Source organism: Mobula birostris, chromosome 20 (genome assembly GCF_030028105.1).
Source record: "Mobula birostris isolate sMobBir1 chromosome 20, sMobBir1.hap1, whole genome shotgun sequence".
Lineage (NCBI taxonomy): Eukaryota > Metazoa > Chordata > Chondrichthyes > Myliobatiformes > Myliobatidae > Mobula > Mobula birostris.
In genome coordinates this window covers 52,426,148-52,485,198 of record NC_092389.1, presented here as the reverse complement: position 1 = coordinate 52,485,198, position 59,051 = coordinate 52,426,148, and the positions used below count along the sequence as shown (strand labels likewise).

General features: G+C 50.4%; 1 protein-coding gene across 1 annotated transcript; it reads left to right on the top strand.

Annotated features, from left to right (window-relative positions):
- Positions 1 to 17,154: 17,154 nt before the first annotated feature.
- cryabb (crystallin, alpha B, b) lies at positions 17,155 to 42,227 on the top strand. The gene is made up of 3 exons (XM_072283804.1): positions 17,155 to 17,445; positions 26,346 to 26,468; positions 41,819 to 42,227. Exons 1-3 carry the CDS (start codon positions 17,239 to 17,241, stop codon positions 42,011 to 42,013), a joined length of 525 nt encoding a protein of 174 aa, XP_072139905.1. The 5' UTR covers positions 17,155 to 17,238; the 3' UTR covers positions 42,014 to 42,227.
- The last annotated feature ends 16,824 nt before the right edge of the window (positions 42,228 to 59,051 follow it).

The window sequence follows — 59,051 nt, the reverse complement described above, 5'->3', positions numbered from 1 at the left end:
CCCGGTTCGCCTTCCACTGTTAAATCCGAATCAGGTTTACTATCACCGGCATATGTTGTGAAATTTGTTAACCTAGCGGAAATACACGACAATATAGAAAAAAAATCAGTAAATGAATTGCATAAAGTATTGATAAAGTGATTGATAAGTTCATGGCCCAAGGCAGAAGCAGTCAATTTTAGAAAACCTAGCACATTTATTTTTCCTGCATGTACACACTTAGCCCAGTGGTCGTGGAGCACACGGATCCCTTCTTTGTAGAAGTCGGCGTCTTGGACCTTCAGTCGGTGGTCGGCAGCAGGGGTGATTGATAAGTTCGTGGCCTAAGGTAGAAGGAGACGAGTTATTAACTTCAAACTTTCTGAACAACCACTCAAAGAGTTGAAATGCATCAGGATGTAACGAGGGCTGTATAACTCATCTCCTTCTACATAAGGCCACGAACTTATCAGTCACCCCTGCTGTGGACCACCTGGAGGTCCAGGACGCTCTCGTTACACGCACGTGCAGATCAACTCTTTGAGTGATAATGCAGAAAGTTTGAAGTTAATAATTCATCTCCTTCTACCTTAGGCCATGAACTTACTAATCACCCTGCTGTGGACCACTTACTGGAGGTCCAAGACGCTGACTTCTACAAAGAAAGGATCCGTATGCTCCATGACCGCTGGGCTAAGTGTGTAAATGCAGGAAAAAATAAGTGTGTTAGGTTTTCTAAAATTGACTCCTTCTACCGCAGGCCACGAACTTCTCAATCACCCCTCGTATATTATATTAAATTGATTAAGATAGCGCCAAAACAGAATTAATATAAAATTGAAGTTCAACGTCCGTTTAGGAATCAGATGGCTGAGGGGAAGAAGCTGTTCCTGAATCACTGAGTGTGTGTCTTCGGGCTTCTGTATCTCCTACCTGATGGTAACAGTGAGAAAAGGGCATGACCTGGGTGGTGGGAGTCCTTAATAATGGACGCTGCCTTTCTGAGACACCGCTCCCTGAAGATGTCCTGGATACTTTGTAGGCTAGTGCCCAAGATGGAGCTGACTAGATTTACAACCTTCTGCAGCTTCTTTCCATCCTGTGCAGGACCCCCACTCTATCCACAGAAAGCAGGAGTTCCCGGTGGCCAACCACTTCAATCCCTATCCCCATTCCTGTCTCCCTTCCAACATGTTGGACTGCGGCCTCCTTGTTAGCTAAGGTGAGGCCACTCTCAGGGTGGAGAGCAACACCTCATATTCCGTCTGGGTAACCCCCAACCTGACGGCATGAATATCCATTTTTCTAACTTCTGTTATTTTATTCTCACCCCCTTTCCTCTTCTTCATTTCCACAATCTAACCTACTAGTTCTTCTCCTCACCTGCCTATCACCCTCCCCCCGGTGTCCCTCCTCCTTCCCTCTCTCCCACCGTCCACTCTCCTCTCCGATCAGATTCCTTCCTCTCCAGCCCTTTACCTTTCCCACCCATCACCTCCCCCTGGTGTCCCTCCTCCTTCCCTTTCTCTCATGGTCCACTCTCCTCTCCAATCAGATTCCTTCCTCTCCAGCCCTTTATCTTTCCCAACCATCACCTCCCCCTGGTGTCCCTCCTCCTTCCCTTTCTCCCATGGTCCACTCTCCTCTCCAATCAGATTCCTTCCTCTCCAGCCCTTTATCTTTCCCAACCATCACCTCCCCCTGGTGTCCCTCCTCCTTCCCTTTCTCCCACGGTCCACTCTCCTGTCCTATCAGATTCCTTCCTCTCCAGCCCTTTACCTTTCCCACCCATCACCTCCCCCTGGTGTCCCTCCTCCTTCCCTTTCTCCCACGGTCCACTCTCCTCTCTGATCAGATTCCTTCCTCTCCAGCCCTTTACCTTTCCCACCCACCACCTCCCCCTGGTGTCCCTCCTCCTTCCTTTTCTCCCACGGTCCACTCTCCTCTCCGATCAGATTCCTTCCTCTCCAGCCCTTTTCCTCTCCCACCCATCACCTCCCCCTGGTGTCCCTCCTCCTTCCCTTTCTCCCACTGTCCACTCTCCTCTCCGATCAGATTCCTTCCTCTCCAGCCCTTTACGTTTCCCACCCATCACCTCCCCCTGGTGTCCCTCCTCCTTCCCTTTCTCCCACGGTCCACTCTCCTGTCCTATCAGATTCCTTCCTCTCCAGCCCTTTACCTTTCCCACCCATCACCTCCCCCTGGTGTCCTTCCTCCTTCCCTTTCTCCCACGGTCCACTCTCCTCTCTGATCAGATTCCTTCCTCTCCAGCCCTTTACCTTTCCCACCCACCACCTCCCCCTGGTGTCCCTCCTCCTTCCCTTTCTCCCACCGTCCACTCTCCTCTCCCATCAGATTCCTTCCTCTCCAGCCCTTTACCTTTCCCACCCATCACCTCCCCCTGGTGTCCCTCCTCCTTCCCTCTCTCCCACGGTCCACTCTCCTCTCCGATCAGATTCCTCCCTCTCCAGCCCTTTACCTTTCCCACCCATCACCTCCCCCTGGTGTCCCTCCTCCTTCCCTTTCTCCCACGGTCCACTCTCCTCTCCTGTCAGATTCCTTCCTCTCCAGCCCTTTACCTTTCCCACCCATCACCTCCCCCTGGTGTCCCTCCTCCTTCCCTTTCTCCCACGGTCCAATCTCCTCTCCGCTCAGATTCCTTCCTCTCCAGCCCTTTACCTTTCCCACCCATCACCTCCCCCTGGTGTCCCTCCTCCTTCCCTCTCTCCCACGGTCCACTCTCCTCTCCTGTCAGATTCCTTCCTCTCCAACCCTTTACCTTTCCCACCCATCACCTCCCCCTGGTGTCCCTCCTCCTTCCCTCTCTCCCACGGTCCACTCTCCTCTCCTGTCAGATTCCTTCCTCTCCAGCTCGTTATCTTTCCCACCCATCACCTCCCCCTGGTGTCCCTCCTCCTTCTCTTTCTCCCACGGTCCACCTTCCTCTCCTATCAGATTCCTTCCTCCCCCCACTTTTTTGTTCTGGAGTCTCCCCCCTTCCTTCCCAGTCCTGAAGAAGGGTCTCGGCCTGAAATGCCAACTGTCTACTTTTTTTTTTCAAAGATGCTGCCTGGCCTGCCGAGTTCCTCCGGCATTTTGTGTATGTGTGTGTGTGTGTGTGTGTGTGTGTGTGTGTGTGTGTTGCTCTGCTGTTGTTCCGTTACCTAGGGGGAGGTCAAAACTTCTGGCATCAGAGGAATGGAAATTCTGTCCGCCGTTCCACATTTGGGCTGGATCTCAGTAACAATGGGAACCTGCCCAACGTGCAGTTAGTGTCGGTTTACCCCTGATTCTGGACGGTCTGACTGCAACTGAGACGTATCAATTTAACAAGAGATAAGCTGGCATACAGCACTCTGCGAAAGGCTCAGGCACATATATTTCACTGGGGAGCCTAATCCTCTTGCACTGTAATGTAGTAATTTTATGTTTTGCACTGTACTGCTGCCACACAGAAAAAAAACACAAATTTCACGACATATGTGAGCAATGATAAACCTGATTCTGATACGGGTCTCTATTGCAGACTGAGATTGGGAAGGGGGTCAGGGAAAGGGGGAATCATGGTTGGGGAAAACAGGAAGGGAGGAGGAATCATGATTGGGGAAAGGAGAAGGGAGAGGGGAATCATGGTTGGGAAAAGGGGAAGGGAGAGGGGAATCATGGTTGGTAAAAGGGGAAGGGAGAGGGGGAATCATGGTTGGGAAAAGGGGACGGGAGAGGAGAATCATGGTTGGGAAAAGGGGAAGGGAGAGGGGATCATGGTTGGGAAAAGGGGAAGGGAGAGGGGAATCATGGTTGGGGAAAGGGGAAGGGAGAGGGGAATCATGGTTGGGAAAGGGGAAGGGAGAGGGGAATCATGGTTGGGAAAAAGGGAAGGGAGAGGGGAATCATGGTTGGGAAAGGGGGAAGGGAGAGGGGAATCATGGTTGGGAAAGGAGAAGGGAGAGGGGGAATCATGGTTGGGGAAAGGGGAAGGGAGAGGGGAATCATGGTTGGGAAAGGGGAAGGGAGAGGGGAATCATGGTTGGGAAAGGGGAAGGGAGAGGGGAATCATGGTTAGGAAAAGGGGAAGGAAGATGGGAATCATGGTTGGGAAAAGGGAAGGGAGAGGGGGAATCATGGTTGGGAAAAGGGGAAGGAAGATGGGAATCATGGTTGGGAAAAGGGAAGGGAGAGGGGGAATCATGGTTGGGAAAGGGGGAAGGGAGAAGGGAATCATAGTTGGGAAAATGGGAAGGGAGAGGGGAATCATGGTTGGGGAAAGGGGAAGGGAGAGGAAAATCGGTTGGGAAAAGGGGAAGGGAGTGGGGAATCATGGTTGGGAAAAGGGGAAGGGAGAGGGTGAATCATGGTTGGGTAAAGGGGAAGGGAGAGGGGAATAATGGTTGGGAAAGGGGAAGGGAGAGGGGAATCATGGTTGGGAAAAGGGGAAGGGAGAGGGGAATCATGGTTGGGAAAGGGGAAGGGAGAGGGGAATAATGGTTGGGAAAGGGGAAGGGAGAGGGGAATCATGGTTGGGGAAAGAGGAAGGGAGAGGGGAATCATGATTGGGGAAAGGGGAAGGGAGAGGGGAATCATGGTTGGGAAAAGGGGAAGGGAGAGGGGAATCATGGTTGGGAAAAGGGGAAGGGAGAGGGGGATCATGGTTGGGAAAAGGGGAAGGGAGAGGGGAATCATGGTTGGGAAAGGGGAAGGGAGAGGGGAATCATGGTTGGGAAAGGGGAAGGGAGAGAGGAATCATGGTTGGGAAAAGGGGAAGGAAGATGGGAATCATGGTTGGGAAAAGGGAAGGGAGAGGGGGAATCATGGTTGGGAAAAGGGGAAGGAAGATGGGAATCATGGTTGGGAAAAGGGAAGGGAGAGGGGGAATCATGGTTGGGAAAGGGGGAAGGGAGAAGGGAATCATAGTTGGGAAAATGGGAAGGGAGAGGGGAATCATGGTTGGGGAAAGGGGAAGGGAGAGGAAAATCGGTTGGGAAAAGGGGAAGGGAGTGGGGAATCATGGTTGGGAAAAGGGGAAGGGAGAGGGTGAATCATGGTTGGGTAAAGGGGAAGGGAGAGGGGAATCATGGTTGGGAAAAGGGGAAGGGAGAGGGGAATCATGGTTGGGAAAGGGGAAGGGAGAGGGGAATAATGGTTGGGAAAGGGGAAGGGAGAGGGGAATCATGGTTGGGGAAAGGGGAAGGGAGAGGGGAATCATGATTGGGGAAAGGGGAAGGGAGAGGGGAATCATGGTTGGGTAAAGGGGAAGGGAGAGGGGAATCATGATTGGGAAAAGGGGAAGGGAGAGGGGGAATCATGGTTGGGAAAGGGGAAGGGAGAGGGGAATCATGGTTGGGTAAAGGGGAAGGGAGAGGGGAATCATGGTTGGGTAAAGGGGAAGGGAGAGGGGAATCATGATTGGGGAAAGGGGAAGGGAGAGGGGAATCATGATTGGGGAAAGGGGAAGGGAGAGGGGGAATCATGGTTGGGAAAGGGGAAGGGAGAGGGGAATCATGGTTGGGAAAGGGGAAGGGAGAGGGGAATCATGATTGGGGAAAGGGGAAGGGAGAGGGGAATCATGGTTGGGTAAAGGGGAAGGGAGAGGGGAATCATGATTGGGAAAAGGGGAAGGGAGAGGGGGAATCATGGTTGGGAAAGGGGAAGGGAGAGGGGAATCATGGTTGGGTAAAGGGGAAGGGAGAGGGGAATCATGGTTGGGTAAAGGGGAAGGGAGAGGGGAATCATGGTTGGGAAAAGGGGAAGGGAGAAAAGAATCATGGTTGGGGAAAGGGGAAGGGAGAGGGGAATCATGGTTGGGAAAGGGGAAGGGAGAGGGGAATCATGGTTGGGAAAGGGGAAGGGAGAGGGGAATCATGGTTGGGAAAAGGGGAAGGGAGAGGGGAATAATGGTTGGGAAAGGGGAAGGGAGAGGGGAATAATGGTTGGGAAAGGGGAAGGGAGAGGGGAATAATGGTTGGGAAAGGGGAAGGGAGAGGGGGAATCATGGTTGGGAAAGGGGAAGGGAGAGGGGAATCATGGTTGGGAAAAGGGGAAGGGAGAGGGGAATCATGATTGGGGAAAGGGGAAGGGAGAGGGGGAATCATGGTTGGGAAAGGGGAAGGGAGAGGGGAATAATGGTTGGGAAAGGGGAAGGGAGAGGGGGAATCATGATTGGGGAAAGGGGAAGGGAGAGGGGAATCATGATTGGGGAAAGGGGAAGGGAGAGGGGGGCATCAGACGCACATTCTGTAATGAACGTAACACATAGAAATTTACAGCACATTACAGGCCCTTCGGCCCACAATGTTGTGCTGACCATTTAACCTATTGTAGAAGCCGCCTAGAATTTCTTTACTGCGTAGCCCTCTATATTTCTAAGCTCCGTGTACCTATCTAAGAGGCTCTTATAAGACCCTATTGTATCCGCTTCCACCGCCGTCGGCGGCAGCCCGTTCCACGCTCTCTCTGCGAAAGTCATCAATCGTTCGGAGTCAAGTGACCCTGCCTGGTGTCTGCCCCCGCGGCACTCGACCCCCGCCATTCACAAAACCCTCTGCCCCCGTCAGGTTTACGGACTGGCTCTCCGCTCCGCGTCGGCAAATGCAGTCCTCTGCAAAAGGTTTCAGGCGCCCTTGCTCTCTAGATGTGCGCGTAATACTCGGACACAGTGCTGGACATCTTTGTAACCATCGCCCGGTAGAGGTGTCTGGGGTCTGCACGAAGCCCCCCGTGACCCGAGCACCCGGTAACAGCGGCTCTGGAGGTTTACTCTGTCCTGATGGGGGTTTATTTCAGGCGCTAAAAGGAGCACCTCGCTCACGATTAACGCGACTGTTGTTGCGGACACTGTAAAAGGATACAAAAAAATATCAACCCTAGCACCCCGGGAAAGGTTTCACCGCCAACCCGATTGTCTGCCTGCAGAAGCAGTGTCTGGGCTGTGGCTGGAGATGAACGAGTGCTTTGGAATGAGATTCGTCCTGTGAAGGGAGCGTGTTTTCGTGTAGCGAATCACACAGCAGCCGCACTCGCCAGGGTTTGGGCTGGAAGAGCCCTTTCAATCTCACGGGTTTGGCGAGACCGGGGCGTGTCTTCCCTGGATTTACACAGCCAAGGAAACCAGCGGGATTTCACTACGAAGTTTAAAAAAATATATTTACGGGATGCGGGCGTCGCCAGCTGAGCCGGCATTTATTGCCCGTCCCGAGGGGAGGTGGGGATGAGCTGCCTTCTTGAACCGCTGCTGTCCCTGAGGTGTGGGGACCCCCACAGTGCTGTCAGGGAGGGAATTCCATGATTCTGACCCAGCGACAATGGAGGAACGGCGATAATGTTTCCAAGTCAGGATGGTGAGTGACTTGGAGGGGAGATTTCCAAGTGGTGGTGTTCCCCGGTATCTGCTGTTCCCGTCCTTCTGGATGGAAGGTGCTGCCTTGGGAACTTTGCTGTGTTGTCACAGTGCATCTTGCGGATAGTACACACTCTCTGTGGATGGTGGGGGGATTGGATGTTTGTGGAAGGGGTACCAATGGAGTGGGCGCCTTGTACTGGGTGGTGTCGAGCTTCTCGAGTGTTGATGGAGCTGCACTCACCCAGGCGAGTGGCGAGTATTCCATTACACTCCTGACCCTGAGCCTGTAGACGGTGGACGGGCTTTGGGGAGTCGGGAGGTGAGTTACAGGCCGCAGGATTCCTAGCCTTTGACCTGCTCTGGTCACCACTGTGTTTAGAGCAGTTCGGCTTCCGGTCAACGGTTAACCCCCAGGATGTTGATGGTAGGGTATTCAGTGATGGTGAAACCACTGAATTGTCAAGGGACGACAGTCAGAGCCTCTCTTGTTGGAGATGGTCTTTGCCAGGCACCTGTGTGGCTCGGATGTTACTTGCCACTGGTCAGCCCAAGCCTGGGTATTGTCCAGGTCCTGCTGCACTTGGGTCTGAACTGCTCCACTACAAAAGAAATACAAAGAACACTGAGATGGTGTTCGTGGGTCCATGGAGCACTGAGAAATCTTATAGCAAGTTGGGGAAGAAGCAGAGGGTGTTCAGATTCCTGTACCTCCTCCCCATGGGGAGGGTATGGCCATAGTAGTGAGAGTCCCCAGTGATGGATGCCACCTCCTTCCAGCAAGACCTCTTTGAGATGTCTTCAATGGTGGGGAAGGTCGTGCTCGTCTACGGCCCTCTGAAGCCTCTTGCGATTGGAAGCCTTGGAGGCTCCACGTCAGGCTGTGAGGCAACCGGTCAGAAAATGTTCCGCGGGACATCGGCAGAAATCGGCAAGGCTCATCGATGACATGCTAATCCTCCTCAAACTCCTCACGAGGATTTCAAGTTCCTGGGTGTCAAGTTCTCCGGGGATCTAGCTTGGTCCCAACATACCGATGCAGTTATAAAGAAGGCAAGGCAACGACTATATTTCATTAGGAGATTTGGTATGTCAACAAATACACTCAAAAGCTTCTACAGATGTACCATGGAGAGCATTCTGACAGGCTGCATCACTGTCTGGTATGGAGGGGCTACTGCACAGGACTGAAAGAAGCTGCAGAGGGTTGTAAATCTAGTCAGCTCCATCTTGGGCACTAGCCTACAAAGTATCCAGGACATCTTCAGGGAGCGGTGTCTCAGAAAGGCAGCGTCCATTATTAAGGACCCCCAGCACCCAGGGCATGCCCTTTTCTCACTGTTACCATCAGGTAGGAGGTATAGGAGCCTGAAGGCACACACTCAGCAATTCAGGAACAGCTTCTTCCCCTCTGCAATCCAGTTCCGAAATGGGGATTGAACCCACAAACACTACCTCGCTTTTTAAATACATATTATTTCTATTTTTTTCCTGCAATTTTTAATCTATTCAATATACAAATAATGTAATTTATTTATTTATTTACTTTTACTTTTTTCTTCTTCTAGGTTATGTATTGCATTGAACTTCCGCTGCTAAGTTAACAAATTTCAGGTCACATGCCGGTGATAATAAACCTGATTCTGATTCTGGTTCTGAAGTGCACCTGCTGATGTACCTTCTTCGTAATGGCATCAATACGTTGGTCCCAGGATGGATCCTCTGAAGATGGTGATGAAACTGCTCACTCTTCCCACTGCTGATCCTTCAACGAGGACTGCTGTGCTCTCCCTCGACTTCCTCTTCCTGAAGTTCACCACGTGCTGCTGGATTTTACTGACCGGGACCTTAGATTAGATTATGAGGACACGCAGTCCTCTTTTATTGTCATCTATTAATGCATGCATTAAGAAATGATACAATATTCCTCCGGTGTGATATCACAAAACACAGGACAGACCAAGACTGAAAAACTAACAAAAACCACATAATTATAACATATAGTTACAACAGTGCAACAATACCATAACTTGATGAAGAACAGGCCATGAGCACGGCAAGAAGTTCAAAGTCTCTAAAATGTCCCACATCTCACGCAGACAGGAGAAGGAAGAAAAAGTCTCCCTTGCCATGCCCGGCCACAGTCCGACTCCGAGTTGTCCGAAAACTTCGAGCCTCCGATCAGCTCTCCGACACCGAGTACCGAGCGCCATCTCTGTCCGACCGATTCGACCTCAATCTCGGTTGCCAACAGCAGGCAAGGCCGGGGATTTTGAGGCCTTCCCTCTGGAAAATTCATGATTGCGCGGTAACGAAAGCAGCGAACGGGCGTTTCAGAAATTTCTCCAGATGTTCCTCTGTGCTTTCACGTCTATTCTCCATCAAATCAGAATTGTCCACGGCCCCTATTTAACAGATACGATATCATTTTTCACCGGAGGGCTGAGCACGTGCGGCGCACTGCTCTCTCTCCTCCCGCCGTTTTGGAAGTGGAACACCCTGGGAAAGGTTTCACTAGTAATGTCGGGGTCTTTCTCATTTTAAATCTTTTTGTTAATTATTATTGAAGATCAACAAAAAATACATTGAAGTAATCAAGTCAACATGTCAATATGTACAATGAGAATTAAATTATCAAATAACTGATTAACAAAGCTAAACAATAGATCAATAATAAGAAGAAAAAATAAAATGTCAAAACTATTTTTGAAAAAAAAGAACGAAGGAGAAAAGAACCCCTACTAACTAAAACCAAAAAAACCCTACTAACAGAAAAAAAAATGCATTGGGAGCCTGACCCCGCAGCTATACGCCGTACAAACTTACGTAAAAGAAAAACATCAATCCGCCAACTCAAATCCATTTAAACAAGGATCAGAAGGAAACCATCTTAATTAACTCAAATCGAATGATAGTAGCAGGCAAAAGAACCCGACCTTTTCTCAAAGTCAAATTGAGGATCAAAAGTTCGACTTCTGATTTTCTCCAAACTGAGACATAGCATCACCTGAGAGAACCATTGCATCAAAGTGGAAGCAGAGGCATCTTTCCATTTCAATAAAATAGCCGTTCTGGCCAATAATGTGACAAATGCAATTACATGTTGGTCTGATATAGAAATATCATGAATATATTGAGGGATAATACCGAACAAAACCTGTCAATTTATTAGGTTGTAAATTAATTTTTAAAGCTTTAAAAATTGTGGAGAAAATAGATTTCTAAAACTATTTCAATACAGAACACGACCAAATCATAGTAGTGGTCTGTCTGTAGCAGCAGTGTTTGGGTTATGGCTGGAGATAACGGGGGACTTTGGAATGCGCGGTGTCCAATAGAGGGAGTGTTTTTCCTTGCTGTTTGCCTGAGAATGAGGTGATCTAGGGTCTTTTGATCGGCGAGAGATGAACAGAGAAGACGCGAGGAAGGGGAGGTTGTAGACAGAGGATGGAGTGGGACCAGGAGTCCACTCCATCGATGGAGGACCAGCGAAGGGGAAACCGTGATCTCCAACTTGTGCACGTTAGACTGTTTCATTAAAGTGGGCCCTTTTTGTTTTTTCCATACTAACCCTTTAGTCGAATTAGGAATTAAAGAGCTAAATCGTTTAATTGCATATGGCGTACTGTCTGTTATTTCGCGGCACTGATTTGTAACGGGGGGAACCAATCACGCAGCATCCACACAAGCAACAGGTTTTGCACCTCAGAGTTCGCAAGTCTGGTGGGGCCAGAGACTGTCTGACTCGGCCGAACCCGAGGGCTACACAAACAAATTGAGTGCAAAAGGAAATTGCGCAGACGATACAGCGAGTCTGCAGAGAGATATAGATAGGTTAAGTGAGTGGGCAAGGGTCTGGCAGATAGAGTACAATGTTGGTAAATGTGAGGGCATTTACTTTGGAAGGGAAAATGGAAGATCAGATTATTATGCAAATGGTAAAAGATTGCAGGATGCTGCTGTGCAGAGGGACTTGGGAGTGCTTGTGAATGAATCACAAAGGGTCGGTTTGCAGGTGCAGCAGGCTATCAAGAAGGTAAACGGGATGTTGGCCTTCATTGCTAGAGGGATTGAATTCAAGAGCAGGGAGGTTATGCTGCAACTGTACAGGGTACTGGTGAGGCCACACCTGGAGTACTGTGTGCAGTTCTGGTCTCCTTACTTGAGGAAGGATACACTGGCTTTGGAGGCAGTGCAGAGGAGGTTCACCAGGCTGATTCCAGAGATGAAGGGGTTAGACTATGAGGGGAGATTAAGTCTTTTGGGATGGTTCAGAAAAATGAGAGATCTTATAGAAACATATAAAATTATGAAAGGGATAGATAAGATAGAGGCAGGAAATTTGTTTCCACTGGTAGGTGAGACCAGAACTAGGGGACACAGCCTCAAGATTTGGGGTAGCAGATTTAGGATGGAGATGAGGAAGAACTGCTTTTCCCAGAGACTGGGGAATCTGTGGAATTCTCTGCCCAGGGAAGCAGTGGAAGCTACCTCAGTAAATAGATTTAAGACAAGGTTTGATAGATTTTTGCGTCGTAGGTAAAGGTTATGGGGAAAAGGCAGGTGGGTGGAGATGAGTGCATGATCTTATTGAATGGCAAACCAGGCTCGACGGGCCAGATGGCCGACTCCTGCTCCTGTTACTTACGCCCTTATGTAAATCTCTGGCTAACCCCATTCAAGAGTACCAGACCGTAACTTGAGACTTCGAAGACAAGATGTTGACAAGTGTTCCATCCCGACGGGGCAAAGTGAGCAGGAGAGACAAATTTATGGTCTGGGAGAAAAGCGTCAAAGATTCCGAGCCCAGTGTTCGTTCGTGCATGTTACGCTGCTGGTGTGTGGGGCAGCGATGAAGGTCCTCCATCCCTCAGAGTTCCCTTCATCATGCCAGAAGCTTCCTCTCGGTTTTCACTCCCGTCAGTCACACCAGTCTCCTGGACGGTGACTCAGGAATACCGCCGCACCCAGATGTGGAAGGATTCTTCATTCCTGTTTCTGTAACAGTTTCATTTAACCAGTCAGGGTTGTTAACCCCGAGATGAGCCCCCGAACCTGGAGGACTTGAGCTGAATGGGTTAATTTTGCTCCTGTGTCTTATGGTTTTATGTCAAGACCCCAACTCCTTCAGTCATCCATCAACAGCCCTGCCAACACGTAACTACAGAACCGGCACTCCACCCTTACCGCTGAAAGTTCAGCTCTGGTAAAACTCTGGAATAAGATGCAGCATCAGAACTGATGACTATTCGACGGACTGCCCACTGTTCACAAACCTCTGGTTTGCCACTGCCCCCAGTGGGTGAGGAAGAATGAAGAGATGTGCAACACCATGTTGACCCACACCGTCCAATGAAATGGCACCACAACCCACACTGTCCAATGAAATGGCATCACAACGCTCACTTTGTCTGATGAAATGGCATCACAACGCTCACTTTGTCTGATGAAATGGCATCACAACCCACATTGTCCAATGAAATGTCATCACAACCCACATTGTCCAATGAAATGGCACCACAAACTACACTGTCCAATGAAATGGCATCACAACCCACATTGTCCAATGAAATGGCATCACAACCCACATTGTCCAATGAAATGGCACCACAACCTACATTGTCCAATGAAATGGCATCACAGCCCACACTTTGTCTGATGAAATGGCATCACAATGCTCACTTTGTCTGATGAAATGGCACCACAAGCCACACTATCCAACGAAATGGCACCACAACACGCACTGTCCAATGAAATGCCGTAACTACCCACACAGTCCGATGAAATGGAACCACAACCCACACTGACCAATTAAATGACACCACAACCCACACTGTCCAATGAAATAGCACCACAACCCAAATTGCCCAATAAAATGGCATTACAACACTGTCCAATTAAATGACATCACAACCCACACAGTAAAATGAACTGGCACCACAACCCACACTATCCAATGAAATGACACTACAACCCTGACTGTCCAATGAAATGGCACCATAACCTACACTGTCCAATAAAATGGCAACACAACCCACACTGACCAATGAAATAGCATCACTACCCACACTGTCCGATGAAGTGGAATCACAACCCACACTGCCCAATGAAATGGCTCCACAACCCACACTGTCCAATGAAATGGCACCACAACCCACACTATCCAATGAAACAGCATTACAACCAAAATTGTCCAATGAAATGACATCACAACCCACACTGCCAATGTGTTCATCCATCGTTGACGTCGATGAGGACCTCGACACCATTATGATGGTGTTGAGACTAGTGCGTAATTTGGATTTAAGTGAGGGAGAGTTGCACAACGTCAGCCTCACTCTCTCTTCCCAATTCCCATCTGGATCCAGTGGCAAGACAGAGTCTAGACGGCTGGAGATGGGACTAGGTGCAGTGGATGACCAGGATGTCTTCTGTGTCTTGTCCTGCTCTACACGTTCCACGACGCTTGCAGAGACCGCCTTCTTGACCGTTGGACCTTCCATTGGTCTCGTCTGCTCAATCCGCCGGAGTCTATCTTCACGTGCTGGGATAGACAACTCCCTATCTCACCGAGGGTTTGAGACCCGTCGGCTACCCTCCCCTGGTTTAGCCAGCTTGTCGGAGCCGTTGTTCGGGGTGTGGCCGCTGTCACATGCAAACAGCTACTGGAGGCCACAGGTGAGAGCTGAGTGCCAGGTGGGGACCAAAGGTGGGCTAACCGCCCTGAAAAGGACGTGACATGTTCCCCCACCAGAGGTGCTACCCCTCCCTGACACCCCATACACCCCAACTGCCAATGAAGTGGTATCACATCCCACACTGACCAATAAAATGACACCACAACACACATTGTCCAATGAAAAGGCATCACAAACCACACTGACCAATGAAATGGCACCACAACACACAATGTCCAATGAAAAGGCATCACAAACCACACTGACCAATGAAATGGCACCACAACACACAATGTCCAATGAAAAGGCATCACAAATCACGCTGACCAATGAAATGGCACCACAACACACATTGCCCAATGAAATGGCATCACAAACCACACTGACCAATGAAATGGCACCACAACACACATTGCCCAATGAAATGGCATCACAAACCACACTGACCAATGAAATGGCACCACAACACACATTGCCCAATGAAAAGGCATCACAAACCACACTGACCAATGAAATGGCACCACAACACACATTGTCCAATGAAAAGGCATCACAAACCACACTGACCAATGAAATGGCACCACAACACACATTGCCCAATGAAATGGCATCACAAACCACACTGACCAATGAAATGGCACCACAACACACACAGTTCACAGTGAATAAACACCAGAGATTCTGCAGATGCTGGAAATCCAGAGCAACACAAAATGCTGGAGGAACTCAGCAGGTCAGGCAGAATCTATGGAAGTGAATAAACAGTTGACACTTCGGGCCGAGACCCTTCATCAGGATTGGAAAGAAAGGGGGAAGATATTGGAATGAGAATCTGGGGGGTGGCGGGGTGGGGAGGAGGGCAACCTGGAAGGTGATAGGTGAGACCAGGTGGGGTGGGAGAGGGGGAATGAAATAGGCAGCTGGGAGGTGATAGGTGGAAAAGGTAACGGGCTAGAGAGGAAGGAAGCTGGAGAGGAGGGTGGACCATGGGTGAAGGGACGAAGGAAGGTGATAGTCAGCTGAGGAGGTAAGAGGCCAGAGTGAGGAAGAGAAGAAGGAGGCACCTTCTGTCCTCGTCACCCTGCTTTTCCCATCCCGAAAAAGGGTGTCAGCCCAGAATGGTGACTGCTTATTAATTTCCACTGATGTCTGACCTGCTGAATTCCTCCAGTAATTTTGTGTGTGTGTGTGTGTGTGTGTGTGTGTGTGTGTGTGTGTGTTGCATGGGTTATAAATCTGAAGGGTGTCTTCATTCCGTCAGAGATAAAAATAAATCAGAGGGAGGGGTTGGTTGGTGGGCAGAGGGGTGGGGTGTGGGGCAGCAGGACCCAGTGTGACCCAGTTGCTGTCACCTGGTAACACAGGGCTGAGAAATGACAGCACTCTGGACGGCCACAAACTAAAACACCATCCTGGGCTGTGTGATACACTGCTGGATCTGGCGACATCCACCCGCAAGTTTGGACGTTGAGAATGAGGGACAAAAACTGGTGTTTACGCTCACTTTAATGAGAGTTTCCTGAGCAAAGAGCACCCAAAGAAGAAAGACAAAGGAAAAGAAGTCCTGGCCATCTCATGTTCAAAATGGAGACTCAAACAACGTCCCGCGTCAACATGAAGTAGACAGATTCAAGTGGTGTAACACTTACTGCAGGAAAACTTAGAAGCTCCTTTAGAAAGTACAGGTCCAATGACTCTACATTTAACATAAAGTCTCACAGGAAAGCAGCATCCATGAACAGGGACGCACAAAACACAGGTCATGCTGTCTTCTCACTGCTGCCATCAAGAAAGAGGCACAGGAGCCTCAGGACCCACACCACCAGGTTCAGGAACAGTTATTACCCCTCAACCATCAGGAAGGAGGTACAGGAGTCTCAGGACCCACACCACCAGGTTCAGGAACAGTTATTACCCCTCAACCATCAGGAAGGAGGTACAGGAGCCTCAGGAACCACACCACCAGGTTCAGGAACAGTTATTACCCCTCAACCATCAGGAAGGAGGTACAGGAGCCTCAGGACCCACACCACCAGGTTCAGGAACAGTTATCACCCCTCAACCATCAGGAAGGAGGTACAGGAGCCTCAGGACCCACACCACCTGGTTCAGGAACAGTTATTACCCCTCAACCATCAGGAAGGAGGTACAGGAGCCTCAGATCCCACCCCACTAGGTTCAGGAACAGTTATTACCCCTCAACCATCAGGAAGGAAGTACAGGAGCCTCAGGACCCACACCACCAGGTTCAGGAACAGTTATTACCCCCTCAACCATCAGGAAGGAGGTACAGGAGCCTCAGGACCCACACCACCAGGTTCGGGAGCAGTTATTAGTCTTGAACTGGAAGAGATAACTTCACTCACCCCATCACTGAACTGTTCCCACAACCTACGGACTCACTTTCAAGGACTCTTCATCTCATGTTCTTGATTTTTTTTTGCTGATCTATTTATCATTATTATTTATTTTTGTCCCTGCGCAGTTAGTTGTATTTTGCACTCTGTTTGAATCCCCAGGTAGTTGCAGTTTTTCATTGGTTCTGTTATGTTCATTGGATTTATTGAGTCTGCCTGCAAGAAAATGAATCTCGGGGTTGTATATGGTGATGTACATGTACTTTGATAATAAATTTACTCTGAGCTTTGAAACTGACTGAACAAGTACGAGCATGTGGGTGATTATCTCAGGAATTATGAGCGAGCAGAGGCAAGTTAAACCCACACACAAAAAGCAAGACCACGAGGGAACTGGCGGCTCCACAGTCTGATGCAGTATCACCGATCACGGCCGGCTTGAAGATTATATGATGACTGTCATTAGTGTCCGGCCTCACTTCTGGGTGACCCAGCACAGACAGAGGAACAAAGGGGAGACTGTCATCTTCAATCGTTCGTAAAAACTGAAACATCACAATATTTTCCCCTGATACAATAGCTCCCCTTTGAGAGAGAAAAAAACTCAATGAGGTCATGCATGGAGAGGCATTTGCCGTCTCGGCCAGCAGAGGATGTGAGCGATCAGCAGGCCTTTGTTCTGCAGTGCAGAGACTGGGCTACGGCTGGTATTGTTCCTAATCCCAAAAATAATAAATTCCGAAAGAGTGGGATCACATGACGGGCTCGACTGGTTTTCCAGAAGGTTCGGCGGGTGGGTGTCGTTGCGTATATAAATACCGCAGCCGGCCGCTGGCCTTCAAGCTGTGCCTGGACGGGGAGAGCCACCCAGCTGAGAGAGCTAACGGGAAGGATGGACATTGCAATCCAGCATCCATGGTTCCGGCGCTCCTTCCTCCCGTCTTCCCTCTTCCCCTCCCGCCTCTTCGACCAGAACTTTGGGGAGCTCATTGACCCCGAGCCCTTCCAGAGCTTCGCCTCCTTCGTGAACCCCTTCTACTGGAGGACAGCCGGTCTCCTGTCCAGAATACCAAGCTGGCTGCAGTCCGGAATGTCAGAGGTACGTGCCCCCCCCACCCCGCCGCCGGCGTGACGCTTCTCGAGTCCCCTCCCGTGTCTCTTTCACAGGTCAACCCCCAACCAGCTCTTTACTCCAACACCCCCTCCTCCCCGTCTCCCGGCTTCACTTATTACCTGCCATCTTGTACTTCATCCTCCACCTTCTTAAGTCTGATTTCTCCCCTTCCTCTCCAGTCCTGATGAAGGGTCTCGGCCCGAAATGTCGGCTGTTTTCGCCTCTCCATAGAGGCTGCCTGGCCTGCTGAGTTCCTCCAGCGTTTTGTGTGTGTGTGTATGTGTGTGTGTATGTGTGTGTGTGTGTGTGTGTGTGTGTGTGTGTGTGTGTGTGTGTGTGTTGCTCTGGATTTCCAGCATCTGCAGAATCTCTTGTATTTATTCCTCTCCGTAGATGCTGCCTGGCCTGCTGAGTTCCTCCAGCAAACATCAGGAATTCTGCAGACGCTGGAAATTCAAGCAACACACATCAAAGTTGCTGGTGAACGCAGCAGGCTAGGCAGCATCTCTAGGAAGAGGTGCAGTCGATGTTTCAGGTCGAGACCCTTCGTCAGGACTAACTGAAGGAAGAGTTAGTAAGAGATTTGAAAGTGGGAGGGGGAGGGGGAGATCCAAAATGTTGATGGATCCATCTCTCCCCCTCCTGTCTTCTCCTGTCATTTTGGATCTCCCCCTCCCCCTCCCACTTTCAATTCTCTTACTAGCTCTTCCTTCAGTTAGTCCTGACGAAGGGTCTCGGCCTGAAACGTAGACTATACCTCTTCCTAGAGATGCTGCCTGGCCTGCTGCGTTCACCAGCAACCTTGATGTGTGTTGCTTGAATTTCCAGCATTGTGTGTGTGTGTGTGTGTTTTGCTCTGGATTTCCAGTGCCTGCAGATGTTCTTGTGTCTGCTTCACGGTCATTATGAATGTGTTCAGTTCCTCTGTGTGTTGAGAGCGTCCATCGTTAAGGACCCCCGTCACCCAGGGCATGCCCTTTTCTCACTGTTACCATCAAGTAGGAGGTACAGGAGCCCGAAGGCACACCCTCAGCGATTCAGGAACAGCTCCTTCCCCTTTCTGAATGGACCCAGACCCCAGGAATACCACTTCACTACTGATTTTATTTCTATTTTCACCCTACTTATTTAACTCTTCAATACAAATATACATTTCTTTTTCTCTGTTATCACGTATGGCAATGTACACTTGCTGCAGAAACAACACCGGTGACATTGAACCTGTCTCCAAATCTGGCGAAGGTCTGGACCCACACACGGTGGGGCAGATAGCAGACCCGGTGCCAAGCAGCTCCCGTTAAGGGAGCGGAGAGGAGGCTTGACCCAGAAGTACATTCCGCGGTGAACGGCAACTTTGCCGGCAACAGGCCGCGAGGGGGGCCACGGAAACGGGAGAGGAGAGATACCAAACACGGCAAGGCAACGGGGCAACCGAGGGCGAGGGGGATCCCGGCCGGTTGACGATGGGTGATTGAAGACTGTGGAGGTGAGAGCCGGGTTTCAATAGGCTGCAGGTGACGAGCTTGGAGTGAGCGGCAGGGCGAGTCCTGTTCGCTGGGTGAAGGCTGGGTGGCGCCTGCAATGCGCGCAGGCTGGGCGGGCGGTCTGACAGAGGGAGCAGGCCTGGAATTCTTGGTGTGGACGACACTGAGGTTTAGGCCACACAGCAGTACAGGTGACATACCTGCCACCACAACGCTCTGCCTCTCAAGGGTCAGTCCTGCCCTCGGTTGCTGCGTGCATGGGACTTGATTCGCGTTCAGAACCGGAGCCGGGCTTAATATGGTGTGAAGTTTGTTGTCTTTGTGGCCGCAGTACAAAGCAATACATAATGACGGAAAAAAAACTTAATTTGAAGTATGTACACTTTAATTGTGTGGGCACGTGGCCAAGTGGTTAAGGCATTGGACTAGCGACCTGAAGGTTGTGAGTTCGAGCCCCAGCCGAGGCAACGTGTTGTGTCCTTGAGCAAGGCACTTAACCACACATTGCTCTGCGACGACACCGGTGCCAAGCTATATGGGTCCTAATGCCCTTCCCTTGGACAACATCGGTGGCGTGGAGAGGGGAGACTTGCAGCATGGGCAACTGCCGGTCTTCCGTACAACCTTGCCCAGGCCTGTGCCCTGGAGAGTGAAGACTTTCCAGGCGCAGATCCATGGTCTCGCAAGACTAACAGATGCCTATATATATATATACTTTAATTCATCTTTATATATATATAAAATAGTCAAATTAAATAAGTAGTATAAAAACATTTAATTGACTTTATTTCTTACATCTTTCACATACGAGAGGAGTAGAGCTATCAGGACTTGATGTTTCAATCCCTATGGTAAGTTGGCACTCTTGATGCTGGCAGTGGGTTTGGGGTGCTGACAAGGAGGGAGGGTAGGTACGTCATCGGGGTCATCAGGTGGGCAACCTCCTTCTTTGATGTTTCGTTGATAAGCCCACGACGTCTCCAGGGGGCTTGACGGTGCTACCTGGCGTCCCAGATACAGCCCCCTCAGTTCCATACCCTCCTGTCTTCATCTTGCAGCCCAGTTGTTGTCTTTCCTTTTAATCCAAATCCAATTGCTGCTTTCTTCTGCTGCATTTGACAAGGACTTGATTGCTTGTTGGAGGGAGTGACCTCTCACCCCCCTCTTCTTACAACTCCGTCTAAGTGTGCAATTTACGGTAATCTGTAAGAAACGGAACAGTCAATGTAATGTAGAAGTACACTCAAATCAGCGTGAGTTCATCAGACCGGTGGAAGAAGTTCTCCTGGAGCCTGTCGGTCCTGCCTGTGGGGTCGTGTCCACGGGTTCAATGCCCATTCAGAAATCTGATGGCAGAGGGGAAGAAGCTGTTCCTGAATCGTTGAGTGTGTGTCTTCAGGTTCCTGTACCTCCTCCCTGATGGTAGCAATGAGAAGAGGGCACGTCCTGGGTGATGGGGTCAGTAATGATGGATGTATCTCCTGTACCTCCCCTCGATGGTCACAATGAGAAGAGGACATGCCCTGGGTGATGGGGGTCAGTAATGATGGATATATCTCCTGTACCTCCTCCCTGATGTTCACAGTGAGAAGAGGACATGTCCTGGGTTATGGGGTTCAGTAATGATGGATGTATCTCCTGTACCTCCTCCCTGATGGTCACAATGAGAAGAGGGAATGTCCTGGGTGATGGGGGTCAGTAATGATCGATGTATCTCCTGTATCTCCTCCCTGATGGTAGCAATGAGAAGAGGGCACGTCCTGGGTGATGGGGGTCAGTAATGATGGATGTATCTCCTGTACGCCCTCCCTGATGGTCACAATGAGAAGAGGGCATGTCCTGGGTGATGGGGGTCAGTAATGATGGATGTATCTCCATTACCCTCTCCCTGATGGTCACAATGAGAAGAGGACATGTCCTGGGTGATGGGGGTCAGTAATGATGGATGTATCTCCTGTACCTCCCCCCGATGGTCACAATGAGAAGAGGACATGCCCTGGGTGATGGGGGTCAGTAATGATGGATGTATCTCCTGTACCTCCCCCCAATGGTCACAATGAGAAGAAGGCATGTCCTGGGTGGTGGGGGTCCTTAATGATGGATGCTGCCTTTCTGAGGCATCGCTTCTTGAAGATGCCCTGGAAACTGCAGAGGCCAGTGCCCCAAGATGGACCTGCATAGTTTACAACCGTCTACAGCTTATTTCGATCCTGTGCAGTAGCCGCCCCACCCAACACCAGCCCCCCTCACATACCAGACAGTGATGCAGCCTGTCAGAGTGCTCTCCACGGCACATCTGTGCACAGCTTTGGTCGCCGAATTATAGGAAAGATGTCAACAAAATTGAGAGAGTACAGAGAAGATTTACTAGAATGTTACCTGGGTTTCATCACCTAAGTTACAGGGAAAGATTGAACAAGTTAGGTCTTTATTCTTTGGAGCGTAGAAGGTTGAGGGGGGACTTGATAGAGGTGTTTAAAATTATGAGGGGGATCGATAGAGTTGACGTGGATAGGCTTTTTCCATTGAGAGTGGGGGAGATTCAAACAAGAGGACATGAGTTGAGAGTTAAAGGGCAAAAGTTCAGGGGTAACATGAGGGGAAACTTCTTTACTCAGGGAGTGGTAGCTGTGTGGAACGAGCTTCCAGCAGAAGTGGTTGAGGCAGGTTCGATGTTGTCATTTAAAGTTAAATTGGATAGATATATGGACAGGAAAGGAATGGAGGGTTATGGGCTGAGTGCAGGTTGGTGGGACTAGGTGAGGGTAAGAGTTCGGCATGGACTAGAAGGGCCAAGATGGCCTGTTTCCGTGCTGTAATTGTTATATGGTTGTATGGTTATATAGAAGTTTGCCAGAGTCTTTGCTCTCATCAAACTCCTGATGAAATGCAGCAGATTAGTTTGTCCCGTTATTATGCTGTTTACACACACACACATACACACACACCCACACACACACACACACACACACACACACACACACACACACACACAGGCACACCACACAGTTACCCCAGCTCTAGGACTGGCCCCCAGTCTCCATTCTCCATTCTCAGGCCTCTAAGCTTTGGCATCCGGACTTCACTGCCAAGGACTCTTCCTCGCACGTTCTCGACATTTATTGCTGGTTTATCATGACCGTTATTTTTTAAAATTTCTTTCTCGCTCGCCTCTTGCACCGTTTTCCTGGCGAGTTAGCATTTCCCGGACAATGCCTGCCTTTGTGCCTGGCGAGGAGCCCAGTGCAGATGTGATCCGTCCCTCCGTCTGTGTGGGCTGTGCTCGCAAATGTTGTTTCTGAGAAAGAATGTCGCTGCGGTTTCCAGTACAGGCTGGCGAGGAAACTTCTAGGGGAGCTTTTTTTTTTAAGAAAAAAGGAAAATTTGCTGGCTGAAAGCACAATGGTGCGATTACAAAAAGCCCCGAGGGTCGAACCTGAACATCTGGGTGCTCTTGCCGAGATTGGAAGAGCGTCTGTTATGAACCCGACGTTGAGCCGTCCTCCGTGAAACAGAGAAACACCAAGGAACCCAGTCAAGGAAACATCAAAAACCCAATGCCCGGGGAGGGGGGGAAGAGAAAAAAAAAAGAGAATCAATTGTGCAAACAGTAAAAAGCGAGCGAACACTCTCGCCGCGTACTCTTCAGAAACTTGACTTCAAATAAGTCAGAGTTTTTTATTTGTTGACAAATTTACACGATAAGCGCTGTCAGGTACGTAACCCAACGTCTTGTCAACATTGAAGCCCCCCCCCCCAAGTCAGAACTTCACTAGAACTTGAGTACAAAGCAACACACACACACACACACAAAGTGCCGGGGAGACTCGGCACGCTGGGCAGCGCCTGCGGAGAAGAGTTAGGCAGCCGACGTTTTGAGCCAAGACCCTCCGAGGGCTGGGACTACTCCAGTAGGATTCAGCTTAACTCGGTTCGGCGACATTGTGGTAATCTTGGCCAAAGGGCACCCCCCCCCCCCGCCGTCTACATCAATCGAAATCCTCAAAATCGGCAAAAACAGAAGTAGCCAGAGTCTAGAAGCACGTGCCGCACAAAGTGCCCCCACCCCCCAAAAGAAAAACAACGAGCCCTACCAATCAGTCCTTGCAACGAGCCCGTCACCGTTTTGACTTACTGAAACGTATAAAATCCTAAAGGGATTGGACAGGCTGGATGCAGGAAGATTGTTCCCGATGTTGGGGAAGTCCAGAATGAGGGGTCACAGTTTGAGGATAGAGGGGAAGCCTTTTAGGACCGAGATTAGGAAAAACTTCTTCACACAGAGAGTGGTGAATCTGTGGAATTCTCTGCCACAGGAAACAGTTGAGGCCAGTTCATTGGCTATATTTAAGAGGGAGTTAGATATGGCCCTTGTGGCTACGGGGATCAGGGGGTATGGAGGGAAGACTGGGGCAGGGTTCTGAGTTGGATGATCAGCCATGATCATACTGAATGGCGGTGCAGGCTCGAAGGGCCGAATGGCCTACTCCTGCACCTATTTTCTACGTTTCTATGTCTCCATGACTCCAGCCTTGCTCAGAGCCTCAACTGGATACAGGCAATTCAGAATCAGGATCAGGTTTAATTCTCACCGGCACGAGTCGTGAAATCTGTTATCGTAGCAGTACAATGATAATATAGGGAAAATAAATAAGTAAATTAATTACAGTAAGTATATATATGTGTGTGTGTGTGTGTGTAGAATAAATAGTTAATTTAAAAATAGTGCAAAAATAGAAATAATAAAAGTGAACAGGAGGAAATCTGCAGATGCTGGAATTTCAAGCAACACACATCAAAGTTGCTGGTGAGCGCAGCAGGCCAGGCAGCATCTCTAGGAAGAGGTACAGTCGACGTTTCGGGCCGAGACCCTTCGTCAGGACTCCTGGAAATTCAAGCAACACACGTCAAAGTTGCTGGTGAACGCAGCAGACCAGGCAGCACCTCTAGGAAGAGGTGCAGTCGACGTTTCGGGCCGAGACCCTTCGTCAGGACTAACTGAAAGAAGAGCTGGTAAGAGATTACTTGCTCTTACTAAGTCTCCTACTAGCCCTTCTTTCAGTCAGTCCTGACGAAGGGTCTCGGCCTGAAACGTCGCCTGTACCTCTTCCTAGAGGTGCTGCCTGGCCTGCTGCGTCCACCAGCAGCTTTTAATAATAAAAGTGAAGTCGTTTTCCTGGGGTCAATGTCCGTTTGGAAATCGGATGGTGGAGGGGAAGGAGCTGCTCCTGAATCGCTGAGTGTGTGTACCTCCTCCCTGATGGTAACAGTGAGAAGAGGGGCACGTCCTGGGTGATGCGGGTCGCTAATAACAGACGCCGCCTTTCTGAGGCACTGCTCCTTGAAGATGTCCTGGATACCATGTAGGCTGGTACCCAAGATGGAGCTGACCAAATTTACAATCCTCTGCAGCTTCTTTCGGTCCTGTGCAGTAGCCCCTCCATACCAGACAGTGATGCAGCCTGTCAGAATGCTCTCCACAGTACCATCTGTAAAAGTTTCCTGAGTGTTTTAGGAGACAAACCATTTCTCCTAAAACTCATAATGGAGCATAGCCGCTGTCTTGCTTTCTTTACAGCTGTGTCGATGCATTGGGTCCAGGTTAGATCCTCAAAGATCTTGACACCCAGGAACTTAAAACTGCTACGCTCTCGGGGTGCCCAGTGCCTTGTCAGGGACATGAGCTTCGTTGGAGCTGAGTGGTGGAAATTCCTTCTGCAGACCTCCCTTGTCACCTTGATAACATGGTTATAGAACGTTACAGCGCAGAAACAGGCCCCTCTAACCCCCACTGTCTGTCCTGCTTGTTATTTAGAATCGTAGAGCATTACAGTACAGAAACAGGCCAATCGGCCCATCTAGCGCCTGCCAGGCCATTTAAACTGCCTACTCCCGTCGACCTGCTGCGCTGGGACCACAACTCTCCATGTCCCTATCATCCGTGTACCTACCCAAACTTCTCTTAAATGTTGAAATCGAAACGGTTTCCACCACCTGTGCTGGCAGCTCGCTCTGCACCCTCACCACCCTCCCTGAGTGAAGAGGTTCCCCCCTCGAACATTTCACCTTTCGCCCTTGACCCATGACCTCTGGTCGTCGTGGCACCCAACGTCAGTGGAATTCACCCTGCTGGCATTCACCCCATCCGCACCCCTCATAATTTTGTGTATCTCTATCAAATCTCCCCTCAATCTTCTACATTCCGGGGAATTAAGCTCCAATCTACCCAACCTTTCCCTGTATCTCAGGCTCACGAGTCCCGGCAACATCCCTGTGAATTTTCTGTGTACTCTTTCGATCCTATTTACGTCCGACCAAAGCTGCACGCCATACTCCAAATTGGGCCTCACCAAAGTTTTTATACAACTTCAAGATAACATCCCATCTCCTGTACTCAGTACTTTGATTTATGAAGGCCAGTGCGCTGAAAGCTTTCTTTACGACCCTGTGGCGCCACTTTCAGTGAATAATGGGCCTGTATTCCCTGATCCCCCAACATCCTAGAGAATGAAGTTCTGATCTGCTTACCCTTTCCCTGTAACTCAAGTCCCAGCAACATCCTTGTAGCTTCAGTCTCCGTTGACACCTTTCCCATAGGGAGGCAGCCAGAACTGTAACAGTCATAGTCATAGTCATACTTTATTGATCCCGGGGGAAATTGCTTTTCGTTACAGTTGCACCATAAATAATAAATAGTAATAGAACCATAAATAGTTAAATAGTAATATGTAAATTATGGCAGGAAATAATTCTAGGACCAGCCTATCGGCTCAGGGTGTCTGACCCTCCAAGGGAGGAGTTGTAAAGTTTGATGGCCACAGGCAGGAATGACTTCCTATGACGCTCTGTGCTGCATCTCGGTGGAATGAGTCTCTGGCTGAATGTACTCCTGTGCCCACCCAGTCCATTATGTAGTGGATGGGAGACATTGACCAAGATGGCATGCAACTTGGACAGCATCCTCTTTTCAGACACCACCGTCAGAGAGTCCAGTTCCATCCCCACGACATCACTGGCCTTACAGATGAGTTTGTTGATTCTGTTGGTGTCTGCTACCCTCAGCCTGCTGCCCCAGCACACAACAGCAAACATGATAGCCCTGGCCACCACAGACTCGTAGAACATCCTCAGCATCGTCCGGCAGATGTTAAAGGACCTCAGTCTCCTCAGGAAATAGAGACGGCTCTGACCCTTCTTGTAGACAGCCTCAGTGTTCTTTGACCAGTCCAGTTTATTGTCAATTCGTATCCCCAGGTATTTGTAATCCTCCACCATGTCCACACTGACCCCCTGCATGGAAACAGGGGTCACCGGCACCTTAGCTCTCCTCAGAGAGCTGAGGAAAGCCTGAGAATTTAACACCCACCACTTTGCTAAGCATCTGTTTCCCATCTCTCGCAGCTGAACCTGGACAAGGATAAGTTTGAGATCCACCTCGACGTCAAACACTTCACTCCTGAAGAAATCCGAGTCAAGGTCCTGGGTGACTTTATTGAAGTCCAAGCCCAACATGAAGAGCGCCAGGTATGATTTATTTGTCGGTCTTCGACGCGTCCTGTCTTGTAGATACTTTCGGCTGCTGGATGAGTCTTAGGGAAAACCCAGTGCAAACGCTGGCTTGAATTTAGTTTGCAGGAGTCACACTTAATTTCATGTCAGTAATAATTTCATGCCAGTAATAATTTCATACCAGTAATAATTTCATACCAGTAATAACTTCATGCCAGTAATGATTTCATGTCAGTAATAATTTCATACCAGTAACAATTTCATGTCAGAATAATTTCATACAAGTAATAATTTCATGTCAGTAATAATTTCATGCCAGTAATAGAGTATAGGAGTTGGGATGTAATGTTGAATTTGTATAAGGCGTTGGTAAGGCCAAATTTGGAGTATTGTGTACAGTTCTGGTCACCGAATTATAGGAAAGATGTCAATAAAATTGAGAGAGTACAGAGGAGGTTTACTAAAATGTTGCCTGGGTTTCATCTCCTAAGTTACAGAGAAAGGTTGAACAAGTTAGGTCTTTATTCTTTGGAGCGTAGAAGGTTGAGGGGAGACTTGATAGAGGTGTTTAAAATTATGAAGGGGGATTGATAGAGTTGACGTGGTTAGACTTTTTCCATTGCGAGTCGGGGAGATTCAAACAAGAGGGCATGGGTTGAGAATTAGAGGACAAAAGTTTAGGGGTAACATGAGGGGGAACTTCTTTACTCAGAGAGTGGTAGCTGTGTGGAACGAGCTTCCAGCAGAAGTGGTTGAGGCAGGTTCGATGTTGTCATTTAGAGTTAAATTGGACAGCTGTATGGACAGGAAAGGAATGGAGGGTTATGGGCTGGGTGCAGGTCGGTGGGACTAGGTGAGAGTAAGGGTTCGGCACGGACTAGAAGGGCCGAGATGGCCTGTTTCTGTGCTGTAATTGTTATATGGTTATATATGGTAATAATTTCATGCCAGTACCTTCAATTGGTAATCTGTGTGGGAGCTGAAATGTGTGCCCGCTGATTAAAGTTAGAAGTTCGGAGTAAACTTAGGATCAAAGTGCAGTATATAGATGTCACAACATACAAACATGAGGTTCCTTTTCTTGTGAGCACACTCAATAAATCTATAGAATTATAACCACAACAGAATCAACGAAAGACCACACACAAGAGAAAATCTGCAGATGCTGGAAATTGAATCAAATTGACTTTATTTCTTGCATCCCTCACAAACATGAGGAGTAAAAATCTTTACGTTACATCTCCATCTAAATGTGCAATGTGCAATTTATAGTAATTTCCAATAAATAGTATGTACAACAGGATGGTCAATATAACATAGAAATACAGCTGTATCAGCGTGAGTTAATCAGTCTGATGGCCTGGTGGAAGAAGCTGTCCCGGAGCCTGTTGGTCCTGGCTTTTATGCTGTGGTACCGTTTCCCGGATGGTAGCAGCTGGAACAGTTCGTGGTTGGGGTGACTCGGGTCCCCAATGATCCTTCGGGCCCTTTTTACGCTGTAAACACCCGAAGGAACACACGCAGAATGCTGGAGGAACTCAGCAGGCCAGGCAGCATTGATGGAAAAGAGTACAGTCGATGTTTTTGGCCCGAAACATTCACTGTTTACTCTTTGCCATAGCTGTTGCCTGGCCTGCTCAGCTTTGTTTGTGTATGTGTTGCGTTCGGCCATAGTGCAGAAGACAAAAATCTGTGTAAATACAAAGAGAAAGTAATAATAATTTTTAAAAATAGGCAATAAATATCGAGAACCTGAGATGAAGAGTCCTTGGAAGTGAGTCCATAGATTGTGGGAACAGTTCAACGATGGGGCAAGTGAAGTTGAGTGAAATTATTCCTTTTGGTTCAGGAGCCTGATGGTCAAGGGTTAGTAACTCTTCCTGAGGCTCCTGTACCTCCTTCCTGATGGTTGAGAGGTAATAACTGTTCCTGAACCTGGTGGTGTGGGTCCTGAGGCTCCTGTACCTCCTTCCTGATGGTTGAGGGGTGATAACTGTCCCTGAACCTGGTGGTGTGGGTCCTGAGGCTCCTGTACCTCCTTCCTGATGGTTGAGGGGTAATAACTGTTCCTGAACCTGGTGGTGTGATTCCTGAGGCTCCTGTACCTCCTTCCTGATGGCTGAGAGGTGATAACTGTTCCTGAATCTGGTGGTGTGGGACCTGAGGCTCCTGTACCTCCTTCCTGATGGTTGAGGGGGTAATAACTGTCCCTGAACCTGGTGGTGTGGGTCCTGAGGCTCCTGTACCTCCTTCCTGATGGTTGAGGGGTAATAACTGTCCCTGAACCTGGTGGTGTGGGTCCTGAGGCTCCTGTACCTCCTTCCTGATGGTCGAGGGGGTAATAACTGTCCCTGAACCTGGTGGTGTGAGTCTTGAGGCTCCTGTGCCTCCTTCCTGATGGTTGAGGGGTAATAACTGTCCCTGAATCTGGTGGTGTGGGTCCTGAGGCTCCTGTACCTCCTTCCTGATGGTTGGGGGGTAATAACTGTCCCTGAACCTGGTGGTGTGAGTCTTGAGGCTCCTGTGCCTCCTTCCTGATGGTCAAGGGGGTAATAACTGTCCCTGAACCTGGTGGTGTGGGTCCTGAGGCTCCTGTACCCCCTTCCTGATGGCAGCAGTGAGAAATGATTTTTAAAACCATCTGACACAGCACACGTCAAATTAGGTTTTCCAGTCTCTTGAAGTACATTAGAGACTGCATTTGTTGTGATGCTGTATACTTTTATACCCTTCGAGACTTTATTTGTCATGACAGTGCTCTGAATTTACAACTGCAGTGACACAAACTGGACCTTTCTAAGGTCAGGGAAACGGAAGTGGAAGGTTTGGGGGAGATTTTAGAGCCGTACAAAAGTATGAGAGGCATAGCCAGAGAACGTGCGAGCAGGATTTTTTTTTGCCACTGAGGTCGGGTGCGACTACAACCAGAGGTCGTGGGTTAAGGGTGAAAGGCGGAAAGTTTAAGGAGGAACGCGGGGGGGGGGAGCTCCTTCACTCAGAGGAGGGTCAGAGTGTGGACGGCTCAGGCGGTGGACGTGGGTCCGACTTCGACACCTGAGAGGCATTTGGATCGGCAGGTGGATGGGAGGGGCACGGAGGCATGCGGTCCCAGCGGGACAAGGCAGATGGGTCGACTGGCAGGGACTAGACGGGCTGAAGGGCCTGTTTCTGTGCCGTAACGCTCTGTGATTCCATCACTGGACGAGCGCCCGTCAGTATGAAAGCACTGTGACGTGGTGGACGGGCTACCATCAGTAGATGGGCCGAAGGACCTGCTTCTGAGCTGGGATCCTCTATCGCTGGAGGAGTGCCCATTACCGTGACGGCACTGTGTGACGTGGTGGACGGGCTACCATCAGTAGACGGGCCGAAGGACCTGCTTCTGCGCTGGAAGAGTGCCTGCTATCCTGACAGCACGTTGCAATGTGCCCCCAGATCCCAGAAGCACCGCTGTGTTCTGAAATCCCGACGTTTGCCGGCGCCGAGGTGAAGTCGGCCTTCTGTTTGGAGTGATGCACAAGCCGGCCACCGCCGGGCGGCGAAGCTGACCAGCTGGCCTCCGTAGGTGTCTCGGTTCGGGCTGCTCAAAGCCAGCAGGGACCCCACTCCTTGACGCTGAACTCTGCCATCGCATTGCAGCCCTTCAGCTGTCCTCGGAAGCGAGTTACAAGTTCATTGTCACCGGACTGCACTTGTAACGTCCCTCTGGTTCCTGAGGCTGTGCTGGCCGGGGGGGGGAGGGTGGTTGTGGAGATAAGCTCCCACTACCTATAGTGTGCTCCAAATGGCGTGCGTCTCCAACAGCCTCTGACAACCAGGCCCAACTCTTGGCCTTCACGTGTGGCTCAGCCACGAGGCCCGGTGGAGCTGTTTCTACTGACAAGGGGCAAAGGCGGACCACTAGTGCCTCAAAACCAGTTGCTTCAGGCAGGTGGGGGCCGTCCAAGAGAAGGAAAGCTCAGATTGTAAACCTCCGCTGCCTCGCGGTCGTACCCCGCCCACGGGAAGGGCTTCAGGAGCAAACCCCGAGGAAGAAATCCGGAGCCGGGGTCCCTGAGGCAGTTTGATGTGGATTACAGCTTCACTCTGGTAACCTCTGCGATGACACTGGTGCCAAGCTGTATGGGTACTTGCCCTTCCCTTGGACTCCATCAGTGACGTGGAGAGGGGGAGCCCACTGCATGGGCAACAGCCGGTTCTTCACATCTTCCCACCCGGAGGACACAATCCACCGGAGGTGCAATCCCACGAGCCTCTGGGATCGACGGCCGCCCTCCGCTACGACCTCCGGATCATGCACGAGGCGCAAAAATACCGCAAAACATTAGCATAAATTCTCAGTCATAGGAAAGAAGGACAGGACAAGAAATTCTGCCATTGGGTCGAGCCGGACTGGCCTCTGCGACCATGTGCGCCACCATCTTGTAGGAGACCGCGATCGTGAGCGTCAGATAACACAATGCGCAACTGACATTTGAAGCTTGTTACAATACCTCAGTAACCTTGTCACCCAATTGAACACCAGCGCTGATAAACACCTCTACTTTTCATGACTCTGTTTGGCCCCAGTGACGAGCACAATAATCTTCCCCAGTGGAAGAAATAAAGGGGCAGACTATTATTTAGATGGGGAGGGAATTCAAACTGCAGAGATGCAAAGGGATTTGTAAGTCCTTGTGCAGGATCCCCTAAAGGTTAACCTCCAGGTTGAGTTGGTGGTGAAGAAGGTGAATGCAATGTTGGCATTCATTTCTCGAGGTATAGAATATAAGAGCAGGGATGTGATGTTGAGGCTCCATAAGGCACTTGTGAGACCACACTTGGAGTATTGTGTGCAGCTTTGGGCTCCTTACTTTAGAATGGATATACCGACATTGGAGAGGGTTCAGAGAAGATTCACGAGAATGATTCCAGGAATGAAAGGGTTATTGTATGAGGAACGTCTGGCAGCTCCTGTGCTGTATTCCCTGGAGTTCAGGAGAATGAGGGGGGATCTCACAGAAACATTCCGAATGTTAAAAGGCCTGAACAGATTAGATATGGCAAAGTTATTTCCCACGGTAGGGGATTCTAGGACAAGAGGGCACGACTTCAGGATTGAAGGACGTCCTTTTAGAACTGAGATGTGGAGAAATTCCTTTAGTCAGAGGGTGGTAAATCTGTGGAATCTGTTGCCACAAGTGGCTGTGGAGGCCAAGCCATTGGGTTTATTTACGGCAGAGATAGATAGGTTCTTGATTAGCCAGGGCATCAAAGGATATGGGGTGAAGACAGGGGTGTGGGGATGACTGGAAGAATTGGATCAGCCTATGATTGAATGGCGGAGCAGACTCGATGGGCCGAATGGCCTACTTCTGCTCCTTTATCTTATGGTCATATGGTCCAATCGTCAGGACCTTTTTCGACTAATGTAGACATCACAGTCAACCCTGATTCTGTCTTCACTGAAATATCCTCAGCAGTCCAGTATCAACAGAGGCCATTCAAAGTTCAAAGTAAACTTATTACCAAATATGTCAACACACACAACCCTGAGATTTCTTGTGGGCATACCGAATACATCCATGACAAAATCAATGAAAGACTACACCAACTTGGACGCTAAACCAACGTGCACAGGACAACAAACACAAAAAACAATTAATAATAATAGTAATAAATCAGCAATAAATATGGAGAACGTGAGATGGAGAGTCCTTGAAAGTGAGTCCATAGGTTGCGGGATCATTTCAGTGATGGGGTGAGTGAAGATGAGTGAACTTATCCCCTCAGGAACCTGATGGTTGAGGGGTAATAACTGCTCCTGAACCTGGTGGTGTGGGTCCTGAGGCTCCTGTACCTCCTTCCTGATGGTTGAGGGGTGATAACTGTCCCTGAACCTGGTGGTGTGGGTCCTGAGGCTCCTGTACCTCCTTCCTGATGGTTGAGGGGTGATAACTGTCCCTGAACCTGGTGGTGTGGGTCCTGAGGCTCCTGTACCTCCTTCCTGATGGTTGAGGGGTAATAACTGTCCATGAACCTGGTGGTGTGGAACCTGAGGCTCCTGTACCTCCTTCCTGATGGTTGAGGGGGTAATAGCTGTCCCTGAACCTGGTAGTGTGGGTCCTGAGGCTCCTGTACCTCCTTTCTGATGGTTGAGGGGTGATAACTGTTCCTGAACCTGGTGGTGTGGGTCCTGAGGCTCCTGTACCTCCTTCCTGATGGTTGAGGGGTAATAACTGTTCCAGAACCTGGTGCTGTGGGTCCTGAGGCTCCTGTACCTCCTTCCCGATGGTTGAGGGGTAATAACTGCTCCTGAACTTGGTGGTGTGGGTCCTGAGGCTCCTGTACCTCCTTCCCGATGGTTGAGGGGTGATAACTGTTCCTGAACCTGGTGGTGTGGGTCCTGAGGCTCCTGTACCTCCTTCCTGATGGTTGAGGGGTAATAACTGTTCCTGAACCTGGTGGTGTGGGTCCTGAGGCTCCTGTACCTCCTTCCTGATGGTTGAGGGGTGATAACTGTCCCTGAACCTGGTGGTGTGGGCCCTGAGGCTCCTGTAGCTCCTTCCTGATGGTTGAGGGGTAATAACTGTTCCTGAACCTAGTGTTGTGGGTCCTGAGGCTTCTGTACCTCCTTCCTGATGGCAGTGATGAGAAGAGAGCACATCCTGGGTGGTGGAGGTCTCGGATGATGGACGTTGCTTTCCTGTGACTATGCGGCGTGTAGATGTGTGGAGGGCCTGACCCGTAACCATTGGTTACCAGGCAGGAATCAGAGACCCAAGAGATTTGACAGATACTCTATGGAATCGATGGACTTGCGGCAAAGTTTGCGGAAGACAGGTGGAGGGGCAGGTAGTGCTGAGGAAGCAATGTGATTGCAGTAGGACTTAGACAAGTTGGAAGAATGGTCAAAAAAGTGGCGGATGGAATACAGAGTTGGGAAATGTAATGCATTTTGGTTAAAGGAACAACAGTGTGGAGTATTATCTAAATGGGGGGAGGGTTCAGACATCGGGAGTCCTCATACAAGACTCCCAGAAGGTTAATTTACAGGTTGAGTCTGAGGTAAAGAAGGCAAATGCAATGTGGGCATTTATTTCAAGGGGAATAGAATATAAAAATAAGGAGATAATGCTGAGCCTTTATAAGACACTAGTCAGGCCACACTTGGAGTATTGTCAACAGTTTTGGGCCCCGTATCTCAGAAAGGACGTGTTGTCATTGGAGAGAGTCTAGGGGAGGTTCACGAGGATGATTCCAGGAATGAAGGGGTTAACATATGAGGAGCGTTTGGCAGCTTTGGGCCTGTACTCACTGGAATTTAGAAGAATGCGGGGGGGGGGGGGTGTCATTGAAACCTACCGAATGTTGAAAGGAATAGACAGGGTGGACGTGGAGAGGATGTTTCCTCTGGTGGGGGGTATCCAGAACTAGAGGGCACAGCCTCAGAATTAGGTGCAACCTTATCGAACAGAGGTAAGGGGGAATTTTTTTTAGCCAGAGAGTAGTGAATCTGTGGAATGCTCTGCCACAGACTGGGGTGGAGGCCAAGTCCGTGGGTATATTTAAGGCGGAAGCCGGTGGTTTCCTGATCAGTCAGGGCATCAAAGGACATGGTGAGAAGGCAGGTGTATGGGGTTGAGTGGGATCCGGGATCAGCCATGATGGAATGACAGAGCAGACTCGATGGGCTGAATGGTCTCATTCTCCTCCAATGTTTCATGGTCTTATCCTCAAAAACTTCAGCAGCACGCGGGTCAGTTCTCAGGGAGGGTCCGGGCCCAAAGCGTCAACCGTTCATCCCCCTCCGTAGACGCTGCCCAACCTGCCGAGCTCCTCCGGGAACAGGGATGGCTCGAGTCCCACCGCCCGGGGAGCTGAGGCAGGATGTGCTCGGGTTGTCAGGCCTCCGCCGGTCCGGGTCGACCGCGGACGCCGCGTCCCCGCCTGCCCGCGTTGTCGGCGCAGGGCCGTCAGCCGACAGGCAAGCCAATACAGAGCGCAAGCTGTTATCCGTGTAGTGGGACACCCCTCACCCCCTCTCCCCGCAGCTGATGAAGGAACGGCCGGGACCCGACACAGTCCGGCCCCGGCGGTGTCGCAGGAGCTGCCTGGGAGGCTGGATATAGTTAAAGAAACTTGGTGAGAAAGTAGCAAGTTTCGAGTGCGTGTGAACCTCAGTTTCCACGTCTTCGGGAATCACCGGCGAAACTTTTACATTCTTAGTTGCCGGGTCAAGGGGAGCTGTCGGAACTGACTTTATATGCATGTGGTATTGTGCAGAAGTCTTAGGGCTGATTTGTACTTGTGTGTCAAATATACGCTGTAGGTACGGCGTAGCAGCGTACCCTACGCTGTACTCTACGCCACCCCTACGCCGTAGCAAAACTGTATCTGACGACGCGGAGGGCGGGTTTTGTAAATCTGGTGGGAGCAAAAGGACATTGGGAATGGGGAGGGAGGGGTGCAAGGGTGGCAGAGAAGGAGTGGAGCCGGGTTGGGGGGGGGGGGGGAGGGGGGCAGACACACACCCAGCACTGAGATGCCCGGCAAGGTCATTTGATTCCAAACAATCGGTTTATTGATCATTACCAAATGTTTCTCTGGTGCTTCCAGCTCCTTTCCCTTTTCTCAACCACGATTCCTCCTTCTCCCTGCCCCCTTCCCACTCCCTCCCCTCTCCCTTCCCCTTTCCCAACCATGATTCCCCTCTCCCTTCCCCTTTTCCCAACCATGATTCCCCCTCTCCCTTCCCCTTTTCCCAACCATGATTCCCCTCTTCCTTCCCCTTTTCCCAACCATGATTCCCCTCTCCCTTCCCCTTTTCCCAACCATGATTCCCCTCTCCCTTCCCCTTTTCCCAACCACGATTCCCCTCTCCCTTCCCCTTTTCCAATCATGATTCCCCCTCTCCCTTCCCCTTTTCCCAACCATGATTCCCCTCTCCCTTCCCCTTTCCCCAACCATGATTCCCCTCTCCCTTCCCCTTTTCCCAACCATGATTCCCCTCTTCCTTCCCCTTTTCCCAACCATGATTCCCCCTCTCCCTGCCCCTTTTCCCAACCATGATTCCTCTCTCCCTTCCCCTTTTCCCAACCATGATTCCCCTCTCCCTTCCCCTTTTCCCAACCATGATTCCTCTCTCCCTTCCCCTTTTTCCAACCATGATTCCCCTCTCCCTTCCCCTTTTCCCAACCATGATTCCCCTCTCCCTTCCCCTTTTCCCAACCATGATTCCCCCTCTCCCTTCCCCTTTTCCCAACCATGATTCCCCCTCTCCCTTCCCCTTTTCCCAACCATGATTCCCCTCTCCCTTCCCCTTTTCCCAACCATGATTCCCCTCTCCCTTCCCCTTTTCCCAACCATGATTCCCCCTCTCTCTTCCCCTTTTCCCAACCATGATTCCCCTCTCCCTTCCCCTTTCCCAACCATTATTCCCCCTCTTGCACCCCCCTTCACACTCTCAGTCCACAACAGAGACCCAGATCAGAATCAGGTTTATCATCACTCACATCTGTCATGAAGTTTGTTTTTTTCTGTGGCAGCCGTACAGTGCCATACATAGAATTACTACAGTACTGTGCAAAAGTCTTAGGCTCCTGGCTCTATTTATCTGTATACATACATACACACACACATATATATATATCCCTAAGACTTTTGCCCAGTACTGTAAATCTTTAGCAGAGGTAAGGTTTCTGATGCTCTCAGCTCACGTAGCTCAGAGATTAACACAAGAGATTCTGCAGATGCTGGAAGTCCAGAGCAACACACACACACACACACACACACACACACACACACACACACACACACGCGCGCTCACACAAAATGCTGGAGGAACTCAGCAGGTCAGGCAGCATCTATGGAGAGGAACGAACTGTTGATGTTTCGGGCCGAGTCCTGCTGAAGGGGAGGTTGTGGGGCGAGTGGAGGGGGGACGAGACGGGGCACCTCCGGGAGGTGATAGGCAAGTGAGGAGCAGAGGTGAGCGGCCAGAGTGGGGAATCGAAGAAGAGGGAAGGGGAAGGAGGGGGAGAAGATCGCCGGAGTGGTATTTTACCTGAGCGTAGGGAGTGTATTCGCCGCTGTTGTGGAAAAGAAGAACACCTCCCCTCGTTGGCCGGCGCACATCCCAAAGACCCCGTTACCTCTAGTCATAACCCAGACACACTGCAGCTACAGAGAAACCGTTACCTTACAGAGAAACCTCTGCATTAGCGGTGAACCCTTTCCCAGGGTGTAGCACATCTTTGGCTGAACTTTGAACATAGAATTCTCCAGCTTCCGGTAAATCCCTCCCCCTCCCTTCCCCCATCCCAGTTTCACTCTGCCCCCTCCCCCAGCTGCCTATCACCTCCCTCATGGTTCCGCCTCCTTCTACTACCCATTGTGTTTTCCCCTATTCCTTCTTCACCTTTCCTGCCTATCTCCTCCCTGCCTCCCCTCCCCGACCCCTTTATCTTTCCCCTTACTGGTTTTTCACCTGGAACCTACCAGCCTTCTCCTTCCCACCCTCCCCCCACCTTCTTTATAGGGCCTCTGCCCCTTCCCTCTACAGTCCTGACAAAGGGTTCTGGCCTGAAACGTCGATCCATCGTTTCCACAGATGCTGCCCGACCTGCTGAGTTCCTCCAGCGTGTTGTGAGTGTTGCTTTGACCCCAGCATCTGCAGAGTATTTTGTGTTTGTGAAATTATAGTACTCATCTGTTATTGTTCAACCAGACACCAAGCGAAACAATGTCCCTCTGGAACCAAAGTGCAAACCAGAGTGTAGCACAGTATATCACACACAGCACATGAAGTAATATTAACAGATAATGCGAATATTTTGTCGACATGGAGAACAGATATGACGTACAGTTAAGTATACAACAGCGTAATGTTGCTGTCATGAATGATGTGTATTGGGCTGTAGTGGGGTGATCAGAGGCCTCACAGACTGACGGGGAGAGGGAGAGAGGGGAGAAGCTGGTACTGATCCTGACTGCTCCCATTCTCATACTGTGGTGCCTTCTGCCTGATAGCCGGGGGGGGGGGCGGTGGGAGCAGAAATGCACCTACTTCTGGAAACATAGAAACATAGAAAATAGGTGCAGGAGTAGGCCATTCGGCCCTTCGAGCCTGCACCGCCAATCAGTACAATCATGGCTGATCATCCAACTCAGAACCCTGTACCCACCCTCTCTCCATACCCCCTGATCCCTTTAGCCACAAGGGCCATATCTAACTCCCTCTTAAATATAGCCAATGAACTGGCCTCAATTGTTTCCTGTGGCAGAGAATTCCACAGATTCACCACTCTCTGTGTGAAGAAGTTTTTCCTCATCTCAGTCCTGAAAGACTTCCCCTTTATCCTTAAACTGTGACCCCTCGTTCTGGACTTCCCCAACATCGGGAACAATCTTCCTGCACCTAGCCTGTCCAATTCCTTTAGGATTTTATCAGTTTCAATAAGATCCCCCCCATTAATCTTCTAAATTCCAGCGAGTGCTGTTAAGTCTTAACCGGTGCTGTTAAGACCGTCTGGCGCAGGAGCAGAACTGGGGGGCCCCGTTGAGCTTTGCTCTGCCGTTTCCTCAACCCCCTCCCCGACCCCGTCCTCCTGCCCTCTCCCCCCCTGACTCACCTAGAACCCATCAGCCTCCAGCTTTGAGTGTACCGGCCGTCTGGTGGTAATGGATCCCACAGGAAACTTCTCACTCCTTAACTCAGTGACAAAGCGGCCTATCCCTCCACTCACAGGAGCGCTGGGAGGCAAAACATGTCAGTCTGAAACAATACCGCGTGTCGGATCATTCCTGAACATCGTTGACGTTCTTTGATAAACTCTGTGGTCCCATTGAGGAATTTCGTAGGGGGGGTGGGGTGGGGTTGCTAAGTCTGGTGACTCTCTCCCTCTCTGACACATGCTTTCTCAGGAAGGCTTGCATGGGAAATAATTAATAACTTTATTTGTAGAGCAGTTTTCACACAGGGAACGTCATTTAAACTGCTTTACAATGGGATAATCAGAATTGGAATCAGGTTTATTACCAACGGCCTATGTCGTGAAATGTGTTAGCTTTCCAGCAGCAGTAGAATGCGATACATATTAAGAGAGAAAAAAAACATGAATTACTTTATATATAAACACCTTTATGTGTGGTGGCATCGGTTAGTCTGGGGAGACCATGGATCTGCGCCTGGAAAGTCTTCACTCTCCAGGGCGCAGGCCTGGGCAAGGTTGTATGGAAGACCGGCAGTTGCCCGTGCTGCGAGTCTCCCCTTTCCGCGCCACCGACGTTGTCCAAGGGAAGGGCATTAGGACCCATACAGCTTGGAGTTGCCAGAATGAGGTTGAAGGAAGTGTCGGATTGCCTTAGGGACTCCAGCTCCGGATCTGTCCTCAGGGTTTACTCCCGAAGCCTTTCCCGTGAGTGGGTATGGCCGCAAGGCAGCGGAGGTTTGAAAACAGAGTTTTCCCTCTTTTAGATGGACTGCCTTCGCAGGCTGACGAGCTCCGTCTACCCGAAGCACTGGTTTTAAGGCGCCAGGACCCGCCTTCGCCCCTTCTCCTGTCAGTAGAAACAGTTCCGCCGGGCTTAGAGGCTAAGCCACACCAGAAGGCCAGGAGTTGGACTTGGTTGTCAGAGGCTATTTGAGGCGCATGCCGTGAGGAGCACTTTTAGGTAGTGGGAGCTTGTCCCCACTACCACCCCTCAGCTTGACAACCTTGGAACCACTATATATATATCATATAATACAAACTTCTCTCTCTCTCTATCTATCTATCTATATATATACATACATACATACATAGAGAGAGAGAGAGATAGATAGAAGTATTTATATTAAATGATTAAATTAAGTAGTGCAAGAGCAGACATTTTAAAAAAAGTTTTGAGGAAGAAGTTAACAAATTTCACGACATGTGCTGGTGATAATAGACCTGATTCTGATTTTGATAGTGTTCGTGGGTCCGATGTCCATTTAGGAATCGGATGGCAGAGGGGAAGAAGCTGTTACTGAATCGCTGAGTGTGTGCCTTCAGGCTCCTGTACCTCCTCCCTGATGGTAACAGTGAGAAAAGGACATGCCCTGGGTGCTGGAGGTCAGTAATGATGGATGTATCTCCATTACCTCCTCCCTGATGGTCACAATGAGAAGAGGACATGTCCTGGGTGATGGGGGACAGTAATGATGGATGTATCTCCATTACCCCCTCCCTGATGGTAACAGTGAGAAAAGGGCATACCCTGGGTGCTGGAGGTCCTTAATAATGGACGCTGCCTTTCTGAGACACCGCTCCCTGAAGATGTCAATAAAACTGAGAGAGAGTACAGAGGAGATTTACTAAAATGTTGCCTGGGTTTCATCTCCTAAGTTACAGAGAAAGGTTGAACAAGTTGGGTCTTATTCTTTGGAGCGTAGAAGGTTGAGGGGGGACTTGATAGAGGTGTTTAAAATTATGAGGGGGATTGATAGAGTTGACGTGGATAGGCTTTTTCCATTGAGAGTGGGGGAGATTCAAACAAGAGGACATGAGTTGAGAGTTAAAGGGCAAAAGTTTAGGGGTAACATGAGGGGGAACTTCTTTACTCAGAGAGTGGTAGCTGTGTGGAACGAGCTTCCAGCAGAAGTGGTTGAGGCAGGTTCCATGTTGTCATTTAATGTTAAATTGGATAGATATATGGACAGGAAAGGAATGGAGGGTTATGGGCTGAGTTCAGGTCGGTGGGACTAGGTGAGAGTAAGAGTTCGGCACGGACTAGAAGGGCCGAGATGGTCTGATTCCGTGCTGTAATTGTTATATGGTTATATGGTTATGGCCTGGGTACTATGGAGGCTACTACCTGTGATGGAGCTGACTAATTTTAGCTGGCTAAAGCACAAACGAAGAAATACAATTAAAAATAAACATGAAAATAAAAGACAAGAAGACGTTAGTTAAAAGCGAGTTTGAGTAAGTAAGTTTTGGGCTGGAGTGTCAACTGAGTCTGCATACCTGATAGTGTTAGGTCTTGAATTCCACCGTCTGGGAGCGTAGGTCTCAATGAATTTAAACTTCTCTGACTGATTGGAAAATCTACAATCCTCGGGGTGGTTTGAGCTACCTTATTGAACTGGGGTTCTGAAATAAGGTTTTCTTTACAAACATCATACGTGGTGTAAACACAAGAAATTCTGCAGATGCTGGAAATCCAGAGCAACACACACACACACACACACACACACAACGCCGGAGGAACTCAGCAGGTCAGGCAGCGTCTGTGGAAAAGAGTGAAACCGTTGGCGTTTCTGGCGGAGGCCCTTCTTAACGGCTGAGAAGGAAAGGACGAGGGGGTGGAGGATTCCAGAATAAGAAGGTGGTGGGGGGGGAGAAGGAGGGGCAGGAGATTAGCACGAAGGTGATAGGTGAAGTCGGGCAGGTGGGAAAGGTCAAGGGCTAGAGAGGAAGGAATCTGATCGGAGAGGAGAGTGGACCGTGGGAGAAAGGGAAGGAGGAGGGACACCAGGGGGAGGTGATGGGTGGGAAAGGTAAAGGGCTGGAGAGGAAGGAATCTGATAGGAGAGGAGAGTGGACCGTGGGAGAAAGGGAAGGAGGAGGGACACCAGGGGGAGGTGATGGGTGGGAAAGGTAAAGGGCTGGAGAGGAAGGAATCTGATGGGAGAGGAGAGTGGACCGTGGGAGAAAGGGAAGGAGGAGGGACACCAGGGGGAGGTGATGGGTGGGAAAGGTAAAGGGCTGGAGAGGAAGGAATCTGATCAGAGAGGAGAGTGGACCGTGGGAGAAAGGGAAGGAGGAGGGACACCAGGGGGAGGTGATGGTTGGGAAAGGTAAAGGGCTGGAGAGGAAGGAATCTGATAGGAGGGGAGAGTGGACCGTGGGAGAAAGGGAAGGAGGAGGGACACCAGGGGGAGGTGATGGGCAGTGAGGAGAAGAGGGAAAAGGTCAGAATGGAGAGCAGAGGAAGAAGGGAGAGGTGGGGAGATGTTTACTGGGAGGAGAAATCGATATTCACGCCGCCAAGTTTGAGGGTACCCAGGTGTTTGCTCCTGCACCCAAGACGAGGACGGGATTGACGCGTCGGAACGGGAATGGGAATAGGAATTAAAATGTTTGGCCGCCAGGAAGTCCCACCGGTGGCAGATGGCATGGCGGTGCTCGAAGATGCGTCCAACAAGCAGGATCGCGCGCAGGAAGGTTTGACAAGGTGGACGAGTAATAGTTTAGAAGTTTTTAACATAAGCAACGCAATTCACTATATGTTTCTGGGTGGTGCTCCTGTAAAAATTGGTTGAAATTTTTTTTTTGGGGGGTGGGGGGGGGGGTCGGGAAGTCTCCTCCTTGTAAGGAGAACGGGAAATATTCAACCCATATGCACCTTCTGCTCCGCAGGACGAACACGGCTACATTTCGCGGGAGTTTCACCGCAAGTACAGGATCCCGGCCGGAGTGGACCCAGCTATGATCACCTCCTCCCTGTCTGTGGACGGGGTGCTGACCATCACTGGGCCCAGGAAGCTGGCCGACGTCCCAGAGCGATCAGTGCCCGTCTACCGAGAGGACAAGCCCGCCGCGTCGGAGAAGTAGATCCCGGGGGTCCTTCCTCCGTTGAGTTGGGCGTGAAAGTGGCTTCGAACCACGGAAGCTCTCCCCGGCGCTTTTACCACGCTGCGTAATCACACACCCCCTTCGTATCTGTTAGATTGCAATAAACCATCTCTCTGCTCTGCCTTGAATGATCTCATAAAATAAAATCACCAATCTGAACAAAAGTGACGCTCGACGTGTTTTCCTTAACCACGGAGGTACGCCGTACGCCGTTCAAGTTAATCACATGCAGTGGCCACGATGAGGTCTCTCCTGCACTTAATGAAGTGGCCACAACGACAACTGAGCCTCTTGGCCGTGCCCGCGTGCTCCAATGCATTGGGTTGCCGCCCCCTGACTGGCTGATGGGATATTTGCATTTAATGAGCCAGGGACAGGTGCACCTAATGAGGTGAAAACTGAAGAGCTCGTCTGCTCTGCATTATAGGACGGGACTTTCGGGTCAGCCAGACTCCCAGATCTCCGTGGTGCGGGGGCTAAACTATTGGAAAAGTACTCAGAGGACCTGCTGTCAGAGCAGACACGAGAATTATTTGAATTAATTAACTATTTCAGAATTTTTTAAAAAATTGATAGTAAATACGTAGCCACTGAATTTTCTGATTTAAAAAGCATCTATCCTGCGATAGGTCTACTCTGAAACCTTAAGACCATAAGACGATAGGAGCAAAGATAGCCCATTGAGTCTGTTTGCCTTTCTATCATGGCTTATTTAGGTTTCAATAACCATATAACGATTACAGCACGGAAACAGGCCATCTCAGCCCTTCTAGCCCGTGCCGAACTCTTACTCTCACAAAGAGTAAGACATCTCAGAAAACGTCAGAGAAAGGTATACAATATACATCCTGAAATTCTTTTTCTTCGCAAACATCCACGAAAACAGAGGAGTGCCCCAAAGAATGAATGACGGTTAAACGTTAGAACCCCAAAGCCCCCCCACAGCTCCCTCCTCCCACGCATAAGCAGCAGTTAGGCAATGAACCTCCCCCCCAGCAATAAAGCATCTGCATCCCCCATCCAGCACTTGAGCGTGCAGCAAAGCATCAATAAAGACACAGACCTGCAGTACTCCAAAGACTACTCGTTCACCCAGTATTCGACATACCACAGGCTCTCTCTCTCCCCCCGATAAGGGAGAAAGAGGTGTCTCCGTTTCACACTGAGAGGGGAGACATAACAAACAACGCACTGGTTTACGATGTTAAAAGTCTGTTGCGTCGCTTTTTCCGAGCTCTGTGCCCAAAGACCTCGGGTCTCTGGGCTCACAGCCGGCAGCCAGCTTGCTGTTTTCGATCTTCCGTGTACTCCCACGACACATCAGGCGGCGGCACCAACCTCGAATCCGCCCGCCTCCAGAGCCATGAAAATCCGGCACCCTAAAGGCACGCTTGTCTTCCAGGCCACGTCCTTGGCATATCGAAAAGCGGCCGGTCGTGAAACCCCGAGGGCGGGTCCAGTTCCCACAAAGAACCAAAGTCAGCGTGTGACTCCAGGTCAGGGTCTTCAAAAGAACCCTGAAAGGGAAAAATAGAGATATGAAAGATAGAGATAGAGCTGTTTCCGAAGATGTAAGCAAAGTAGTCACCATTAGGCGCCATATTCCTCCTGAGCTCCGCCCATTTATTAACCCTTTCAACCCCATTTTCTCCCTGCAACCTAACTAACCGAGAACCTATCACCATCTGCTTTAATTATCACCAATGGCATAGCTTCCACAGCCATCTGTGGCAATGAATCCTACCCTCAGATGAAAGAAATTCCTCCCCACCTCCATTCCAACTGGATTCCTCCCATTCTGAGGCTATGCCCTTTGGTCCAAGACACACACTACAAGGAACATCCTCTCCACATCCACTCTATCTGTGTCCTCTGGTCCGAGACTCCCCCACTATAGGAAACATCCTCTCCATATACACTCTATCTGTGTCCTCTGGTCCTAGACTCCCCCACTATAGGAAACATCCTCTCCACATCCACTCTATCTGTGTCCTCTGGTCCTAGACTCCCCCACTATAGGAAACATCCTCACCAGGTCCACTCTATCTGTGCCCTCTGGTCCTAGACTCCCCCACTATAGGAAACATCCTCTCCACACCCACTCTATCTGTGCCCTCTGGTCCTAGACTCCCCCACTATAGGAAACATCCTCTCCACATCCACTCTATCTGTGCCCTCTGGTCCTAGACTCCCCCACCATAGGAAACATCCTCTCCACACCCACTCTATTTGTGTCCTCTGGTCCTAGACTCCCCCACTATAGGAAACATCCTCTCCACACCCACTCTATCTGTGCCCTCTGGTCTGAGACTCCCCCACTATAGGAAACATCATCTCCACGTCCACTCTATCTGTGTCCTCTGGTCCTAGACTCCCCCACTATAGGAAACATCCTCACCAGGTCCACTCTATCTGTGCCCTCTGGTCCTAGACTCCCCCACTATAGGAAACATCCTCTCCACACCCACTCTATCTGTGACCTCTGGTCCTAGACTCCCCCACTATAGGAAACATCCTCTCCACACCCACTCTATCTGTGCCCTCTGGTCCTAGACTCCCCCACTATAGGAAACATCCTCTCCACACCCACTCTATCTGTGCTCTCTGGTCCTAGACTCCCCCACTATAGGAAACATCCTCTTCACACCCACTCTATCTGTGCCCTCTGGTCCTGGACTCCCCCACTATAGGAAACATCCTCTCCACATCCACTCTATCTGTGCTCTCTGGTCCTAGACTCCCCCACTACAGGAAACATCCACTCCACATCCACTCTATCTGTGCCCTCTGGTCCTAGACTCCCCCACTATAGGAAACATCCTCTCCACACCCACTCTATCTGTGTCCTCTGGTCCTAGACTCCCCCACTATAGGAAACATCCTCTCCACACCCACTCTATCTGTGCCCTCTGGTCTGAGACTCCCCCACTATAGGAAACATCCTCTCCACATCCACTGTCTCCAGGACACTTTACCTCAGGAAAGACTACCATGACCATGAAGCCTTGGACGGGCACCTGTGTGCGCATGCGTGACGTGCGCATGTGATGTTCGCATGCGTGCCGATTTTTTCCCCCACAAACCAGTTTTGGCTTAATCTTCCCGACTACTCTGTACATACATTATTTCTACTTTATATAGGCTGTGTATTTATCATATCATTCCTGCTTTTACTATATGTTGATGTTATTTATTTTCGGTTTTATGTGTTATTTGTTAGGTTATTTTTTGGGTCTGGGAACGCTCAAAAATTTTTACAAATAAATTAATGGTAATTGCTTCTTCGCTTCACGCCATTTTGGCATGAAAGGTTTCATAGGAACGCTCTACCTTAGCGGGGGAAATACGGGACAAGGGCGGTCTCGTATGGGACAAACCAATTTAGCCCAATTTATGGGATGTCCCAGCAAATACGGGACAGTTGGCAACCCTGTGTTCAAGTTCAACAGTGCGTGACAGGGAATGAGGAAAGGTGCAGCTGACTCGTATCGTTTCCTCATGGCCCGGTGGTTGGGGACCGCTGCCCAATATGGTCACTAGCCCCCATAGTATCCAGGACATCTTCCAGAGTGATGGCTCAAAAAGTGTGTGTGTGTGTGTGTGTGTGTGTGTGTGTGTGTGTGTGTGTGTGGGGAGAGGGGGTGGTGTTCACTATTAAGGACCCCCACCACCCAGGACATTGCATATATGCCTTGTTCTCATTGCTACCATCAGGTAGGAGGTACAGAAGCCTGAAGGTACACACTCAGTAATTCAGGAACAGCATCTTCTCTTCTGCCATCCGATTTCTTAAATGGACATCGAATCCATGAACACTACCTCACAAGCTTTTTAATTTATACTTTTGCACTGCTTATAGGCATCCATCAGTCTCGTGAGACCATGGATTTGCGCCTTGGAAGGTTTCCAGGGCGCAGGTCTGGGCAAGGTTGTATGGAAGGCCAGCAGTTGCCCAGGCTGCAAGTCTCCCCTCTCCACGACACCGATGTTGTCCAAGGGAAGGGCATTAGGACCCATACAGCTTGGCACCGGTGTCGTCGCAGACCAATGTGTGATTAAGTGCCTTGCTCAAGGACACAACACGCTGCCTCAGCCGAGGCTCGAACTCACGACCTTCAGATCACTAGACGAACGCCTTAACCCCTTGGCCACGTGCCAACACTTTGCACTGCTTATCTAAATATTTAATATATATATTATATATACACACACTTACTATATATATAGTAAGTGAAAATATATATATATATATATATATACACACACACTTACTATAATTCATGTTTTTTTCTCTGTTATTATCTATTTCAACGTACTGCTGCTGCAAAGACAACAAGTTTCATAACACGCTGGTGGCATTAAACCTGATTCTGATTATGAAATTGAGTGAAGTTATCCCCTCTGGTTCAAGAGCTGCATGGTTGAGGGGTAATAACTGTTCCTGAACCTGGTGGTGTGGGTCCTGAGGCTCCTGTACCTCCTTCCTGATGTTTGAGGGGTAATAACTGTCCCTGAACCTGGTGGTGTGGGACCTGAGGCTCCTGTACCTCCTTCCTGATGGTTGAGGGGGTAATAACTGTTCCGGAACCTGGTGGTGTGGGTCCTGAGGCTCCTGTACCTCCTTCCTGATGGTTGAGGGGTAATAACTGTCCCTGAACCTGGTGGTGTGGGACCTGAGGCTCCTGTACCTCCTTCCTGATGGTTGAGGGGTAATAACTGTTCCTGAACCTGGTGGTGTGGGTCCTGAGGCTCCTGTACCTCCTTCCTGATGTTTGAGGGGTAATAACTGTCCCTGAACCTGGTGGTGTGGGACCTGAGGCTCCTGTACCTCCTTCCTGATGTTTGAGGGGTAATAACTGTCCCTGAACCTGGTGGTGTGGGACCTGAGGCTCCTGTACCTCCTTCCTGATGGTTGAGGGGGTAATAACTGTTCCTGAACCTGGTGGTGTGGGTCCTGAGGCTCCTGTACCTCCTTCCTGATGGTTGAGGGGTAATAACTGTCCCTGAACCTGGTGGTGTGGGACCTGAGGCTCCTGTACCTCCTTCCTGATGGTTGAGGGGGTAATAACTGTTCCTGAACCTGGTGGTGTGGGTCCTGAGGCTCCTGTACCTCCTTCCTGATGTTTGAGGGGTAATAACTGTCCCTGAACCTGGTGGTGTGGGACCTGAGGCTCCTGTACCTCCTTCCTGATGGTTGAGGGGGTAATAACTGTTCCTGAACCTGGTGGTGTGGGTCCTGAGGCTCCTGTACCTCCTTCCTGATGTTTGAGGGGTAATAACTGTTCCTGAACCTGGTGGTGTGAGTCCTGAGTTACCAACAAATAACTCTTTCAGAATCACTACCTCTTTGTAAGACTTTGCATGTTAAACTTTGCCAAATTTCACTTCATAAGTCACACCACCTGGCTTTGAAAAAGAACAACACAGTCCTACATCAGCAGCATTGTATAGGGCTCGCAAGAGAGTTGTTAAAGTACAGGAACATGTTTACAGACATAACTTCACTCAACTTCACTTGTCCCATCACCAAACTGCTCCCACAACCAATGCACTCACTCTCAAGGACTTTGCCTCATGCCTTTGGTATTCATAGACCATATGACATAGGAGCAGAATTAGGCCATCTGGCCCATCGAATCTGCTCCACCGTTCAATCATGGCTGATCCTTTTTTAAAATCTCCTCTTCAACCCCAGTTCCCGGCCTTCTCCCCATAACCTTTGATGCCGTGTCCAATCAAGAACCTATCAAGCTCTGCCTTAAATACACCCAACGCCCCTCTATCCTGAGGCTGTGCCCTCTTGTCCTAGACTCCCCCACCGTGGGAAACATCCTTTCCACATCTACTCTGTCTAGGCCTTTCAACAGTCGAAAGGTTTCAATGAGACACCCCCACCCTTCTGAATTCCAGCGAGTACAGACTCAGAGTGTCACCAGGTTCAGATATGGCCCCAGTGCGGAGTGAGAGACACTGAAGCAGGCCGATAGCTCGCAGACTTCAATGCGAACAGTGTTAAAGGGGAGTTAAACAATAAACACTCGGCCAAACAGGGCCATTGACCGAAACTCTCAAAAGGAAAACGAAACGCACACTGCGGCTGAAAAGAACATTAAACGAATACCGCCAGTCTTCGGAGTCAGTTGACTCGACAGTCCAATATTGCAGGCAAGGCCGAATGCAAACAGGCAGCGAGGCGTGGCTGTGCTCTGTCCAAGTCGCGACAAGTATGGAGTTAAATACTATCACCATTAGATAATAATTAGCCGGCACGTGCAAATTCACAAGCCCAGTTGCCGTATCTGCTGCGTTGCCGAATCCGTGGTTGTGACGCAGAGCCATCAAAGTTCATGGCTTATTTATTTATTATTTATTGTTTTCTTCTGCTTGCACTTGTGCAGAGTTTTCTGTCTTTTTGCACCCTGGCTGAAAGCCCAGGCTGGTGTGGTCTGTTCTGGTTACTATCCGGTCGATTTGTTGAGTGTGCCCACAAGGAACTGAATCTCAGGTGACATACATGTATTTCGATAACAAACTTACTTTGAACCCTGAATTTATTTAGAAATGGAAGAGCTGAACACGACAAAGTGACCGTCAGTTGGCATGGCAGGTCTCTTAATCCTGTATGCAAGTTTATAAAAGACGTACTCCCGAGCTGACGGAAACACGAGCTGCCGAGAAGCTTGGATTATGTCTTTGGAATTGACTAAACTCGCTGCTTTGCCTGTGAAACTCAGCTGTGTGTAAAATTCCAGACATCTGATTCTATAAATAATTCTGGCAACCAAGTCCAGCGCCTGGCCTTCTCGCCTGGCTTCGTCACTGAGCCCTGCGGAACCGTGTCTACTGACAGGAGAAGGGGGGAGCAAAGGTGGGTTACTGGCGCCTTTGGGGGCTCGTCAGCTCATCCAGGAGAAGGAAAACTCTGATCTCAAACCTCTGCTGCCTTGCGGCTGTACCCGCTCACGGGGGAAGGCTTCGGGAGTGAACCCTGAGGGAAAAATCCGGAGCTGGGGTCCCTGAGGCAGTCCGACGTTGAGTCCGACACCGGCCGGCAACTCCTGTGACGCCGCTGATGCCAAACTGTATCCCCACGGATCTCCCACCCGGCACTTATCCCTGTAAGTGCAAGTGCTACACCTGTCCCTACACCTCCTCTCTCACCACCATTCAGGGCCCCAAACAGTCCTTCCAGGGGAGGCAACACTTCACTTGTGAGTCTGTTGGGGTCATCTATTGCATCCGGTGCTCCCGGTGCGGCCTCCTCTACATCGGTGAAACCCGACGCAGATTGGGGGACCACTTCGTCGAGCACCTCCGCTCCGTCCGCCACAACAGACAGGATCTCCCAGTAGCCACCCACTTCAACTCTGCTTCCCGCTCCCATTCAGATATGTCCATACATGGCCTCCTCTACTGCCACGATGAGGCTAAACTCAGGATGGAGGAGCAACACCTCATATACCGTCTAGGTAGTCTCCAGCCCCTTGGTATGAACATAGAATTCTCCAACTTCCGGTAACTCCCTCCCCCTCCCTTCCCCTATCCCAGTTTCACTTTGCTCCCTCCCCCAGCTGCCTATCATCTCCCTCATGGTTCTGCCTCCTTCTACTACCCATTGTGTTTTCCCCTATTCCTTCTTCACCTTTCCTGCCTATTCCCTCCCTGCCTCCCCTCCCCGACCCCTTTATCTTTCCCCTTACTGGTTTTCCACCTGGACCCTACCAGCCTTCTCCTTCCCACCCTCCCCCCACCTTCTTTATAGGGCCTCTGCTCCTTCCCCCTACAGTCCTGACGAAGGGTTCCAGCCCGAAACGTCAACCGATCATTTACACGGATGCTGCCCGACCTGCTGAGTTCCTCCAGCGTGTTGTGAGTGTTGCTGTTTCAGGTCTCTGCCGTTCCTTTGGGTTCACCAGCTGTGTGGAGAGGGGGAGCCTGCTGCGTGGGGCAACAGCTCGCCCTGCGTATCGTACTGCCCTGGCTTGTGTATCACATAGACAGCTAGGACACACTACCACTGGTCGACCTCCGACCAACAGAGACCTCAAGCCACAGTTCCCCAATACACTTTTACACAGTGGGATAAAATACTTGCAGCAAACCCGGTACATTTTAAAGAAGTACTGGAAGTTGAAGGGGAGCGTGAGACTCAGTGATTGCTGAGCCAGATGCTGAGCCATCAGGATCTCAGAGGAGTTGGGAAGCTTTGCTGTAATTCCCGATTGAAGTGTCGGGTGTGTGGGGGATGTCCAGGGAGGGGTAACACCTCTGGTGAAGGGGCTTGTCCTGTCCGTTCCAGGACGGTGTCGGGTGTGTGGGGGATGTCCGGGGAGGGGTAACACCTCTGGTGAAGGGGCTTGTCCTGTCCATTCCGGGACGGTGTCGGGTGTGTGGGGGATGTCCGGGGAGGGGTAACACCTCTAGTGAAGGGGCTTGTCCTGTCCGTTCCGGGACGGTGTCGGGTGTGTGGGGGATGTCCGGGGAGGGGTAACACCTCTGGTGAAGGGGCTTGTCCTGTCCGTTCCGGGACGGTGTCGGGTGTGTGGGGGATGTCCGGGGAGGGGTAACACCTCTGGTGAAGGGGCTTGTCCTGTCCGTTCCGGGACGGTGTCGGGTGTGTGGGGGATGTCCGGGGAGGGGTAACACCTCTGGTGAAGGGGCTTGTCCTGTCCGTTCCAGGACGGTGTCGGGTGTGTGGGATGTCCAGCGAGGGGTAACACCTCCGGTGAAGGGGCTTGTCCTGTCCATTCCGGGATGGTGTCAGGTGTGTGGGGAGTGTGGGGAGGGGTAACACCCTCCTGTGTCTTGAATCCATGTCCAGTTCCAGATTTTCCAACTCTGGGGAAAAGAGTATGACTGTCCACCTAGTCCAGATCCCTTCTGGTTTTATAAACTTCCTTGAGGTCACCCCTCATTCCCTCACAGTCCAGGAGATAAAGACCTCACCTGGCCAATGTCTCCCCGTGGTTCGGACCCTCCTGTTCAGGCAGCATCCTCGTAAACCTCTTCTGTGCCCTCTCCGGACATGGAGACCGAAGCTGCAGACCATGCTCCCGGGGGCGGGCCGCCTCGCCGACGACTGACAATGCGGTTACCGCGGTGCGCCCGTATTCCTCCGCTTGGTACCCTGCCTGATGAAGACTGAAACGCCTTCTCCTCCACCCTGTCAGCCTGCACGGCCGCCTTTGGTCAGTGGTGCGTTTGTACCCCGCAGCCCCCTCGTCCCAGGACTCTCACCAGCGCTCTGCCCCCCACGGTAAAGCCTCCTGCCCTGGATTGACTGTCCAAGTCGTCCCTTTGGTGGCATGGTCCATTCCGTGAAGTCCACGTTCCGGTTCACAGTCCCGTCCGTCGATCCTCATTCCAGGTTTTCCAGTTTTCCCTTGTTCTGTTGGGCTGCCTCTATGGAGGCACATGATTCTCATTTTGGGCCACTACATAAATAGCTCCTGGATTCAGCTTGAGTTGCTGGACCAATCCCTTCCCCTCCCTTCCCCTCCCTCCCGTAGCCCTTGGCTGAAGCCTCGCCTGCGTCCTCCCCTGTTCTCGCCATCAAGTTCTAACACTGGAGCAAGACAGGAGCCTTGCTGTGTCTAGATAAGGAACTGTCCTTTGTTATTTGGAACTGTCTCTTTGTGTCCTCACCTTTGCTAGGTAGGTCCGGCCGTTTGCCGCTACCTTGTGTTAGGAACTGACTCTCTGTGTTCTGTGTGTGAGTCCCGGCCCTACGTCCTGTTCCCAAGGAGGGGTCCCGGCTCTGTGTTCCTTGTTCCTGTCTCTCAAGGCCAAGGCTCTGTGTTCTGCGTTCCTATCTCCCAAGACCAAGTCAAGGCTTCGTGTTCTCATCCTGTCCTTGCGCCTCGCCCAGCCCAGGAGTACCTCACCCAGCCTGGTGCTGGAGATTCCTCGTCCTGTCCAGGAGTCTCTCGTCCCGTCCTGTAGCCATGCAACATCCTGTAGCCATGTCTTGTCCTCGCCTGGATCCGGGTTCTGAGCCCGAGTCAAGATCCAGGTTCTGGGTCTCTGTCCAGTCTCTGGCTCGGTGTCCTAGTCCAGGCTCCTCTTTCCTAGTTCCACGTCCAGGTCTCCTGTCTCTTGTCCAAGTCCTAGCCCAGGCCCTGAATCCTTGTCTCGTCCAGGGCCTGTGTGAATGTTCAGCGTCGTTTCTTCCCCACTTCCCTTGCTTTCTTGACACACCTAGTCCTGTTCCTAATACTTCAGTGTCTGTGTCTTGCATTTGGGTCCACTGTCAATGCCCCCCTTATGACATTTGGTTCCTATTCCATCTCTCACCTCTCACCTGGAACCTCTACCCTCTAGGTCTTAATTCCCCCTCCCTGGGAGGAAGACTGTATGCACGCGGTGGTGACATCCGTTGGTCTCGCGAGACCATGGATCTGCGCCTGGAAAGTCTTCACTCTCCAGGGCGCAGGCTTGGGCAAGGTTGTATGGAAGCCCAGCAGCTGCCCATGCTGCAAGTCTCCCCTCTCCACGACACCGATGTTGGCCAAGGGTCAATACAGCTTGGCACCGTGATGTCGCAGGAGTTGCCAGAATGAGGTTGAAGGCAACGTCGGACTGCCTTAGGGACTGCTGCTCCGGATTTGTCCTCAGGGTTTACTCCTGATGCCTTTCCCATGAGTGGGTACGGACGCAAGGCAGCGGAGGTTTGAAATCAGAGTTTTCCCTCTCTTAGATGGACTGCCTTCTCAGGCCTGACGAGCTCCACCTACCTGAAGCACTGGTTTTAAGGCGCCAGGACCCGCCTTCGCCCCTTCTCCTGTCAGTAGAAACAGTTCCGCCAGACGTAGAGGCTAAGCCACACGAGAAGGCCAGGAGTTGGACTTGGTTTGTCAGAGGTTATTTGAGGCGCATGCCATCAATCTTCCCGTTGTCCTCCGAATTCCTTTAGAAGTCACCAACTGTGACCACAACAAAGGGGACCATTCTTCAGTGGTGGAGTTATCAACCCAGGCGAGGGTTGGACACGTGAATAACTCCCCACCGGTCACACCCTTTTTACACTGCGAGAGCCGCTGATCGATCCCCCAAAACCCACCTTTTCTGTGGGCACAGCAAAGCTCATTCAGTGTCCAAAACCATGTGTCTGTGTGTCTATCACCTGACCTTCCATTTATCTCAACGTGCTGAATGCCAACTGTCTCTCAAGCAGCTCCTCCCTTCTTTCTCTGTACGAACTAACAAGCAGGCAGCGTCCTTGTAGAAAGTATAAACAAACTGTGAGCAGTCTTCGCCTCTCCCTCTTTCTTTCTCTCTCTTTTTAACAAGGTGTCTGTGTTCCACAAATCTCTCTCTCTCTCTTTTAAAGGCACAGTTCATAGGGGTAATTCAGGACCCCGTCACAAAGTACAGTCGACGTTTCGAGCCGAGACTCTTTGTTAGTCCTGACGAAGGGTCCCGGCCCGAAACGTCGACTGTACCTCTTCCTATAGATGCTGCCTGGCCTGCTGCGTTCCACCAGCATTTTGTGTGTAACGCTTGAATTTCCAGCATCTGCAGATTTTCTCATGTTTACGTATTTCTATTTAGTGTTTTTTAAAAAATTATTGTTGCGTTATTTATCTTACTGTGCATTTTTCCTGCGCTGCATCAGATCTGGAGTAACAATTAGTTTGTTCTGCGTTACAACTTGCGACATTAAACGGTCTTGGACCTGGGATGCTGATGGAAGCCAGGAATCTCTCTGCTTGAACATTTTATGTGCAGCTTTAAATTTCATCGTTCTAAACTGGGACGCACGGACCTATATAAAGCGCAGTTTGTGGAGATGACTTGGACTGCCAGTTCCTGAGTGGTGACTTTCTAAACTGGGAGCGTTGGGAATTCAGAGTGCTGAAGGCAGCAGGTTTGCTGACAAGTGTGAGCAGGGAGGAAGGAGGAGAGCTCTTGTGGCAAGAGTCGGGTCGAAAATCGCCGGCCTCGTATCGCGATGCAGCTCGGCGTTCAGCACCCGTCCTCCCCCTCTAAGCTGATCGACGAGCTCCCAAGACTCCAAGCCTCAGCACCTCCTTGTGCAATGGGATCCTGAATTTCCTCACTTGCAGGCGCCGGCCGGCTGGGATTGACAGCAACGTCCCCTCCACGATCTCCATCAGCCCAGGGGCGTCACGAGGCTGTGTACTTAGCCCCGCTGCACATCTCCGATGCCATATCCAAGTTCGCTGACAGCATCACTGCTGCAGGCCAAGTCAAAGATACGGGAGGGGGGCAGAAAATCTGGCCGGGTGGTGTCATAGCAACCAGCTGCTCAGCGTCAGCAAGGCTGAACAGCTGATTTATAGACTTCAGGAGAGGGAAACCAGAGGTGCATGAGCCAGTCCTCATTGGAGGATCAGAAACGGAGAGGGTCAACGAGTTTAAATTCCTCGGTGTTTTGTCATTTCAGAACACCTGTCCCGGGCCCAGCACGTAAGTGCCATTAAGAAGAAAATGCAGTAGCACCTCTACTTCCTGAGGAGTTTGAAGAGCTGTGGCATGACATCAAAAACTTTGACAAACTTCCATAGATGTGCGATGGAGAGTATATTGACTAGTTGCATCCCAGCCTGAGATGGAAACACCAATGCCCTTGATTGGAAAAAAAAAGTAGTGGATACGGCCCAGTCCACCACGGGTGAGGCCCTCCCCACCATTGAGCACATCTACGTGAAACACTGTCGCAGCAAAGCAGCAGCCATCATCAGGGACCCCCACCACCCAGGACATGCTCTCTTCTCACTGCTGCCATCAGGAAGGAGGTACAGGAGCCTCAGGACCCACACCACCAGGTTCAGGAACAGTTATTACCCCTCAACCATCAGGAAGGAGGTACAGGAGCTTCAAGAGCTGCACCACCAGATTCAGGGACAGTTATTTCCCCTCAACCATCAGGAAGGAGGTACAGGAGCCTCAGGTCCCACACCACCAGGTTCAGGAACAGTTATTACCCCTCAACCATCAGGAAGGAGGTACAGGAGCCTCAGGACCCACACCACCAGGTTCAGGAACAGTTATTACCCCTCAATCATCAGGCTCCTGAACCAGAGGGGATAACTTCACTCACCCCCATCACTGAACTGTTCCCACAACTTACGGACTCACTTTCAAGGACTCTTCACCTCATGTTCCCCATATTTATTTATATTGCATTTAATTTGTCTTCCGTATTTGCATAGCCTGTTGTCTTTTGCACACTGCTTGAACACCCCAGTATTGGCACGTGGCCAAGTGGTTAAGGCATTGGACTAGCGATCTGAAGGTCGTGAGTTCGAGCCCCAGCCGAGGCAACGTGTTGTGTCCTTGAGCAAGGCACCTAACCACACAGTGCTCTGCGACGACACCGGTGCCAAGCTGTATGGGTCCTAATGCCCTTCCCTTGGACAACATCGGTGTCGTGGAGAGGGGAGACTTGCAGCATGGGCAACTGCCGGTCTTCCATACAACCTTGCCCAGGCCTGCGCCCTGGAAACCTTCCGAGGTGCAAATCCATGGTCTCACGAGACTAACGGATGCCTATAATAACAAAACACCCTAGTTGGCCAGTTTCTCGCTGATTCTGTTATAGTTACTGTTCTGGAGGTCTGTTGAGTATGCCCACAAGAAAATGAATCTCAGGGTTGTACATGGTGACATTTGATAATAAATTTACTTTGAATTGGACAAAAACATTAAGAGAACAATAATAACTAAATAACTAAAACTAATGCATATGGGCTCATTGCCCATTTAGGAATCGGATGGCAGAGGGGAAGGAGCTGTTCCTGAATCGCTGAGTGTGTGTCTTCAGGCTCCTGTACCTCCTCCCCGATGGCAGAGGGGAAGAAGCTGTTCCTGAATCGCTGAGTGTGTGTCTTCATGCTCCTGTACCTCCTCCCTGATGGCAGAGGGGAAGAAGCTGTTCCTGAATCGTTGAGTGTGTGTCTTCAGGCTCCTGTACCTCCTCCCCGATGGCAGAGGGGAAGAAGCTGTTCCTGAATCGCTGAGTGTGTGTCTTCAGGCTCCTGTACCTCCTCCCTGATGGCAGAGGGGAAGAAGCTGTTCCTGAATCGCTGAGTGTGTGTCTTCAGGCTCCTGTACCTCCTCCCCGATGGCAGAGGGGAAGAAGCTGTTCCTGAATCGCTGAGTGTGTGTCTTCATGCTCCTGTACCTCCTCCCTGATGGCAGAGGGGAAGAAGCTGTTCCTGAATCGTTGAGTGTGTGTCTTCAGGCTCCTGTACCTCCTCCCCGATGGCAGAGGGGAAGAAGCTGTTCCTGAATCGCTGAGTGTGTGTCTTCAGGCTCCTGTACCTCCTCCCTGATGGCAGAGGGGAAGAAGCTGTTCCTGAATCACTGAGTGTGTGTCTTCAGGCTCCTGTACCTCCTCCCTGATGGTAGCAATGAGAAGAGGGCACGTCCTGGGTGATGGGGGTCCTGAGTAATGGACGCTGCCTTTTTGAGGCATTGCCTTTTGCAGGTGTCCTGGGCACTGGGGAGGCTCGTTGCCTGTGATGGAGCTGACTGAGTTTACAACTCTCTGCAGTCTTTTTACCAAACCTGTGCTTGGGAGGGGTTAACGGCGACTCCTTTGCTCGCATCTTCGCAAACGGCTCTGTTTCCATCTTCAATATCCCTATTTTTCCCTTCCGAAAACCCTGACCTGGAGTTACACGCTGACTTTGGTTCTTTGCGGGAATGGGACCCGCTCTCGGGGTTTCACGACCGGCCGTTACCCGACATGCCCGGGGCTCAGCCTAACAGTCTGGCTCGGATTTGAAAGCCTGGGATCTCGGGACTCTGGAGATGGGCGGATCGAAGAGGCCCGTGTGTCGTTGGGGGACTCGGAATATCTGCGACTGGGGGCCTGGGATCTTTGGGCTCGGAGCTCGGAAAAAAGCAATGCAACCCACTTCTAAAACCATAAGTCGGTGAGTTGTTTTTTTATGTCTCCCCTCTTGCTGTGAAATGGGGACACCTCTTTCTCCCTTATTAGGGAGAGAGAGAGCCTGTGGTGTGTCAAATACCAGGTGAACAATGTAGTCTTCGGGGTACTGCAAGTCTGTGTCTTTGCTGTTGCTTTGCTGCACGCTTGAGTGCTCGGTGGCGGGTACCGATGCTTTTTTGTGGTGGGGGTGGGGGGGGAACTCGTTGCTTCGCTGCGGCTTATGCGTGGGAGGGAGGGGAGCTGGGGGGGGTCTTCGGGGGTTCCAACATTTAACTGTCATTCATTCTTTGGGGCGCTCCTCTGTTTTTCGTGGATGTTTGCGAAGGAAAAGCATTTTTTTAGATTATGAGAACATTCAGTCCTCGTTTATTGTCATTTAGAAATGCATACATGCATTAAGAAATGATACAATGTTTCTCCGGAGTGATATCACAGAAAACAGGACAAACCAAAGACTAACACTGACAGAACCACATAATTGTAACATATAGTTACAGCAGTGCAAAGCAATACCATAATTTGATGAAGAACAAACCATGGGCACGGTAAAAAAAAGTCTCAAAGTCCCCGAGTCGATCGACTCCCGAGTCCCCGATAGCAGGCGGCAAAAGGGAGAAACTCCCTGCCATAAACCTCCAGGCACTGACAACTTGCCGATGCCTTGGAAGCAGCCGACCGCAGCCGACACCGAGTCCGTCCGTCCGAAAACTTCAAACCTCCTCCAGCCCCTCCAATGCAGCCTCCCGAGCGCTATCCTCTGCCAAGCGCCTTCGACCTCACCCTGGCCGCTGAAACACGCAAAGCCGAGGATTTTGGGGCCTTCTGCTCCGGAGATTCCGGTTACCACACAGTAGCAGCGACAGCGAAGCGGGCATTTCAGAAGTTTTCCAGATGTTCCTCCGCGCTCTCACGTCCGTCTCCATCAAATCAGAATTGTGCACGGTCCCCTACTTGACAGATTACAGATATCGTTCACCGGAGAGGCCGCGCACGCTGTCGTCGCGTCGCCATCTTCTCCTCCTCCCCCTTTCAGGATGTGTATTGTATCTATTTCTCCGACGTTAAATTGTACCTTGGAAACCTTTGAAAAGAGATACAAAGAGACCCCTTCACTTCCTTGACAGATCCGCTATCCATTGATATAACATTACCAAACGACCGGAAAGGTAAATGAAAATTGACTTACGAGAAGAAGCAGAGTAAAGAAATGACACCATGAGGGAACTGTGGATGTTGGAATTCCCCTGGCCCGGCAAGTGACAGGAAGCCTGAGCAACGTTACGGAATAAGTTTGCAAACTCGCAAACCGTTTGGGGGAAAGGATCGCAGTCGCCTGAGATGGTAAAGTATCTGCGAGATTTCTTTCTGATTGAGGAGGGGAAGAGACAGGAGGCTATTTTCATTAACTAACAGGATAGATTTGTCCTGAGAGCAGCCCTCTTCTTCTAACCACCACTCCGACCAAATCTATCGTGGTCTGTCTGCTTTCACGACGGATCTACGAGCTCAGAGACCCAGGCTGATTTGGAAAGCCACAGGGCAGTCGCAAGAAGTGCTCCCATTTAGCTGAGGCTGTAACCGAGCAGTTGTTGTTGCCGCTGAGGTAAAATTGGAAGTGTGCACAGTGCAAGTCAATGGCCTTGTACATGGACTTCTGTCACATGAAAATCTCACCACCAGCTTACTGATTCCTCAGCAGTGCATGCAGTACTATCGTGTACAACGCTGAGCCAAAGTCTTATGCACGTAGCCAGGGTGCCTAAGACTTTTGCACAGTACTGCAGTGATTTCAGGTACTTCCGCAAGAAAGAAAAAACAAATTTCATGACGTATGTGAGTGATGATAAACCTGATTCTGATACGGGTCTCGCTTGTGGATGAGAAAGTGGGAAGTGGGGCAGGGAGAGGGGAATCATGGTTGGGGAAAGGGGAAGGGAGAGGGGAATCATGGTTGGGGAAAGGGGAAGGGAGAGGGGAATCATGGTTGGGGAAAGGGGAAGGGAGACGGGAATCATGGTTGGGAAAAGGGGAAGGGAGAGGGGGAATCATGGTTGGGAAAAGGGAAAGGGAGAGGGGAATCATGGTTGGGAACAGGGG

Excerpts from the sequence above, each read along its gene's own strand:
- cryabb (XM_072283804.1), top strand. The coding sequence starts at position 17,239 with ATGGACATTGCAATCCAGCATCCATGGTTCCGGCGCTCCTTCCTCCCG. Across the intron at positions 17,446-26,345 it reads TGCAGTCCGGAATGTCAGAG|CTGAACCTGGACAAGGATAA; the intron begins GTACGTGCCCCC and ends CATCTCTCGCAG. Across the intron at positions 26,469-41,818 it reads CCCAACATGAAGAGCGCCAG|GACGAACACGGCTACATTTC; the intron begins GTATGATTTATT and ends TCTGCTCCGCAG.